Genomic DNA, 71,030 nt, shown 5'->3' with positions numbered 1-71,030 from the left:
CGCAGTTTGGACATGCCTTCTGTAGGGTATGATTACTCCACACAAGACACAGGGGGATATGTACTATGAACCTTCAAGTGACATAAAGTTGAGCAGTTGTCCCTAGCAACCAATCAGCTTCTGTCACTTTATATACTGTTGAACATAAATGACAGAAGCTGATGGGTTGCTTTACAACATCTCCACTTTATCTCTCTAAGGTCTGTTACATTGGGGCAAAGGGACTTTTTCTTTTCTTTTAATTACTGTATTTTAAAAGCAGAAAAAAATAAAAGTGACTTATGACATTACTCTGGATTTGGGTCTTTCACATGCATATTATGAAGTAAAAAGGAGTACCAACAATGGGATCAATATTGCAGAGATACATATGTCACTATAAGGTTGCTATATAACTTATTGCTTTTCTTAAAAATAAAAAATCTGACATATTACACACATCTGATCATTTGAAAAAGATTATAACTCCTATAATGAGCTAGTATTAGAAATGCCTACTCTATGTGTAATAGTCTAGACTAGTTCTAAATCTAATCACTCCTTTCAGTCTGAGTCAGTGAGTGAAATGATGAACTAAATGAACTAGATGAACTAATCTTCTGAACTAATCTTTTCAGTGAACTAGATCATAATGAACTAATCACCGAACTGAACTAGATTTCCCATCACTAGCTTCCGAAATATGCTTTTAAACCCGCCCTCCTCCCTTATATTCACTCAGAAAGGATCCGCTGCTTGCTCTGTGATTGGTCTGCGCACCAAGGAATCAATGCCGTTCAAGTTCGAGCACAGACCAATCAGCAAATGGAGGGTGGTGTTTCGATGCCAACAACGTCACACAATTCTTCTACCCAATAGTGTTTGGCAACAGTGGCGAAGCCTCGTTTGCATAAGCTGACTATAAATAAAGCAGCTCCAGGCAGTGTAAGAGATAGACTTTCTCTGCTTTGTTTCGTGGAAAGACTTGTGTATCTGTAATGCCTGATCCAGCCAAGTCCGCTCCGGCGCCCAAGAAGGGCTCTAAAAAAGCCGTGACCAAGACCCAGAAGAAAGATGGAAAGAAGCGTAGGAAGAGCCGGAAGGAGAGTTACGCCATCTACGTGTACAAGGTGCTGAAGCAGGTGCACCCTGACCCCGGCATCTCCTCCAAGGCTATGGGCATCATGAACTCCTTTGTCAATGACATCTTTGAGCGCATTGCGGGGGAAGCTTCCCGCCTGGCTCACTACAACAAGCGCTCCACCATCACCTCCCGGGAGATCCAGACCGCCGTACGCCTGCTGCTGCCGGGAGAGTTGGCCAAGCACGCCGTGTCCGAGGGCACCAAGGCCGTCACCAAATACACCAGCGCCAAGTAATCTCCCCTTCCTCTCCCACACGAACACAAAGGCTCTTTTAAGAGCCGCCCACCTCCTCGCTAATCGGGCTGTAACTGTTATTGTTTGCACTGTGTCCTGTCTCCCTGTATTTGACTGAATCACAGTAATCTAGGCTGTGTTGTAGTTTCTTCATTCCTTATACATGTGCATCTTGTTAGTCGGATGCTGGGGAACTCCCCTCTGGTGTGCGAGCTAGTACAGACCCCCCTGTTGATGATTACTGCGTGCAAAGCGGCATTCTCTCCGCTCTCATGTACTGTAAAACACGTTCCAGATGTAGATCAAGTTTCTACAGAACTCGTTAAAGCTACAGATGCCAGGGCTTCTAAAAAGCCAGAGAGCAGCAGAAACACTGCCCGTGTAGTTGCTGTGTGACTAGAACATTTTCTGTCTGGCTCAAGTGATACAAACTGGATTGTTACATTGTTAATATCGACGAGGCTGAATATCGCTACTATCTCAGGCAGGATGACTTATTAAGCAACTTATTCTTGATAAACAGGTGGTTAAAAGTCAGTCTTCAAGATGACCTGTGTTACTATGATATCGTTGCAAAAGTAACAACGGGATGCAAACTGCGGTGCCCCTGCTTGTACCTAGTCCATTATGACATCACACAGCAGGGTTCCCGTTTAGGCGCACACGTACCAGTTATGCTCGTTGCTATAAAAACAGCTTCAATGTTTATTTGAGGAGTAGTAGTGATCCGGGTCGCAATGTGGCTGAGCGCTAAGGTACGGTTCAGCTGACCCAATTGACATACTATTATTATTTACACCTAATATACAATATTATGAGACGGCGAGAGAACATAGCTGATACGCTGGCGCTCGCTAATTAGAGATCGAAGCGAACCGAGCCTGGGTGCCAGGAATACTTTTAGCGAGGGACACATCAGAAGCAGCATGCCATTGGGGGAGTGTTCCCCTACCAGGATTTGAATTGTCCACTCCGGTTAACTTGTTTTGACCCGCCGAATTTAGCTCGGCTCTCATTGGGCCAGTCCGATGAATCGCCCTCCTAGCCCAAGGCGCTTTTGTGGGTCCGACGTAATAGCGATAAACACTATATATGTATTTGGAAAATATATTATTTATCATTTCAGGGAGAATTAAATGTCACTACTTTTCGTTAATTGACTATAGGTGTAAAACCTTCTTTAACTATTTTGCCCATACTAATTTTACTCTAGAAATGTGGGATCAAATGGATCCAATTATTTTTTTTAGCATTTATATAAGATATGTGTTCACGGAAATGAATAGAGATGACGAATAGAAAGCTGCCACTGTGTTGCGGTGTGCTAAGTCAGAAAAGGCGGACTACCCAGGTCTCCTCCGCTCCTAGTTCTAAGTCCCCCATCAGGTCCGCTCTTCCTCTTCATAAAGGGCAGCTGTGAGGCGATCAGTTCATTCTTACTGTCTGCAACTCGCAAGCTGTTTGAAGATGTCAGGAAGAGGCAAAGGTGGTAAGGGACTCGGGAAAGGAGGCGCTAAGCGCCACAGGAAGGTGCTGCGGGACAACATTCAGGGCATCACGAAACCTGCAATTCGCCGTCTCGCTCGCAGAGGTGGCGTGAAGCGCATTTCTGGCCTCATCTACGAGGAGACCCGTGGTGTGCTGAAGGTCTTTCTAGAGAATGTGATCCGGGACGCCGTCACTTATACCGAGCACGCCAAGAGGAAGACTGTCACAGCTATGGATGTGGTCTATGCTCTCAAGCGCCAGGGCCGCACTCTGTATGGTTTTGGAGGTTAAGATCTGGCTCCTCTCTTCGGATGATCTCCTTTCCCGAAACGCACTATAACAAAAGGCCCTTTTAAGGGCCACCTACAGTACTCCTGAAATGAGCTTTATGAACATGCTGCTTTTCAAGGGAAGCGTATTGTCAAAGTCAGATCCACAATTTTAACGATAGAAATACACTTCTTTCCCATCTACAACGTCTCGCTGGATATTCAAATATTAGACACCAGAAGTTGCTATTTACAATGCATAGACCATATAGATCTAGAATTCTAGTCATGCTCATGCTGGAATGGAAAAAGGCAGCAGCATAAATGTCCATTTGGATGATGCCTCCGTTTGTCTAGGTGGAATCGATTCGATATTGTTTTATGAAAAATGGTGAATGATGTAGGTGTAATATACTGTACATATCCTGCGCAGGAGGTGCTGTAGCGGGGTACTCTTGAAAAGATGTTTAGAGTTAAAACGTAACTTGTATTATGACGATGACATGCTGACAGAATACATGTCCTAAAATTCAAGCATAGTGTATAAAGGCACAGCTGTGAATGTTTCTCCAAGTGTAGTCTATATATAATCCTGTTGCTGGCCAGTTACAACGACCTCTTGAACAATTAATAAGTAGGGAAGCTTACTTGCTAACGACTCTGATACAGGGGATAGAAACTGCACAGATCTATTTGTCTCTACTGGAGGTTCTCTTTCTGGTATAGCAATCTCCCTGTTATTGTGTAGCTAGTGTTCTCAGAAAGTGCAAAACAAACATTAAAATGATACTTGCTTTTCAGCAGCTACCCTGCAGACTGTTCACCACAGGGAATGGTGAATGCTCGAGTACACAGGAAGGAAGCATGCCGCTATTGTGAGCGGCCTGAGGTAGGAAGCAGGACATCCAGGTATTATTTCCCGATCAGTCTTGCTACAGTAGCGCTAATAAATAACCCTGCGTTACCTATTAATAAGCAACCAAAAATCCCACGGAGACACTGCTGAACTGTAACTTAATGTAGTGACTCAATATCTGTACACAGGGTGCCCCCAACTGGTCACGCCGTGCGCCTACAGCTCTGCCGAGACAGGGTGGGTGGCTCTGAAAAGAGCCTTTGGGGGGATAACAAGGAAGCGAGGCTGCTACGGCGGCTCTTCCATCACTTCTTGGCCGCAGCTTTCTTGGGCTTAGCTACCTTCTTGGCCGGGCTTTTGGCGGCTTTGGGCTTCGCTGCCTTCTTGGCCGGACTCTTGGCTGCTTTGGGCTTCGCCGCCTTCTTAGGCTTCACGGCTTTAGGCTTCTTTGGGCTTTTGGCAGCAGCCGCTTTTGTGGGTTTTTTCACCTTCTTGGGGCTCTTGGCTGCACTCGGAGCTCTCTTGGGCTTCTTCGGGGACTTGGCCACTTTCTTTGCCGCTGGTTTCTTGGGCTTCAGGGCGGCCTTCTTGCTCTCCAGCTGCTTCTTATTGAGCTTGAAGGAGCCGGAAGCGCCGGTGCCTTTGACCTGGGTGAGAGTTCCTTTGGTCACCAATCCTTTCACCCCCACTTTGATGCGACTGTTGTTCTTCTCCACATCGTAGCCTCCGGCAGCCAGAGCCTTCTTCAGGGCGGCAAGAGAAACTCCACTGCGCTCCTTAGAGGCGGCCACGGCCCTTAGGATCAGCTCGGAGACGCTGGGACCTGAAGACTTGCCGCTCTTCTTGGCTCCTCCTGCGGCTTTCTTCGGCTGTCTCTTCTTTTTGGCTGCGCCCTCTGATGGCGGGACAGCGGCGACGGCTGGTGCAGTTTCTGCCATGTTAGCGCAAAATACAGCAACGTCCTAACGACAAGTCACTATGCTAAACAAAACGACGAAGTTTCTTATATACGACGCCGGCTGTGCTGTGATTGGATGCTGAGAGGGTTGCGTTCTGTGCTCCTATTGGCCGAATGAGCAGCCGTGTAAAATCTTCCAAGTCTGAGAGTTAGGAAGAATCTGCTCTCCCCTTGTGTTTCCCTAGCGCAGAAAAAGAGTCTTTATAGGGCACGAGAGGACCAGCGACCTGGCTCTCTGCACCACACCCGTACTACAAGGACTCCCCTAACCCTCTATGGTCATTGCTGGCTTAGACGCTGCAAATGGAGTGAGGAACAGCCGCTGGCAGCTCACCCACACCAGGCTCGATCTGCCCGGCATGTAACACATCTCTACTTTTCTACGAGGCAAAAAGGTCCCATCGGGGCACTATTCTCACTTACTGGCATTACAGATAATGAAGGTGCTCTAGGGCACAATCTGTGCAGAGGAGGGTGCATTTTAAAACACATAAAAGTGATGTGTGGGCTCCTGTACTCCCGGGTGAGTAGCACAGGCAGGTTGCCTTACAGAGGGATTTGCACTCTTGCCTAGGAAGAATATGTAGGAGAGCCAAGTACAGGTTAATGATGGCTGGAATTCTCCTCGTAGTGAAGAATGCAGATGGTATTTGACCCAAATGTTCATATAACGATCCAAGTAGCTATCCATTTCTGTATATGTATGCAGGATAGCTGTGCCTGTAAGAGAGCTCTGGTGACATGGTCCCAATACTTTGAGACTGCTATGAGACAAAACTCGGTTGGTGTGTCAGGGGGGGGAGTCAGTGGCATTTCCCATTAGACAAGTGAGTATGTTTTGCCGGTGGACGGGATGCCGGCTGTCAGTATACCGACAGCGGCATCCCGGGCATTAGAATCCAGATAGACTCCCATGAATCCTCCTAACCCTAACCTTTTCCCTACCCTAACCCTCCCTTGTGGGTGACTAACCCTAACCCTTCCCGCTTTGTGGCTAACCCTAACCCTCCCTTTCCCGCTGCCTAAGCCTAACCCTTCCCGCTTGATGCCTGACCCTAACCTCCCCTTCTAAGTGCCTCAATCTAACCCTGTCTCCCCGGTCCCTAATCCTAACTTTCCTGCCTAAACCGAACACCCCCCCCCCCCCCCCCTTCTTCGCGTCCCACTGTGAGGACGGTCGGGATGCTGGTGCTGGCTGTCGTAAATGTGATGCTGGCACCCCGAACTATGTCGGTATGTAGACATCGGCATTGCATCCTCCTTCAGTATCCCAGCATTGTTATATTGACCACCAGGATCCCATCAATCGGGAAGCTACCTGCTTCCCATTAAGGCCCGTGCCTAGGGGCGCACTTGGATGTTTGTGTTGGTACTGTCAGCCTAAAATGTGTCAGTAACTGCAAAATATATCCAGTCTACTGCATACTTGCCTCTGGTCAGGACAATAATAAATAGCAGTTTATGGAAGAATGGGAGCAAATAGGAGTAGAATAGGGGGAGATGGGAGAAACAGGAGGAGGAATAGGGGGAGATGGGAGTTGAGTGGGGGGGGGGGTGGCTAGGAGGGGACAAGAGGATTCGTGAGAGATTGAAAGGTGTGGTGTAAAAAAGACCAAAAGCCCTGCATAATATCTAGCAAGATGGCAGATGATATGCCCAAAATATTAGTGTTTATTTGAAGAGTTATCCCGCCTAGGATATCTAGTCAGAGTGTTGACAGTAACCATGTTGATATTTACAAAGTTCAACATATTTGGCTAGATGCATCATCGCTTGGAAAGTGATAAAATGGAGAGTGAAAAAGTACCAGCCAATCAGCTCCTAACTGCCATTTTTCAAACACATCCTGTAACATGGAAGTTAGGAGCTGATTGGCTGGTACTTTTTCACTCTCCATTTTATCACTTTCCAAGCGATGATGCATCTGGGCCATTGTCAAGTACCATGTCCACATCCTCAACATGTTGACATGTTCACAATGCCGACACATGAAATATCACCATGTTAAATGCAATGTTCTGAGGATGTCGACAGTTAGGGTTAAGCACTCTCGGAAAGGTTAGGCTGTGTAGCGGGATGGGGTTGTTTAAGGATAGAGGTTAGGATTAGGAATAGGGGGTAGAATACTCACAGATACACCGCGGCAGGGACAACGCCACCGAAACTGCTCCTTAAGTGACTGCTGGAGCTGCAACCACCAACAGGAGACGTTAAGACATTACTAGATCACCAGGGATGGTTTGTCGCCAGTTCTTCATGTCAACATGTCCTCCTTGTTGACATATTGCATTTTGACATGACAATTGTCGATCAATCTGACCACAATCCAATTCTTTTAGGAGGAGTCCACCACCGTGCCAGACATATAATTCAAAATGCTGCTATTGTTATTCTAGCCATTGAACCCTACAAGTGACGGTATTCTAACTCCAAACACGTTCAGAAGACTTGATTACCCACTCTAATTTCTAGGCATGAAAGGGTCATTTAATTTCCACATTTATGACCATTAGCGCTACCTTGCTTTTTTGTGTATTTACCGGTTGGGTCTGACCAACCCTTTGTTGTTTAGCAGCTGTGGTGAACCCCCTCATCCAGCGCCAGTTAACCACTTAGGTGGTATTCCTTTTGATTACCCACTCTAATTTCTAGGCATGAAAGGGTCATTTAATTTCCACATAACGAATGTATTCATGCTGCCTGTACTGTGAACTATACTAGGGGTGGATTAACAGAGGAGGAGAGCCGTGTGCAGACTGTGTGTGGAACCCGTCCTATCTATGGCACCGTAAACTCTGATGTTATGCCAGAGTCTACAGTGCATGCACAGATCTCCGGAAATGCTGCACCCGTCATGTACCGATGTTTAAACATTACTCCACAGGTTCATCAGCCATTTTCCCAGTGACTTTTCCCCCGCAGCTGCATTGTTGACTCGGGACTCCGGAGAGGTACGTATTTGAACCTGGGTGCAATGTGTGTGATGTAGGACCATGGACCCATAGGACTGTTTGCACTGTATACACTGTACCCATCATAGAAATGGCAGTGAGCCATACCCACATTGTGGCATGTGCACTGTCCCCTCTGCCCTCAAGCATGCCCTTGTCTCCCCTATTCTTAAAAATCCTTCCCTCGATCCTAACACTCTATCCAACTACCAACCTATCTCTCATCTACCTTTTGACTTTAAACTCCTTGAGCATATTTTCTACAACCGCCTAACTGCCTTTACGTAACATTTGCAATCACCTTCTTGCTGCCAAATCCAAGGGCCACTACTGTATGCTTATTCTCTTTGAACTCTCTGCTGCTTTTGACAATGTGGACCAGCCTCCACCCCCTACAAATCTTTTACTCCCTCAGTCTGCGTGATACTGACCTCAAAATAGATACGGGAGGCCGTCATTCGGGATGACGGCGGTCAGAAGACTATCAGTGGCATCCTGATGCTGAGAATCCCGACAGGGGAGCAGTAAGTATAATAACCCTCTTCCCCTACCACCTAACCCTCCCCACCTGCAGCCTAACCCTCCACCTTAGTGCCTAAACACAACCCTCCCTTCCCGCAGCCTAACCCTAACCCTCCACAGCCGTAGCCTAACCTTAATACCCCTTCATAGTGCCTAACTCTAATACTCCCTCCCCAAGCTTAACCCTAACCCTCTCCTCCCACCGAGTAACTATAACCCTCTCACTAGTGCCTAACCCTAACCTTCCCTCCTGCAGTCTAACCCTAACCCTCCCCTTCATACTTACATTTGCAATTGTGACCATAGGGATACTGAGTAACGTCAGGATACCGATGCTGGTCTTCTGAGCATCAGCATCCTGATTGTTGGGATCCAACTACATTATTAATAATAATAATAATAATAATAATAATAATGATATCCCCTAGAATTACAAGCATTTAATAGAGAGAGAACGTTTGAGAAGGTGTTTGTGTGTCCTGGTGTGGTGGGGGGGAGGACACTGACACATAGAAACATGCTGACACACTGACGTTGACACAGACAGATGCTCACACACAAACACACTTACACAGATACTGACTATTTCACCTTCTCATGATGTGTGTCCCTTGATTCCCCATATGCAGCCATGGGAGAGGAGGCCACAGTGCAAGCCACAGCCACCGAGTGGGAGTGGTGGGTACAGTGTAAGCCACTGCCGCCGGGTGAAACGGGGACAGAGTGGCATTCTATCTGCCCCTGCACACAGCAAAACTGCAAGAGATAGGAGAGACCAGAGAATCACTGCTAGAGATGAAGGAGAGCCGAAGAGTCACTGCAAGAGATAGAGGAGACAGGCTGTAGTGTGGCCGTGAGGAGCAAAATGATCCCTCATGCTGCTGCTGGCTGCTACTAAATGCCCATCTCTGCTAACTGAATCTTAACAGCTCTTTAAACTGCACTTTTAACACCCCACTCCTCCACCCCCACACACACACTCTCTCTGGCTGTGCTGCGCATTGTTTGTAGAGGAGCTGTGTGACCTGCCCTAGCCTGGAAGAGGGCTGCATGGAGGAATCAGGAATAACTTCCCTGCAGCTCTACTAGGAAACCAAACCCTGACCTCCTATCATAGCACATACTCGTCTTATACAGTGTGCAGGGAGAGGACGCATTGCAAAGTTAGACACACTCACGGGTGATCAGAGCCACCGCCGGCCATAACCTACATATGCTTCCAGTTGCGATTCCAGTTCCTACAGGCTGCTGGTGATCAAGGGATATATTGCTCCAGGGCGCCCCATGCTAGTACACTGTTTGCCAGGCCCTGGATACCTGGCCCCTTGGTGCGCTCGCTGCCCATGGTCATTTGCCTTGAGGGCAGCAGCCAGCAGACTCTCTTCACTGCGCGGCTCCGGCATGAATGAGTTTCTGCGCATGCGAAGAAGCTCTGATCGCCGCAGCCATGGATATAGGAGATGGCCAAAGTGAAGGGGGAACACGGTGACTGAAGATAACAGTTTTTTGAGTGATCTTTCTAACCAGTGTCTTATACGTATGTTAGAAAGAGTTGCTCCAACAACTCTCCGCCGGGTCACGACTATGCTTACCCACAAGTACAGTGCTGTTTCGGTGGGCGTCTGTGTCTAGCATGTCCAGCAGACGTTAACAGGCTGTGGCCGGAGCACGGGAAGAAGGTCAGGCATCGGTTCCGCTTAGCTAGATGGAATACAGACACAGTGCACTGTTTTGGGAGGAGACTACCAAACAGTAGCTGAGGCGGCTGCCACCGCGGGTGCACCAGTGCTAGGCCTTAATGATCATAGGCTCCAGGAATAGCATGAGGCCGCGATCCCTAGGGTTGATGTCAGCAGGGGGAGTCAGACGCTCTCCTGGTCGCCCATCCCCCTGGTTCATGACCAGTTTCCCCCGAGTCTCCCGCCTAGAACTGTTTCCTCGCTTCCTTCCCGGTTGCTGTGCACGAGGGGACCCGGTCGCAGCATAGGCGGCTGTGTGACCGGTGCATCTGTGTTCACTGAAGTGTCTGTGTTCACTATAGGTTCATGGAGCGGCAGTGTACACTAGTAGCATTTGGATCCACTTAGCCTTCGCTAACGTATTGATCGATCCTGGAAGCGAGCTGATACTCCCTGTAGCCCACTCTAATGAGTACGGGTTATACAGCACTAAATCTCTATCTACCTTTTGAGTATGAATAGTTAGATAAGTGCCTATTGCATATGAGTCTTTATACATTTACTGTTGTTTAATTCGCATTGTGTCTGAATACGTCAGATCCATTTAAACATGATCAGTAATATGTTCTCTTACATACTGTACTTAAAAATGTGTTTGTAGTTAATGATGTGCTCATATTGCTAATTATACTAATGTATAACATGTGACTGACTGCTAGTGTGATAGCTGACTTTACTATATGTCTGTCAGTTTGTTTTTCTGATCCTCAATGCTGGTGCATGGGTAGGGTCAGATTGTATGTCACTTTAGAAAGTTTAAAATGATTACAGTAACAAATTGTGTAGTACACTGTGAAAGTGCTGATTATTTATCATGTCTAAGAGTGGCAAGGGTGAGGAAGGTACACTCACAGCAACACCAACACTCATATCATGTTTGTCTTGCAAAACTCTATTATCTTCTCAGGATTTGGTTCAGGATGGTTTGTGTGCAAATTGTTTTAGTTTTCAGCAAAATACAAGGCAATCCAGGTACAACGTCAGGTACAGATAGATCCACCTTGGGCTATGTTTGCACAGACCTTATCCAGTATAGCTGAACGGATAATTCCTACAGCTTCTGTACCAGGAATAGGTTACACTATTAACCCTTACATGCAGCTCCCTACCTAAGGTATAGCACTTCCACCAGCAGCTTCTCAAAAGGAACAAGCTGATAAACCGATGGTAAGTAAATCTTCACCATTTACAGGCTACACATGAGGCAGAGGAGGATTCATTGGAGGATGAAAGCTCAATTAATTCTACTTCAGCATACGAAGAGGAAGAAGAAGGTCCCAGCTCAGAGGATATAGCTGAGTTAATGAAAGCAATGTAAGGCATTCTATTCTTAGAGGATTCAGCAGAGCCTGTGTTAAAAACCAAGGCACCTGTGTTTAAACATCCCAAAACAGTTTAAACCGAGTTTCCAAGGTCAGATCAGCTGACGGAAATCATGGAAGAGGCTTGGGCAACACCCATTAAGAAATTTAGAATTCCTAAAAAATGGGATTCCAATTATCCTCTTCCAGCTGGGGATTGTTTAAAAAGGGAGGTGGCTCCTAAAGTAGCATGTGATTGGATTAGTGCAAAAATCTATATTATCTTTGCCTTCAACATCATTAAATGATGTCACAGATAGGAGAATGGATGGGTTTCTAAAAACCATATTTTCCCTGTCTGGGTCAGTCATAAGGCCAGCCATATCTTCAGCTTGGATGGCAATGGCAGTGGCTGCCTGGGCTGACACATTAGAGGGGGATTTTTCTGTAGCTTCTAGAGAGCAAAAATCCCATATAACTCATATAAAACAGGCTGCAATATTCTTGGAAGAAGCAGCTTTAGATATGGGTACTATTGCCTCCAGGGCATCAGCTTCAACAATCGCTGCTCGCAGAGCAGTCTGGTTACGTACGTGGATAGCTGATTCAGAACCTAAGAAGGTTTTGGAATATTTGCTTTTTTCTGGAAATATTCTTTTTGGTAAAGAGTTGACAGATATTCTGGAGTCAGAAGCAGACTCCATAAAGGTCAAGTCTCCTTCCACATACAACTTCAAACCTAAATTTCCGGCTTTTCGGCCCTTTTGGTCTCAAGGAAAAGCTAGGGGGAAAAGAGATCACAAGCAGCCCCAATACAACAAGTCTGGTAACTCAAAATAGCTTTGGGCTAACAGAGGGCCGCCTACCAAATCAAAAGACAAGCCATCAACCTGATGGTGCGGGCCTCCACCTGGGTGACCCCACAGGGTAGGAGGCCGACTTCTTTAGTTTGCACAGATCTGGCAGCAGTCTACAACAGATGCCTGGGTGCAGGAAGCAGTTTCACTAGGTTCAAGAAGCATCCTCCTCGAAGGTTTTTTTGTACCAGCCCGTCTCGGGTATAGACAAAGACCAGGGCTTTGCAAGAAGCAGTTCAGTCATTGCTTCAGTCAGGAGTAGTCATTCCAGTTCCCCCTGCACAATGAGGACAGGGTTTTTACTCAAACCTGCTTTTAAATCAGAAGCCAAATGGGTCATTTCGGCCCATTCTCAATCTCAAAATGCTAAACAAATACATTTGGGTACCTCGGTTTTACATGGAGACGTTCCGTTCCATAGTCTTGGCCATGGAGCCAGGGGATTATATGGTATCCCTGGATATACAGGATGCTTACCTACATGTTCTTATAGCACTGTCTCATCAGTGTTATCTCAGGTTCGCTACCCTCCAACAGCATTTTCAGTTCCAGGCCCTACCATTTGGGTTAGCCACAGGCCCCAGAGTATTTACCAAGATTGTGGTGGTTATGGCATCTTATCTCCGCCAGCAGGGGATAATAATTTTTCATTACCTCGACAATCTTTTAATCCTGGCACAGTCCCAGGAATTGCTCCTATGTCATTTCCAGCAGACATTAACATGTCTGCAGAGGCACGGGTGGCTCATAGTTTGGGCAAAATCATCTCAAGTTCCGTCACAACGGATGACTCACTTGGGGGCTGTACTGGATTCAGATCTGCAGAGAGTATTTTTACCTCGGAACAAGATATCCAAGGTTCAGTCAAGGATTCAAAACTTGCTACACAGTAAACAGTATCCATTCATGCAACAATGCAAGTGATGGGTTTGATGGTGTCAACATTCGACATGGTGGAGTATGCACAATTCCACTCAAGGCTTCTGCAGCGTCTGATTCTTGCCAAATGGAATGGATTACATCAGACAATAAAAACACAGACTATGGTACTTTCGATAAAAGTAAGAAGGTCATTAGCCTGGTGGCTACAGACATCCCCTCTGGACAAGGGGAGACCCTTTTGGATATCAGATTGGGAAATTCTGACAACAGATGCCAGTCTCCAGGGCTGGGGAGCAGTGTCCGAAAAGTTGTGTTTCCAGGGGCGATGGGCCAAAGTAGAAAGTTGCCTGCCAATAAATGTGTTGGAACTTTGGGCCATATACATGGCACTGATTCAGGCAAAGGACATTCTTCGAGGAAAACCAGTCCAGATCCGCTCGGATAATGTGACGGCGGTAGCGTACCTCAACCATAAGGGAGGAACTTGCAGCCAAAAAGCAATGAAGGAGGTAAGTCACATACTAAAGTGTGCAGAACTTCATCATCCAGCCTTGTCCGCAGGGTTCGTTCAGTGAATCCTAAACTGGGAAGCTGACTTTCTCAATTGACACACCATTCATGCAAGCTAATGGGCTATATACCCGGAGGTCTTCCAGACTCTAGTAGACAAATGGTGGTTGCCAGAGATAGATCTCATGGCGTCCCATCTGAACAACAAAGTGCTCGCATACGGGTTAAGAACAAAGGATCCCAGAGCAATCTTTGTGGACGCCTTGTCAGTGAGATGGGTCTTTCGTCTGGCTTATGTGTTTCCTCCAATCACCCTATTACCCAGAGTGGTGCGAAAGATAAAGCAAGGAAAGGGTGCCGTGTTACTAATAGCTCCGGCTTGGCCCAAAAGGCTTTGGTATATGGATCTGTGCTGGCAGCACCACCACAGCTATTCCAATTCCTGGGTGTCACTGAGTCCGCAACGTGGCGAGCGTTGCGAGCCCAAAGTGGCTTCGTTGTGCTAGCCCCCTTGCCGGCATTCTGGCGGTCGGGATCCTGGCATCGGTATTCTTACCAAAGAGATCCCGTACCAAACCGCATCCTGCAGCCAAACAGCGAATGGCTTTTAGCATGCTGATAGGTGGATGAATGCAGCTATCCACCAGAGTGCCGACAGCCATTCACTGCATGGAAGCATGTGGAGTGATGGCACAGGATCACAATACTATTAAGACGACCTTGGTTAGGGGCTATAATTAGGAATTCTCACTGTCAGAAGTGCCAATGGATTCGCAGGAGTCTTCATTAGCTGACTGCTGGACTTGGAAGACATCGCTGGAAGCGTTGTACTCCATATGACCACACTAGATTGGCATACATTTTAGATTGGCAGACATTTTGTACGCTGATGATACTCAAATCTACCTATCCTCCCCAGATTTATCACCATCTGTATTGGCTCGTGTCACTGGATGCCTGTCTGCCATTTCATCTTGGATGTCATCTCGCCACCTCAAACTCAACATTTCCAAATCAGAATTAATTATTTTCCCACCAGCTAAGGGTAGTTACCAACCTGATATTGCCATAACTGTCGACAATGCAACTATCCACCCTACCCCACAAGCTCGCTGCCTAGGTGTCATCCTTGACTCTGAACTGTCGTTTGTTCCACACATTCAATCTGTCTCTAAATCATGTTACATGCACCTTAAAAACATATCCAAAATACGCCCTTATCTTACACAAGACACTGCAAAAACTCTGTTCCATGCACTCATCATCTCCCGCATTGATTATTGTAATATTCTCCTTACTGGTCTTCCCAAACATAGGCTCTCACCACTTCAATCCATTTTAAATGCACCTGCGAGGCTAATCTTCCTTGCCAGACGTTCTTTGTCTGCTGATCCGCTCTGTCAGTCCCTCCATTGGTTACCGGTATTCTACCGTGTCAAATATAAAATACTTTTACTTACATACAAGGCTATTAACCAAACTGCACCATCATACATCTCCTCACTCATCTCAAAATATATCGCTACCAGACCCCTCCGCTCTGCACAAGATCTGCGTCTCTCATCCAGATGTATTACCTGTTCCCACTCAAAATTACAGGACTTTACCCGGGCTTCACCCACTCTGTGGAATGCCCTCCCATGCACAATAAGACTCTCCACTAGTCTCCAAACCTTTAAACGTTCCCTGAAAACTCATCTCTTCAGACAAGCCTACCAAATTCCTGACCCACACACATAACCTTCAATGCTTCCCTATCCAGTTACATCCCCTCTGCACAGTCCCCATAACCTCACATTTTGTCTTCCAACATTGCTGGGTGATCATATCATATAACCCATTAAGAACCTAGCAATCTGGGGAACCATTATGTAACAGGTTGCATCTATCCTTGTGTATCAATGCCTATTTCCCTATAGATTGTAAGCTTGCGAGCAGGGCCTTCCTACCTCTATGTCTGTCTTTGCCCAGTTTTGTTCTATAACTGTTGTTCTAATTGTAAAGTGCAACGGAATATGCTGCGCTATATAAGAAACTGCTAATAAATAATAATAATAATAATAATAATAATAATAATAAATAAATAAACATTATAATGATATTAACATTTTTATCAATATTGACATGATACAAGCCCACAAAATAGTGACATACAAAATGTATTTTCCTTTGAATTCATTTTTAAGATGTTTTTCAAATTGTTTTGAACATTTTACATATTTATTGTTTCAAGTTTTTGTATACTTTTTTTTATGCCATGTATTTAACAGTGATAATTAAAATTTGTATGGTACATTTAAAAAGCGTTCTTTCAATAAATTCCATTTCAATTTTATTGATAGGTATTATTTTTTATTGCTAATTCAGATAATTCCAGGTGAATATACACTGGTCTTAAATCTGTATAGTCCCCTTTAAGAGTCTTAACCTATATTAATCACCATAAATATGTTTTTATCAGATTTAACGTGAATTTTTTTTCTTTTCTAGCAGTCGTGAAATGGATACACAATAATTACATGTGCATAAATAAAAACATAAAAAAGTAATAAAATAGAAAAATTAGCGTTTACTTTGATATACTTTGTGTACTGTATCTGAATTTTATTTCCACTGAGTAGCTGTAGAGCCCCCTATGCAACCCAGATATACAGTAGCCTTATAGTCTCTTCATTTAGATTCCCAGAGTCATGAGGCTCAGGTTGTGGTCTAAGTTGATACTTTTGCACAGATTGTATCCAGCAATGTTTCAATGGAATAGTTACAATTGCATAACACTGTTTATTGCTTCTCATTAGTATTAGTTTCCAGCACACGCAGGAGTTCTGACTACATTCAGGTTCTAGCTACAATATAGGGAGTAGCTTTAGAATTAACATTCATGTTTTTATAATCAAAGGATTATATTACACGCAGCTGTTTTGATCTAAGCTGTGTTATTTTTGCTGTTGTTGTTGAGTTCTTGTTTGTTTAACTGCCATGCCATATTATGATCCTCCCTGGAATTAGTGCGCATAGATTGTAAGGCTTATGTTCTGTACACACTATTAGCTCGGCCATTGCAGCTACTCAGCACTGTGTGTGACGATGACGTTTTCTCTTTCACTGCCGTGTGGTATATTAGAGATGGGGCCGGGGCTGAAACCGTGTAAATATCTCGCGGGCCGTTGGAGTCTTCATATGAAAAATAGGAGGAAGAGAAGTTCTTGGCGGGCTTTCACCTAAGCCAACCAGGATGAAGGGCGTATTTATCTCATCAAATCACAGAGCAGCACTGTGCATAAATAGAGTTGTTCCCGGCAGCCAGCTATTCAGTCTTCTAGGTTTTAGCTTCTTCGTGTGAGTCAGGTGAGGAACTATGGCCAGGACCAAGCAGACCGCCCGCAAGTCTACTGGAGGCAAAGCTCCTCGCAAGCAGCTGGCAACCAAAGCTGCCCGGAAGAGCGCCCCAGCTACCGGCGGCGTGAAAAAGCCTCACCGCTACCGTCCCGGGACCGTTGCCCTGCGAGAGATCCGTCGCTACCAAAAATCCACTGAGCTGCTGATCCGCAAGCTGCCCTTCCAGCGCCTGGTGCGGGAGATCGCCCAGGACTTTAAGACCGACCTGCGCTTCCAGAGCTCTGCCGTCATGGCCCTGCAAGAGGCCAGCGAGGCTTATCTGGTGGGGCTGTTCGAGGACACCAACCTGTGCGCCATCCACGCTAAGAGGGTGACCATCATGCCCAAAGACATCCAGCTGGCCCGCAGGATCCGAGGGGAGAGGGCATAGATACTCGCCACTCCTATACACGCAACAACACAAAGGCTCTTTTCAGAGCCACTCAAATCTTTCTAAACGAGCTGAATCCAAAGGAATGCTAACTATCATTATTACGTGTTTCAATAACTGATTAAAACCTAGTTATAGAGTTCCTAATAACATTCACTTATAAAATTGTTATGCTGAACAAAATAAAAAAACATCTGCAGTGAGGAGCGCACAGATTACACGGTATTGTTTTCTCATTGTACCGTGTGATAGGGTAAAGCAATTGCACACACAGCAGAGTTTACGTATGGACAAGCTCGGCTATATACGATCAGTACTCTGCTTTCCATTCATATAAGCCAAAGGGGCCTCATTTACAGCATGCAGTGATGGCAAAGGGAACCTTTGGACTATCATTAGACGTCGCCACAACAGAACAGAGCACCTAAAGTGTAAGGGAGCGTTTGCACATTAGCAGTTGTATGGAAGCTAAAGTGCACGTGTGTATAAATACAGAGGATTCCTGCCCCCTGTCACTGTGGAAATAAAGGCGCGACTAGCCAGCCAGATATCGCTACAATACAAACAATGGCACTATATACAGCTCTCTAGGGAAGAGGTGGGTGGCTCTGAAAAGAGCCTTTGTGTTGTGTCAGGTACATCGGGTCTGTGGTGGAAGCTGCCAGCCTCACATTACTTGCTCTTGGCCGGTTTGTGGCTCTCGGTCTTCTTGGGCAGCAGCACGGCCTGGATGTTGGGCAGAACGCCTCCCTGGGCGATGGTCACCCCACCGAGCAGCTTGTTGAGCTCTTCGTCATTGCGCACAGCCAGCTGCAGGTGGCGGGGGATGATGCGGGTCTTCTTGTTGTCGCGGGCGGCGTTTCCGGCGAGCTCCAGAATCTCAGCGGTCAGATACTCGAGCACTGCAGCCAGATATACCGGGGCACCGGCTCCCACACGCTCCGCATAATTTCCCTTCCTCAGCAGACGGTGAACGCGACCGACTGGGAACTGGAGACCGGCCCTGGATGAGCGAGTCTTGGCCTTTGCCCGGGTCTTGCCGCCTTGTTTCCCTCTTCCGGACATGTTGCTAGGTTCGCAGACACAAATGCAAAGTACCAACCGATTGAAACGCTTCCGAAATAATATGCTTTTAAACCCGCCCTCCTCCCTTATATTCACTCAGAAAGGATCCGCTGCTTGCTCTGTGATTGGTCTGCGCACCAAGGAATCAATGCCGTTCAAGTTCGAGCACAGACCAATCAGCAAATGGAGGGTGGTGTTTCGATGCCAACAACGTCACACAATTCTTCTACCCAATAGTGTTTGGCAACAGTGGCGAAGCCTCGTTTGCATAAGCTGACTATAAATAAAGCAGCTCCAGGCAGTGTAAGAGATAGACTTTCTCTGCTTTGTTTCGTGGAAAGACTTGTGTATCTGTAATGCCTGATCCAGCCAAGTCCGCTCCGGCGCCCAAGAAGGGCTCTAAAAAAGCCGTGACCAAGACCCAGAAGAAAGATGGAAAGAAGCGTAGGAAGAGCCGGAAGGAGAGTTACGCCATCTACGTGTACAAGGTGCTGAAGCAGGTGCACCCTGACACCGGCATCTCCTCCAAGGCTATGGGCATCATGAACTCCTTTGTCAATGACATCTTTGAGCGCATTGCGGGGGAATCTTCCCGCCTGGCTCACTACAACAAGCGCTCCACCATCACCTCCCGGGAGATCCAGACCGCCGTGCGCCTGCTGCTGCCGGGAGAGTTGGCCAAGCACGCCGTGTCCGAGGGCACCAAGGCCGTCACCAAATACACCAGCGCCAAGTAATCTCCCCTTCCTCTCCCACACGAACACAAAGGCTCTTTTAAGAGCCGCCCACCTCCTCGCTAATCGGGCTGTAACTGTTATTGTTTGCACTGTGTCCTGTCTCCCTGTATTTGACTGAATCACAGTAATCTAGGCTGTGTTCTAGTTTCTTCATTCCTTATACGTGTGCATCTTGTTAGTCGGATGCTGGGGAACTCCCCTCTGGTGTGCGAGCTAGTACAGACCCCCCTGTTGATGATTACTGCTTGCAAAGCGGCATTCTCTCCGCTCTCATGTACTGTAAAACACGTTCCAGATGTAGATCAAGTTTCTACAGAACTCGTTAAAGCTACAGATGCCAGGGCTTCTAAAAAGCCAGAGAGCAGCAGAAACACTGCCCGTGTAGTTGCTGTGTGACTAGAACATTTTCTGTCTGGCTCAAGTGATACAAACTGGATTGTTACATTGTTAATATCGACGAGGCTGAATATCGCTACTATCTCAGGCAGGATGACTTATTAAGCAACTTATTCTTGATAAACAGGTGGTTAAAAGTCAGTCTTCAAGATGACCTGTGTTTACTATGATATCGTTGCAAAAGTAACAACGGGATGCAAACTGCGGTGCCCCTGCTTGTACCTAGCCCATTATGACATCACACAACAGGGTTCCCGTTTAGGCGCACACGTACCAGTTATGCTCGTTGCTATAAAAACAGCTTCAATGTTTATTTGAGGAGTAGTAGTGATCCGGGTCGCAATGTGGCTGAGCGCTAAGGTACGGTTCAGCTGACCCAATTGACATACTATTATTATTTATACCTAATATACAATATTATGAGACGGCGAGAGAACATAGCTGATACGCTGGCGCTCGCTAATTAGAGATCGAAGCGAACCGAGCCTGGGTGCCAGGAATACTTGTAGCGAGGGACACATCAGAAGCAGCATGCCATTGGGGGAGTGTTCCCCTACCAGGATTTGAATTGTCCACTCCGGTTAACTTGTTTTGACCCGCCGAATTTAGCTCGGCTCTCATTGGGCCAGTCCGATGAATCGCCCTCCTAGCCCAAGGCGCTTTTGTGGGTCCGACGTAATAGCGATAAACACTATATATGTATTTGGAAAATATATTATTTATCATTTCAGGGAGAATGAAATGTCACTACTTTTCGTTAATTGAATATAGGTGTAAAACCTTCTTTAACTATTTTGCCCATACTAATTTTACTCTAGAAATGTGGGATCAAATGGATCCAATTATTTTTTTTAGCATTTATATAAGATATGTGTTCACGGAAATGAATAGAGATGACGAATAGAAAGCTGCCACTGTGTTGCGGTGTGCTAGGTCAGAAAAGGCGGACTACCCAGGTCTCCTCCGCTCCGAGTTCTAAGTCCCCCATCAGGTCCGCTCTTCCTCTTCATAAAGGGCAGCTGTGAGGCGATCAGTTCATTCTTACTGTCTGCAACTCGCAAGCTGTTTGAAGATGTCAGGAAGAGGCAAAGGTGGTAAGGGACTCGGGAAAGGAGGCGCTAAGCGCCACAGGAAGGTGCTGCGGGACAACATTCAGGGCATCACGAAACCTGCAATTCGCCGTCTCGCTCGCAGAGGTGGCGTGAAGCGCATTTCTGGCCTCATCTACGAGGAGACCCGTGGTGTGCTGAAGGTCTTTCTAGAGAATGTGATCCGGGACGCCGTCACTTATACCGAGCACGCCAAGAGGAAGACTGTCACAGCTATGGATGTGGTCTATGCTCTCAAGCGCCAGGGCCGCACTCTGTATGGTTTTGGAGGTTAAGATCTGGCTCCTCTCTTCGGATGATCTCCTTTCCCGAAACGCACTATAACAAAAGGCCCTTTTAAGGGCCACCTACAGTACTCCTGAAATGAGCTTTATGAACATGCTGCTTTTCAAGGGAAGCGTATTGTCAAAGTCAGATCCACAATTTTAACGATAGAAATACACTTCTTTCCCATCTACAACGTCTCGCTGGATATTCAAATATTAGACACCAGAAGTTGCTATTTACAATGCATAGACCATATAGATCTAGAATTCTAGTCATGCTCATGCTGGAATGGAAAAAGGCAGCAGCATAAATGTCCATTTGGATGATGCCTCCGTTTTGTCTAGGTGGAATCGATTCGATATTGTTTTATGAAAAATGGTGAATGATGTAGGTGTAATATACTGTACATATCCTGCGCAGGAGGTGCTGTAGCGGGGTACTCTTGAAAAGATGTTTAGAGTTAAAACGTAACTTGTATTATGACGATGACATGCTGACAGAATACATGTCCTAAAATTCAAGCATAGTGTATAAAGGCACAGCTGTGAATGTTTCTCCAAGTGTAGTCTATATATAATCCTGTTGCTGGCCAGTTACAACGACCTCTTGAACAATTAATAAGTAGGGAAGCTTACTTGCTAACGACTCTGATACAGGGGATAGAAACTGCACAGATCTATTTGTCTCTACTGGAGGTTCTCTTTCTGGTATAGCAATCTCCCTGTTATTGTGTAGCTAGTGTTCTCAGAAAGTGCAAAACAAACATTAAAATGATACTTGCTTTTCAGCAGCTACCCTGCAGACTGTTCACCACAGGGAATGGTGAATGCTCGAGTACACAGGAAGGAAGCATGCCGCTATTGTGAGCGGCCTGAGGTAGGAAGCAGGACATCCAGGTATTATTTCCCGATCAGTCTTGCTACAGTAGCGCTAATAAATAACCCTGCGTTACCTATTAATAAGCAACCAAAAATCCCACGGAGACACTGCTGAACTGTAACGTTATGTAGTGACTCAATATCTGTACACAGGGTGCCCCCAACTGGTCACGCCGTGCGCCTACAGCTCTGCCGAGACAGGGTGGGTGGCTCTGAAAAGAGCCTTTGGGGGGATAACAAGGAAGCGAGGCTGCTACGGCGGCTCTTCCATCACTTCTTGGCCGCAGCTTTCTTGGGCTTAGCTACCTTCTTGGCCGGGCTTTTGGCGGCTTTGGGCTTCGCCGCCTTCTTGGCCGGACTCTTGGCCGCCTTCTTAGGCTTCACGGCTTTAGGCTTCTTTGGGCTTTTGGCAGCAGCCGCTTTTGTGGGTTTCTTCGCCTTCTTCGGGCTCTTGGCTGCACTCGGAGCTCTCTTGGGCTTCTTCGGGGACTTGGCCGCTTTCTTTGCCGCTGGTTTCTTGGGTTTCAGGGACTTCTGGGCGGCCTTCTTGCTCTCCAGCTGCTTCTTATTGAGCTTGAAGGAGCCGGAAGCGCCGGTGCCTTTCACCTGGGTGAGAGTTCCTTTGGTCACCAATCCTTTCACCCCCACTTTGATGCGACTGTTGTTCTTCTCCACATCGTAGCCTCCGGCAGCCAGAGCCTTCTTCATGGCGGCAAGAGAAACTCCACTGCGCTCCTTAGAGGCGGCCACGGCCCTTAGGATCAGCTCGGAGACGCTGGGACCTGAAGACTTGCCGCTTTTCTTGGCTCCTCCTGCGTAGGGATGGACATCGATGGTCGATGTTTCCGAACCATCGATGTTTTGTTTCGATGGTAGTGATTTTAGCATTTAATGGTGCCCTCCCGATGTTTTTCACCATCGAATGATAGTCATTCGATGTTCTTCCGATGGTGGTTTGTTTTTTTTCTAATTCCAAATAGCTATGCCTCCTCTTGCTGCTGTGTCTATCAGGGAAACTTCCTAAGTCCATTGGAGGCTGTCTGTTTCAGACATGAGCCTGCTCAGCCAGACCCCTCACCCCCTCCCCTCTCTAGGCTGCTGCTAGGCAACAGGGCCCACTGCAAGCTCTGATTGGCTCTCACTGACTCAGAGAGCCAATCAGATCCCAGACCTTACCCTGCAGCAGCAGAAGCCACAGACACTCGGAGCTCAGGAGGATTCAGAGGAGACAGAGTGACCTCACTGATATTTATATCACTCCAGCTATACACCACCATTGATCAGATTCAGGGGGAATAATTTAGGAGGGCTATGGACAAAGTCCTTGCTTGAGTATGTTTTGGACTGTGGGAAAAACCAAGAGAAAACACAAAACCATGGAAAGAACATACAAACTCCACACCATAATCATCGGAATTGGTCCCATGTGAGACAGCAAAGCAAACCGTGCACTAAGCAAGTTGCCATCCACATTATTGTAAGAAATTCCCAGCCGGTACGCCGTACCACCGGGTCGTCCACAATACTGCATTCCGCTGGCTTCGTTCTGTGTGAGGGGAGGAGAGCGCAGCGCAGTGCCTCTCCTGCCCCTCAATTCTCTTGGATGCCCAGTCTCACTCTCCAACGGCGGCGGCGCGGTCAATCTGAATAAGGCACCGGTTTACTAGCCAATCAGAGCTTATGGACCGGCAGCCGCGGCTCCTGATTGGCTGCCGGTCCGCGAGCTCTGATTGGCTAACAAACCGGCGCATCATTTCAGATAGACCCCGCCGCCGTTGGAGAGTGAGACCGGGCATCAAAGAGAATTGAGGGGCAAGAGAAACACTATGCTACGCTCTCCTCCCCTCACATAGAAGAAACAGCCAGCGGTAAGGGGTGGGGGGCAATGAGCACACAGTGGGACAATGTATATCTGCCACAGGGGGGCATTGTATATCTGACACAGTGGGGGCATTGTATATCTGACACTGTGGGGGCATTGTATATCTGACACTGTGGGGGCATTGCATATCTGGCACTGTGGGGGCATTGTATATCTGGCACTGTGGGGGCATTGTATATCTGGCACTGTGGGGGCATTGTATATCTGGCACTGTGGGGGCAATGTATATCTGGCACTGTGGGGGCATTGTATATCTGGCACTGTGGGGGCATTGCATATCTGGCACAGTGGGGGCATTGTATATCTGGCACAGTGGGGGCATTGTATATCTGGCACAGTGGGGGCATTATATATCTGGCACAGTGGGGGCAATGTATATCTGGCACAGTGGGGGCAATGTATCTCTAGCACTGTGGGGGCATTGTATATCTGGCACAGTGGGGGCATTGTATATTTGGCACTGAGGGGGCAATGTTACTTCATCATTGGGCATTGTGTGTGTATATTATATATGTATATTATACACACAATGTCCAGTGATAAAGTAATATGTTGCTCAGAGTCTGGCCCTGCCCCCGATCCCAATTCCCACATTGCAAACGAAAATACAGGCTTTTGCGCATGAACTAGTCATATAAATAGTTTTCACCATCGAATACTTTTGATGTGATGGTTAGTAACCATTGCATCGAAAGTTTCAATGGTAGAACATTGCCATCATATGATGGTTTGCTTTCGATGTCCATCCCTACTCCTGCGGCTTTCTTCGGCTGTCTCTTTTTTTTGGCTGCGCCCTCTGATGGCGGGACAGCGGCGACGGGTGGTGCAGTTTCTGCCATGTTAGCGCAAAATACAGCAACGTCCTAACGACAAGTCACTAAGCTAAACAAAACGACGAAGTTTCTTATATACGACGCCAGCTGTGCTGTGATTGGATGCTGAGAGGGTTGCGTTCTGTGCTCCTATTGGCCGAATGAGCAGCCGTGTAAAATCTTCCCTGTCTGAGAGTTAGGAAGAATCTGCTCTCCCCTTGTGTTTCCCTAGCGCAGAAAAGGAGTCTTTATAGGGCACGAGAGGACCAGCGACCTGGCTCTCTGCACCACACCCGTACTACAAGGACTCCCCTAACCCTCTATGGTCATTGCTGGCCTAGACGCTGCAAATGGAGTGAGGAACAGCCGCTGGCAGCTCACCCACACCAGGCTCGATCTGCCCGGCATGTAACACATCTCTACTTTTCTACGAGGCAAAAAGGTCCCATCGGGGCACTATTCTCACTTACTGGCATTACAGATAATGAAGGTGCTCTAGGGCACAATCTGTGCAGAGGAGGGTGCATTTTAAAACACATAAAAGTGATGTGTGGGCTCTTGTACTCCCGGGTGAGTAGCACAGGCAGGTTGCCTTACAGAGGGATTTGCACTCTTGCCTAGGAAGAATATGTAGGAGAGCCAAGTACAGGTTAATGATGGCTGGAATTCTCCTCGTAGTGAAGAATGCTGATGGTATTTGACCCAAATGTTCATATAACGATCCAAGTAGCTATCCATTTCTGTATATGTATGCAGGATAGCTGTGCCTGTAAGAGAGCTATGGTGACATGGTCCCAATACTTTGAGACTGCTATGAGACAATACTCGGTTGGTGTGTCAGGGGGGGGAGTCAGTGGCATTTCCCATTAGACAAGTGAGGTGGGTCCAGTATGTTTTGCCGGTGGACGGGATGTCGGCTGTCAGTATACCGACAGCGGCATCCCGGGCATTAGAATCCCGATAGACTCCCATGAATCCTCCTAACCCTAACCTTTTCCCTACCCTAACCCTAACCCTCCCTTGTGGGTGACTAACCCTAACCCTTCCCGCTTTGTGGCTAACCCTAACCCTCCCTTTCCCGCTGCCTAAGCCTAACCCTTCCCGCTTGATGCCTGACCCTAACCTCCCCTCCTAAGTGCCTAAATCTAACCCTGTCTCCCCGGTCCCTAATCCTAACTTTCCTGCCTAAACCGGACACCCCCCCCCCCCCCTTCGCGTCCCGCTGTGAGGACGGTCGGGATGCTGGTGCTGGCTGTCGTAAATGTGATGCTGGCACCCTGAACAATGTCGGTATGTAGACATCGGCATTGCATCCTCCTTCAGTATCCCAGCATTGTTATATTGACCACCAGGATCCCATCAATCGGGAAGCTACCTGCTTCCCATTAAGGCCCGTGCCTAGGGGCGCACTTGGATGTTTGTGTTGGTACTGTCAGCCTAAAATGTGTCAGTAACTGCAAAATATATCCACTCTACTGCATGCTTGCCTCTGGTCAGGACAATAATAAATAGCAGTTTATGGAAGAATGGGAGCAAATAGGAGTAGAATAGGGGGAGATGGGAGAAACAGGAGGTGGAATAGGGGAAGATGGGAGTTGAGTGGGGAGGGGTGCCTAGGAGGGGACAAGAGGATTCGTGAGAGATTGAAAGGTGTGGTTTAAAAAAGACCAAAAGCCCTGCATAATATCTAACAAGCTGGCAGATGATATGCCCAAAATATTAGTCTTTATTTGAAGAGTTATCCCGCCTAGGATATCTAGTCAGAGTGTTGACAGTAACCATGTTGATGTTTACAAAGTTCAACATATTTGGCTAGATGCATCATCGCTTGGAAAGTGATAAAATGGAGAGTGAAAAAGTACCAGCCAATCAGCTCCTAACTGCCATTTTTCAAACACATCCTGTAACATGGAAGTTAGGAGCTGATTGGCTGGTACTTTTTCACTCTCCATTTTATCACTTTCCAAGCGATGATGCATCTGGGCCATTGTCAAGTACCATGTCCACATCCTCAACATGTTGACATGTTCACAATGCCGACACATGAAATATCACCATGTTAAATGCAATGTTCTGAGGATGTCGACAGTTAGGGTTAAGCACTCTCGGAAAGGTTAGGCTGTGTAGCGGGATGGGGTTGTTTAAGGATAGAGGTTAGGATTAGGAATAGGGGGTAGAATACTCACAGATACACCGCAGCAGGGACAACGCCACCGAAACTGCTCCTTAAGTGACTGCTGGAGCTGCAACCACCAACAGGAGACGTTAAGACATTACTAGATCACCAGGGATGGTTTGTCGCCAGTTCTTCATGTCAACATGTCCTCCTTGTTGACATATTGCATTTTGACATGACAATTGTCGATCAATCTGACCACAATCCAATTCTTTTAGGATGAGTCCACCACCGTGCCAGACATATCATTCAAAATGTTGCTATTGTTATTCTAGCCATTGAACCCTACAAGTGACGGTATTCTACCTCCAAACACGTTCAGAAGACTTGATTACCCACTCTAATTTCTAGGCATGAAAGGGTCATTTAATTTCCACATTTATGACCATTAGCGCTACCTTGCTTTTTTGTGTATTTACCGGTTGGGTCTGACCAACCCTTTGTTGTTTAGCAGCTGTGGTGAACCCCCTCATCTAGCGCCAGTTAACCAATTAGGTGGTATTCCTTTTGATTACCCACTCTAATTTCTAGGCATGAAAGGGTCATTTAATTTCCACATAACGAATGTATTCATGCTGCCTGTACTGTGAACTATACTAGGGGTGGATTAACAGAGGAGGAGAGCCGTGTGCAGACTGTGTGTGGAACCCGTCCTATCTATGGCACCGTAAACTCTGGTGTTATGCCAGAGTCTACAGTGCATGCACAGATCTCCGGAAATGCTGCACCCGTCATGTACCGATGTTTAAACATTACTCCACAGGTTCGTCAGCCATTTTCCCAGTGACTTTTCCCCCGCAGCTGCATTGTTGACTCGGGACTCCGGAGAGGTACGTATTTGAACCTGGGTGCAATGTGTGTGATGTAGGACCATGGACCCATAGGACTGTTTGCACTGTATACACTGTACCCATCATAGAAATGGCAGTGAGCCATACCCACATTGTGGCATGTGCACTGTCCCCTCTGCCCTCAAGCATGCCCTTGTCTCCCCTATTCTTAAAAATCCTTCCCTCGATCCTAACACTCTATCCAACTACCAACCTATCTCTCATCTACCTTTTGACTTTAAACTCCTTGAGCATATTTTCTACAACCGCCTAACTGCCTTTACGTAAAATTTGCAATCACCTTCTTGCTGCCAAATCCAAGGGCCACTACTGTATGCTTATTCTCTTTGAACTCTCTGCTGCTTTTGACAATGTGGACCAGCCTCCACCCCCTACAAATCTTTTACTCCCTCAGTCTGCGTGATACTGACCTCAAAATAGATACGGGAGGCCGTCATTCGGGATGACGGCGGTCAGAAGACTATCAGTGGCATCCTGATGCTGAGAATCCCGACAGGGGAGCAGTAAGTATAATAACCTTCTTCCCCTACCACCTAACCCTCCCCACCTGCAGCCTAACCCTCCACCTTAGTGCCTAAACACAACCCTCCCTTCCCGCAGCCTAACCCTAACCCTCCACAGCCGTAGCCTAACCTTAATACCCCTTCATAGTGCCTAACTCTAATACTCCCTCCCCAAGCTTAACCCTAACCCTCTCCTCCCACCGAGTAACTATAACCCTCTCCCTAGTGCCTAACCCTAACCTTCCCTCCTGCAGTCTAACCCTCCCCTTCATACTTACATTTGCAATTGTGACCATAGGGATACTGAGTAACGTCAGGATACCGATGCTGGTCTTCTGAGCATCAGCATCCTGATTGCTGGGATCCCAACTACATTAATAATAATAATAATAATAATAATGATGATATCCCCTAGAATTACAAGCATTTAATAGAGAGAGAACGTTTGAGAAGGTGTTTGTGTGTCCTGGTGTGGTGGGGGGGAGGACACTGACACATAGAAACATGCTGACACACTGACGTTGACACAGACAGATGCTCACACACAAACACACTTACACAGATACTGACTATTTCACCTTCTCATGATGTGTGTCCCTTGATTCCCCATATGCAGCCATGGGAGAGGAGGCCACAGTGCAAGCCACAGCCACCGAGTGGGAGTGGTGGGTATAGTGTAAGCCACTGCCGCCGGGTGAAACGGGGACAGAGTGGCATCCTATCTGCCTCTGCACACAGCAAAACTGCAAGAGATAGGAGAGACCAGAGAATCACTGCTAGAGATGAAGGAGAGCCGAAGAGTCACTGCAAGAGATAGAGGAGACAGGCTGTAGTGTGGCCGTGAGGAGCAAAATGATCCCTCATGCTGCTGCTGGCTGCTACTAAATGCCCATCTCTGCTAACTGAATCTTAACAGCTCTTTAAACTGCACTTTTAACACCCCACTCCTCCACCCCCACACACACACTCTCTCTGGCTGTGCTGCGCATTGTTTGTAGAGGAGCTGTGTGACCTGCCCTAGCCTGGAAGAGGGCTGCATGGAGGAATCAGGAATAACTTCCCTGCAGCTCTACTAGGAAACCAAACCCTGACCTCCTATCATAGCACAGACTCGTCTTATACAGTGTGCAGGGAGAGGACGCATTGCAAAGTTAGACACACTCACGGGTGATCAGAGCCACCGCCGGCCATAACCTACATATGCTTCCAGTTGCGATTCCAGTTCCTACAGGCTGCTGGTGATCAAGGGATATATTGCTCCAGGGCGCCCCGTGCTAGTACACTGTTTGCCAGGCCCTGGATACCTGGCCCCTTGGTGCGCTCGCTGCCCATGGTCATTTGCCTTGAGGGCAGCAGCCAGCAGACTCTCTTCACTGCGCGGCTCCGGCATGAATGAGTTTCTGCGCATGCAAAGAAGCTCTGATCGCCGCAGCCATGGATATAGGAGACGGCCAAAGTGAAGGGGGAACACGGTGACTGAAGATAACAGTTTTTTGAGTGATCTTTCTAACCAGTGTCTTATACGTATGTTAGAAAGAGTTGCTCCAACAACTCTCCGCCGGGACTATGCTTACCCACAAGTACAGTGCTGTTTCGGTGGGCGTCTGTGTCTAGCATGTCCAGCAGACGTTAACAGGCTGTGGCCGGAGCACGGGAAGAAGGTCAGGCATCGGTTCCGCTTAGCTAGATGGAATACGGACACAGTGCACTGTTTTGGGAGGAGACTACCAAACAGTAGCTGAGGCGGCTGCCACCGCGGGTGCACCAGTGCTTGGCCTTAGGGATCATAGGCTTCAGGAATAGCATGAGGCCGCGATCCCTAGGGTTGATGTCAGCAGGGGGAGTCAGACGCTCTCCTGGTCGCCCATCCCCCTGGTTCATGACCAGTTTCCCCCGAGTCTCCCGCCTAGAACTGTTTCCTCGCTTCCTTCCCAGTTGCTGTGCACGAGGGGACCCGGTCGCAGCATATGCGGCTGTGTGACCGGTGCATCTGTGTTCACTGAAGTGTTTGTGTTCACTATAGGTTCATGGAGCGGCAGTGTACACTAGTAGCATTTGGATCCACTTAGCCTTCGCTAACGTATTGATCGATCCTGGAAGCGAGCTGATACTCCCTGTAGCCCACTCTAATGAGTACGGGTTATACAGCACTAAATCTCTATCTACCTTTTGAGTATGAATAGTTAGATAAGTGCCTATTGCATATGAGTCTTTATACATTTACTGTTGTTTATTTCGCATTGTGTCTGAATACGTCAGATCCATTTAAACATGATCAGTAATATGTTCTCTTACATACTGTACTTAAAAATGTGTTTGTAGTTAATGATGTGCTCATATTGCTAATTATACTAATGTATAACATGTGACTGACTGCTAGTGTGATAGCTGACTTTACTATATGTCTGTCAGTTTGTTTTTCTGATCCTCAATGCTGGTGCATGGGTAGGGTCAGATTGTATGTCACTTTAGAAAGTTTAAAATGATTACAGTAACAAATTGTGTAGTACACTGTGAAAGTGCTGATTATTTATCATGTCTAAGAGTGGCAAGGGTGAGGAAGGTACACTCACAGCAACACCAACACTCATATCATGTTTGTCTTGCAAAACTCTATTATCTTCTCAGGATTTGGTTCAGGATGGTTTGTGTGCAAATTGTTTTAGTTTTCAGCAAAATACAAGGCAATCCAGGTACAACGTCAGGTACAGATAGATCCACCTTGGGCTATGTTTGCACAGACCTTATCCAGTATAGCTGAACGGATAATTCCTACAGCTTCTGTACCAGGAATAGGTTACACTATTAACCCTTACATGCAGCTCCCTACCTAAGGTATATCACTTCCACCAGCAGCTTCTCAAAAGAAACAAGCTGATAAACCGATGGTAAGTAAATCTTCACCATTTACAGGCTACACATGAGGCAGAGGAGGATTCATCGGAGGATGAAAGCTCAATTAATTCTACTTCGGCATACGAAGAGGAAGAAGAAGGTCTCAGCTCAGAGGATATAGCTGAGTTAATGAAAGCAATGAAAGGCATTCTATTCTTAGAGGATTCAGCAGAGCCTGTGTTAAAAACCAAGGCACCTGTGTTTAAACATCCCAAAACAGTTTAAACCGAGTTTCCAGGGTCAGATCAGCTGACGGAAATCATGGAAGAGGCTTGGGCTACACCCATTAAGAAATTTAGAATTCCTAAAAAATGGGATTCCAATTATCCTCTTCCAGCTGGGGATTGTTTAAAAAGGGAGGTGGCTCCTAAAGTAGCATGTTATTCGATTAGCGCAAAAATCTATATTATCTTTGCCTTCAACATCATTAAATGATGTCACAGATAGGAGAGTGGATGGGTTTCTAAAAACCATATTTTCCCTGTCTGGGTCAGTCATAAGGCCAGCCATGTCTTCAGCTTGGATGGCAAAGGCAGTGGCTGCCTGGGCTGATACATTAGAGGGGGATTTTTCTGTAGCTTCTAGAGAGCTAAAATCCCATATAACTCATATAAACAGGCTGCAATATTCTTGGAAGAAGCAGCTTTAGATATGGGTACTATTGCCTCCAGGGCATCAGCTTCAACAATAGCTGCTCGCAGAGCAGTCTGGTTACGTACGTGGATAGCTGATTCAGAACCTAAGAAGGTTTTGGAATATTTGCCTTTTTCTGGAAATATTCTTTTTGGTAAAGAATTGACAGATATTCTGGAGTCAGAAGCAGACTCCAAAAAGGTCAAGTTTCCTTCCACATACAACTTCAAACCTAAATTTCCGGCTTTTCTGCCCTTTTGGTCTCAAGGAAAAGCTAGGGGGAAAAGAGGTCGCAAGCAGCCCCAATACAACAAGTCTGGTAAGTCAAAAAAGCATTGGGCTACCAGAGGGCCGCCTTCCAAATCAAACGACAAGCCATCAGCCTGATGGTGCAGGCCTCCACCTGGGTGACCCCACAGGGTAGGAGGCCGACTTCTTTAGTTTGCGGTGAGGTCAGAGGCTGGTGAGGCACTACAGCCATAATGTCCGCCTGTGACAGGACGGTCCCGTACGAGAGCACTCGCCGCTTTCGCGTCCCGTCTCCTGCGCACAGAATGGAGGGTCAGGTCACACGAGGCCTGACCACATAGGGGATTCCCGCTTACCGTCAGTAACCGCCTGTTACTGACTCCACCCACTGCGTTGTGGGCGGGTTTATGCTGCCACCACCAAACTCCTAACCTGCCGTGGCGTTTGGAACCACGGTTCTGCTCTGTATGTGCCGACGCACTGCCTTACCACACCTGTGTGGTGTTGACGAATCCCCACTAGCCACTTGCTATGCCTCTACCGGTAGCTGGCGGAAGGTGGAACTAGGAGACGTTAGGTGCTTCCCTGGACAGCCGGAGGACGGGGCTATGTTTGGCATAACCCTGTAGGTCACAAGATGAAGCAATCTTCTTGAGGCAGATGAGATGTTTATTTGCTCAATAATAGCCTTAAAAAAGACTCTTCCCTATTGCTAGGGGCAACAGCATACAGCAAGATGTTCCAGCAGAATAAAGATGGTACAAATACAAATCTGGAGGCACGCTGTCACGATCCGGGTATCTGGACGCCATTATTTACCTTTCAGGTGTCTCCTAAGGCTGTCCCAGCGTCCTAGGCCTGGTTCCCAGCTGTGATGCAAGCATTCATACGTCATATCTTATCTCTGCTGATCCGAGGATATTCTTCCTCAATGCCCGGGCGACTGGCATGGCGTCACCTGCCGGCGGGGCCTCGGGGCATCATCTCCATATTCCTAATGCATACAGGGTATGTGGCACTCCTCACCTACTGCAGCCGCGGCCGTCCATGCTGAAGGTTGAGACGCAAGTCGGCGTTCTCTATGTTCACCGCCGCCATTACAGAGGAATCTCCATGTGGTGAATACAAACAGCTTTCCCTCCACAGGCCGCTATGGGCGCAGCCATCTTAGTTCCAGTCACATGATCCTGACCTCCAATCCATAGCTCTGCTGAAGTCTGTATAATTAAGTCATCCAATCCCTTTACACCTAAGGGTATAAAGGGACTGAGCCTGCACTAGGAAATCGTCAGTGCTTTGGTTGTCAAACCTTGTTTCCAGTCTCTCTCTCTCCTGTGGTTATTTTGTTCCAGGTTTCCAGCTCCTGTCTCCAGTTACCACTAAGAGACCCGCACCAGCTTACCACCTTGTGGTGCAGCCTGACTCTGCAGTCTTCTATGACTACTCCAGCTTCCAGCTACAGATCCATCTGCTTCCAGCGGTCAGCTTCAAGCAGTATTCAGCTTTCTTCAAGTGCCGGTGCTTCTCCAGCGGATACCTACATACCAGCGGTATCCGCAACCCATCGGTACCTGCATATCATCATTTCCTATATCCTCGCTCCCTAGCTTCATTCTACTACCTGGCTGGTTCCATCCAGCATCCACTCCGTGTTATCTACCTGGCTGGTTCCATCCAGCATCCACTCCGTGTTTTCAACACCTGGCTGGTTCCATCCAGCATCCACAGCAGTCCTCTCAGCTACAGTGTTACCAGCTTCAAGTGCTACATCTACTGGTGTGTTCCTCGGCTACTCTCACTACCACGGACGGGTCTGGTAAGGACATTCCATCACTGGGACATTAAGAACTGTACCTTATCCTACCAGTACCCTGTGGCTCTTGCCAAGCTTATAGTGATCCAGGAACTGTTTTATTTTATCTACTGCATATCTATATTCATTTACCACTGCTGTGAATACAGAGTTCTGTTAATAAACTTTTATTGACTTTTAAATCCTGGTTATCATGGTCACGCCTTCGGGCAATCTTCCTACACCATACTTACATGTCTAGGGGTCTGATTAAACCTCCCAAGTTTAGTTTCACCTCAGCCCCTACAACTGAGGCTTCCTCCCGTCAGCTCAGGCCCTCAGTTGTGACAGTAAGCACTGACCATATGTATCCAGCCGGAGACCAGGATCAAGCGGCCAGGCCGATGCAAGAACTGGCAGCCAGACTCGAACATCAGGAGGCTGCACAAGGCTACATCATCCGCTGTCTCCAGGATCTCTCTACTCGGCTGGATGGGATCCAAACAACCCTCCGTGGATCAGGCGCGTCCGGTGCGTCCACCACAGTGACACCAGCTGTAACCCCACCCACCTTGCCCATTTCTGCTCCACGTCTTCATCTTCCAACGCCAGCAAAATTTGGTGGATCTCCAAGATCTTGCAGGGGATTTCTCAATCAATGTGAAATTCATTTCGAGCTACAACCTGGCAGTTTCCCTAGTGATCGCACTAAAATTGCCTATATCATTTCCCTCCTCAGTGGCTCAGCCCTTGATTGGGCATCACCTTTATGGGAGAAATCCGATACCCTGTTGTCCTCATATACTGACTTTGTAACGACATTCAGGCGCATCTTCGACGAGCCAGGCCGGGTAACTTCAGCTTCGTCTGAGATTCTCCGTTTATGCCAAGGAGCGCGTACTGTGGGACAGTACCTAATACAGTTCAAGATCCTAGCATCCGAACTGGCGTGGAACAACGAGTCCCTGTATGCTGCATTCTGGCACGGCTTATCAGAAAGCATCAAGGACGAATTAGCTACCAGAGACTTGCCCTCTAAGTTGGATGAGCTAATATCTCTATGTACAAAAGTTGATCTACGGTTTAGAGAAAGAGCAACTGAGCGGGGAAGGTCTTCTACTCCAAAATCTTCTGCTACTCCTCCTCGTCAACCGTCTCCATCCAAAGATGAGCCCATGCACATTGGTCGTTCCCGTCTATCTCCAGCTGAGCGTTGAAGACGTCTTTTTGAGTCCCTCTGTCTTTACTGTGCAGCTCCGTCTCATGCAATCAATGCCTGTCCCAAACGTCCGGGAAACTTCAAGTCCTAGCTCGCCAAGGAGAGGGCCGGCTAGGAGTAATGCTCTCCTCTCCATCTCCTCATGATTGTAATCTCCCAGTCTCGCTTCAAATTGCTCAACGTTATAGGAACGTCATTGCCCTCCTAGATTCCGGAGCAGCTGGGAATTTCATAACTGAAGCATATGTTAAGCGGTGGTCCCTACCCACTGAGAGACTTTCCTCGTCCATTTCTTTAAATGCCGTGGATGGCAGTAAGATTTTTGACGCAGTTATTTCTTTAAGAACTCTACCAGTTCGTCTGAGAGTAGGAGTTCTTCATTCAGAATTTATTTCCTTTTTGGTGATTCCAAGAGCCACACATCCAGTGGTTTTGGGCCTTCCATGGCTTCGTCTCCATAACCCATCTATTGACTGGATGACTACGCAAATACTGGCATGGGGTCCTTCCTGTACTGAGTCCTGTCTGTCCAAAGTACTCCCTGTTTGTTCTTCCTCCTCCAGGTCGTCTGATGTTCCACCTCCTCCGTATCAAGACTACACGGATGTGTTCAGTAAAGCTTCTGCTGATATCCTTCCTCCTCATAGAGAATGGGACAGTCCAATCGATCTCATCCCAGGGAAGGTTCCACCTCGAGGCCGAACTTATCTGTTATCTTTACCAGAGACGCATTCCATGGAAGAATATATTAAGGAGAATCTGGCGAAGGGTTTCATCCGACCTTCTTCCTCCCCAGCTGGCGCAGGTTTCTTCTTCGTTAAGAAGAAAGACGGTGGCCTGCGGCCATGCATCGACTACAGAGGCTTGAACGACATTACCGTCAAGAACCGATATCCTTTACCCTTGATTACCGAACTCTTCGATAGAGTTAGTGGAGCAACCATCTTCACGAAATTGGATTTGAGGGGTGCCTACAATCTTATCCGGATCCGAGAGGGTGACAAGTGGAAGACCGCCTTTAACACCCGTGATGGACATTATGAATACCTTGTCATGCCTTTCGGATTAAGTAATGCTCCAGCTTACTTCCAGTATTTCGTGAACGAGATCTACAGAGACATCTTATATCGTCATGTCGTTGTTTATCTAGATGATGTACTTATCTTTGCCAATAATCTAGAGGAACATCGTTTCTGGGTAAAGGAAGTTCTGTCCCGTCTCCGTGTCAATCATCTCTATTGCAAATTAGAGAAGTGTGTTTTTGAAGTCAAGTCCATTCTGTTTCTAGGCTACATTGTGTCCGGTTCCGGACTAGAAATGGATCCTGAGAAACTACAAGCAATCCAGAATTGGCCGATACCTGTAACCCTCAAAGGGGTCCAGAGGTTTTTAGGATTCGCCAATTACTACAGAAAGTTTATACGAGACTTTTCCACCATTGTGGCGCCTATCACTGCGTTGACCAAGAAGGGTGCTAATCCGTCCAAGTGGTCTGAAGAAGCTATGCAAGCTTTTCATCTATTAAAGCAACAATTCATCTATGCTCCGGTTTTGAAACAGCCCGACATCAATTCTCCTTTCATCCTTGAGGTGGATGCCTCTTCCGTTGGAGTAGGGGCGGTGTTTTCCCAGAGAGCTAAAGATGGTCATCTACATCCTTGCAGTTTCTTCTCCCGGAAGTTCTCCCCAGCTGAGCGCAACTATGCCATTGGCGATCAGGAGTTGCTGGCAATCAAACTCGCTCTGGAGGAGTGGAGGTACCTGCTGGAGGGAGCTTCTCATTCGGTCACTATACTTACCGATCACAAGAATCTTTTATATTTGAAAGGCGCACAATGTCTTAATCCTCGTCAGGCCAGATGGGCACTTTTCTTTTCCAGGTGCGACTTTAAACTCCAGTTCTGTCCGGGCTCTCAGAATCGCAAGGCCGATGCCCTTTCCCGCTCTTGGGAGCAAGAAAATGAGTCAGAGTCTTCTGACAAGCATCCTATTATCAATCCGTTGGCATTCTCCACGGTAAGGATGGACTCTACGCCCCACCAGGGAAAAGTTTTGTGAAGCCGGTGTTAAGGAAGAAGCTCATGCATTGGGCACATGCTTCCCGCTTTGCCGGACATACAGGCATTCAGAAAACCCTTGAGTTTATCTCTAGGTCTTATTGGTGGCCAAACTCTGAAGAAGGACGTCATGGAGTTTATTGCATCTTGTCCAAAGTGTGCTCAACACAAAGTATCCCGCCAGTCGCCTGCGGGGCAACTGGTTCCATTATCTGTTCCCCGTCGACCGTGGACCCATTTGTCAATGGACTTTGTTACAGATCTGCCTATGTGCAACAAGTTTAACACCATCTGGGTAGTGGTTGACCGGTTTACCAAGATGGCACATTTCATTCCTCTCACCGGTCTTCCGTCAGCTTCCAAGTTGGCTCAAGTATTCATTCAAGAGATCTTCCGACTACACGGTCTTCCCGAGGAGATCATCTCTGATAGAGGAGTACAATTTGTAGCCAAATTCTGGCGAAGTTTGTGTCAAGTTCTCCAAGTCAAATTAAAGTTCTCTACAGCTTACCATCCTCCGACCAATGGTCAAACTGAGAGGGTAAATCAGGACTTGGAGGCCTTCCTCCGCATCTATGTGTCTTCCTCACAAGATGACTGGGTTCAACTCCTTCCCTGGGCCGAGTTCAGCCATAACAATCAATATCATTCCTCATCTTCTTCAGCACCATTCTTCATCAACTATGGATTCCACCCTAAAGTTCTAGAATTCCAGCCGCTTCCAGCAACTTCTGTACCAGCAGTGGATATCACCTTACGCCAGTTTTCAAATAACTGGAAAAATGTGCGAGCGGCTCTGCTCAAAGCATCGTCTAGATACAAGACGTTTGCAGATAAGAAGCGTAGGGCAGTTCCTGCTCTCAAAGTGGGTGATCGTGTGTGGTTGTCTACGAAGAATTTGAGGTTGAGAGTTCCCAGCATGAAGTTTGCGCCTCGTTACATCGGTCCTTTTCAAATTGAACAAGTCATCAATCCTGTTGCTTACAAACTCCAGTTACCCCCATTCTTGAAAATTCCTAGGACATTCCATGTTTCCCTTCTGAAACCGCTGATTCTGAATCGATTCCATTCTGCACTACCTTCGGCTCCTAAAGTCCAGACTCAACGGGGAGTAGAGTATGAAGTTTCCAAGATTCTGGATTCACGCTTCCGCTATGGTCAGTTACAATATCTCATTGACTGGAAGGGCTATGGTCCTGAAGAGCGCTCTTGGACCAATGCTTCAGATGTCCATGCTCCTGCCTTGGTCCGGAATTTCCACTCTAAATTTCCTCAGAAGCCTAAGAAGTGTCCTGGGGCCACTCTTAAAGGGGGGGGGGGGGGGGGGTGCTGTCACGATCCGGGTATCTGGACGCCATTATTTACCTTTCAGGTGTCTCCTAAGGCTGTCCCAGCTTCCTAGGCCCGGTTCCCAGCTGTGATGCAAGCATTCATACGTCATATCTTATCTCTGCTGATCCGTGGATATTGTTCCTCGATGCCCGTGCGACTGGCATGGCGTCACCTGCCGGCGGGGCCTCGGGGCATCATCTCCATATTCCTAATGCATACAGGGTATGTGGCACTCCTCACCTACTGCAGCCGCGGCCGTCCATGCTGAAGGTTGAGACGCAAGTCGGTGTTCTCTATGTTCACTGCCGCCATTACAGAGGAATCTCCGTGTGGTGAATACAAACAGCTTTCCCTCCACAGCCCGGTATGGGCGCAGCCATCTTAGTTCCAGTCACATGATCCTGACCTCCAATCCATAGCTCTGCTGAATTCTGCATAATTAAGTCATCCAATCCCTTTACACCTAAGGGTATAAAGGGACTGAGCCTGCACTAGGAAATTGTCAGTGCTTTGGTTGTCAAACCTTGTTTCCAGTCTCTCTCTCTCCTGTGGTTATTTTGTTCCAGGTTTCCAGCTCCTGTCTCCAGTTACCACTAAGAGACCCGCACCAGCTTACCACCTTGCGATGCAGCCTGACTCTGCAGTCTTCTATGACTACTCCAGCTTCCAGCTACAGATCCATCTGCTTCCAGCGGTCAGCTTCCAGCAGTGTTCAGCTTTCTTCAAGTGCCGGTGCTTCTCCAGCGGATACCTACATACTAGCGGTATCCGCAACCCATCGGTACCTGCATATCATCATTTCCTATATCCTCGCTCCCTAGCTTCATTCTACTACCTGGCTGGTTCCATCCAGCATCCACTCCGTGTTATCTACCTGGCTGGTTCCATCCAGCATCCACTCCGTGTTTTCAACACCTGGCTGGTTCCATCCAGCATCCACAGCAGTCCTCTCAGCTACAGTGTTACCAGCTTCAAGTGCTACATCTGCTGGTGTGTTCCTCGGCTACTCTCACTAACACGGACGGGTCTGGTAAGGACATTCCATCACTGGGACATTAAGAACTGTACCTTATCCTACCAGTACCTTGTGGCTCTTGCCAAGCTTATAGTGATCCAGGAACTGTTTTATTTTATCTACTGCATATCTTTATTCATTTACCACTACTGTGAATAGGGAGTTCTGTTAATAAACTTTTATTGACTTTTAAATCCTGGTTGTCATGGTCACGCCTTCGGGCAATCTTCCTACACCATACTTACATGTCTAGGGGTCTGATTAAACCTCCCAAGTTTAGTTTCACCTCAGCCCCTGTAACTGAGGCTTCCTCCCGTCAGCTCAGGCCCTCAGTTGTGACACACGCAGGCCTCCTTTTTATGTCAATTTTCCACACGGTACCACAGGGGGGTAAGCCCTCCCTGTCTTCTCCAACCAATCAGGTTATCACACAAAATATAAATAAATTACATTTTCCAAGGATGTAAGTAAGTGCAAAAAACAATATCCTCCTTCCTGTCACCCAGACAACGTTTGGTATCAGATTAACATTCACTATTGATAAATGTATCACATAGCTTCAAAATACAAATGTTTATGTCTCATTCACATCTCCAGGCAAACCCAGTGTTTGGGATTACAACAGGAAAGGCTATACAACACATCAAACAGTCTTCCTTCCTGCATCTGCCATTCAGGGTTCGTATATCAATTAAATCATTACATGAAACAGGTTCCAAGCCCAGAACTACTTTACATATGGGATAAGGAGATTCCCCATCAGTAACATCCCTCTCTAAGGAACTTACACATCAAAATGTTTTGTCATTCACACCTCTCTGCTAGGACAGGGCCATTAGCATGCCACTTCCTACTGACAGGAGATGATTATTCAGACATCTATAGTAAGTGCATTTTTCCTTTAAAATACAGGTGACCACATCTTATATATAAATATAGTTAAACATGCATTCCTGCAGTTGTGCACAGAGCACTACATATGACATGTTAAGACACATCATTAAACATACTTTTAAACAGTCTGCGCCCAGCGCCGTAAGTACATTTACAGTGACGCCAAGCGCCTATTGTCCGCAACATGGTGCCGAGCACTAGGGGTTAACCCCTTCAGTGCTGCAGCGCCCATTGTCCACGTGGGCTGGAGGTCTCTCCGGCCACACCGCCGAATCCTGCCGATGACCCCTACCACCGCCGAGCCAATGCCCGCTACTGCCTCTGAGCCGATGCCTACTGCCACCGCCAATGGCTTACAAACTTGCCCACCATCAACTGACCCAGCCCTCCGCCACTAATTTGCATCTCAATCCGATGCCGCCAATGCCTGCTGCCTGCCTGCTCATCATACTTGTGATATATTGTACATTTTTATAGAAAAAAAATAAAAATTAGTGTTTGGGAAGGGAGTGGGAAGAGGACATGAATGCAATTTTGTTGTCCAGGGCTTCCATTAACTTAATGGAGAAGGGTCTGAATGGGTTAAAAAATGTAAAAAAAAATGTGTATGGTCCCCCTTCCTAAGTATAACCAGCCTCGGGCTCTTTGAGCCGGTCCTGGTTGTTTAAATACTGGGGAAAAATTGGACAGGGGTTCCCCGTATTTAGACAACTAGCACCGGGCTCTTAGACCGGTCCTGGTTCCAAAAATACGGGGGACAAAAGATGTAGGGGTCCCCCATATTTTTAAAACCAGCACCGGGCTCCACTAGCCAGGGACATAATGCCACAGCCGGGGGACACGTTTATGTAGATCCCTGCGGCCGTGGCATTACCCCCCCCCCCCCCCAACTAGTCACCCCTGGCCGGGGTTCCCTGGAGGAGTGGGGACCCCTTAAATCAAGAGGTCCCCCCCTTCAGGCACCCAAGGGCCAGGGCTGAAGCCCGAGGCTGTCCCCAGCACCCCTGGGCGGTGGGTGCCGGGCTAATAGCCATAAGTGTGTATAAAAAAGAATATTGTTTATTGTCGTGGAACTACAAGGCCCAGCAAGCCTCCCTGCTTGCTGGTACTTGGAGAACCTCAAGTACCAGCATGCGGGGAAATAGATGGCCCGCTGGTACCTGTAGTTCTACAACAACAAAAATACCCAAATAAAAACACAACACACACACCGTGTAAGTAAAAATTTATTTACCTACATCCCACGCCGGTCACGTCCACTTGTCCATGTAGAATCCAATAGGTGGTTCCTGTAAAAATGAGAGAGAGATTACTTACCTACATCCCACGCCGGTCACGTCCACTTGTCCAGTAGAATCCAACAGGGCCGGTACCTGTAAAAATGAAAATTATACTTACAAACAAAGTAATCCACAGGAAGAGAGAGAGAAATTAATGAATATTATACACTCGCTGACGTGGGAGGACGTTAGAGCACAGACAGGGGAGAGTGCTGCAGATAGCTGGGATGATGGAGCAGGCACCCCCGATAGTTGTGAGCCTAGTAGCTATACCCCTAGTAGCTTTGCCCCCTGTAGCAGTGCCCCCAGTAGCAGTGCCCCGAGTAGTTGTGACCCCTGTAGTTGTGCCCCCAGTCGCTGTGCCCCTTGTAGCTGTGCCCCCTGTAGCTTTGCCCCTTGTGGCTGTGCCCCCCATAATTGTGACCCCTGTAGCTGTGCCCGTTGTAGCTGTGCCCCTTGTAGCAGTGCCCTGAGTAGTTGTGCCCCCAGTCACTGTGGCCCCTGTAGCTGTGACCCCAGTCGCTGTGCCCCCAGTAGTTGTGACCCCAGTCGCTGTGCCCCTTGTAGCTTTGCCCCCAATAGCTGTGCCCCCTAGCTGTGCCCCGAGTAGTTGTGCTCCGTCGCTGTGCCCCCTGTAGCTTTGCCCCCAGTAGCTGTGACCCCAGTCACTGTGCACCCTGTAGCCTTGCCCCCAGTAGCTGTGACCCCAGTAGCTGTGACCCCTGTAATTGTGCCCCTAGTTGCTGTGCCCCTTATAGTTGTGCCCCTTTTAGTTGTGCCCCCCAGTTGCTGTGCCCCTTGTAGTTGTGCCCCCCAGTTGCTGTGCCCCTTGTAGTTGTGCCCCCCAGTTGCTGTGCCCCTTGTAGTTGTGCCCCTTTTGCTGTGCCCCTTATAGTTGTGCCCCTGTTGCTGTGCCCCTTGTTGTTGTGCCCCCCAGTTGCTGTACCCCTTATAGTTGTGCCCCTGTTGCTGTGCCCCTTGTAGTTGTGCCCCCCAGTTGCTGTGCCCCTTGTAGTTGTGCCCCTATTGCTGTGCCCTTGTTGCTATGCCCCTTGTTGTTGTGCCCCTGTTGCTGTGCCCCTTATAGTTGTGCCCCTGTTGCTGTGCCCCTTATAGTTGTGCCCCTGTTGCTGAGCCCCTTGTTGTTGTGCCCCCCAGTTGCTGTGCTCCTGTTGCTCTGCCCCCAACACAAACACATAAAAAAAAACCACACACATACTTACCGCTCCTGCAGCGCTGTCCTCCGTCTCCGTCCGCCGGCTCGTCTCTGCTGTACTATGGGAGAGACGTCATGACTCATGACATCTCTCCCATAGTAGCGCCGCTCAGACACCAGGGGTCAATTATGACCTCTGGTGTCAGTCAGCGGCGCTGGCTGCGGCGGGCTCCTACACAGCCCACGGCGCCTGCTGCAGCTGGGAAGGGGGCTCGCTAGTGATTGGACAGCGGATCCAGCACTGGATCCGCTGGGACAATCACATCTGGGGCACTGACAGGGGCGTGCATTCATCGGGGCTGAATGCACGCCCCTGTCATTGCGGCACCAGTATAGGTGCCGCTTCCCCATTCATTTTCAATGGGCTTTCACAGCCCATTGCTGCGCCCCGCCCCCTGCCCGCCCCCCGCTGCCCGGACTTTTAGTGTTAGCAGCGGGAGGCACCTCTCCCGCTGCCTCCCAGCTGTCCCTCACAAGCAGCCACAGGGGGGGAGAATTATTAAAAGAATAAAAAAAGATATTTATAACAGACTGTGTTATAAATATCTTATTTTTATTATTTTAATCATTATGACAGGGGAGGCACTGCCTCCCCTGATTGCACGTCCCTGGTTTGCACAGATCTGGCAGCAGTCTACAACAGATGCCTGGGTGCAGGAAGCGGTATCTCTAGGTTCAAGAAGCATCCTCCTCAAAGGTTTTTTTGTACCAGCCCGTCTTGGGTAGAGACAAAGACCAGGGCTTTGCAATAAGCAGTTCAGAAATTGCTTCAGTCAGGAGTAGTCATTCCAGTTCCCCCTGCACAATGAGGACAGGGTTTTTACTCAAACCTGTTTTTGATTCAGAAGCCAAATGGGTCATTTCGGCACATTCTCAATCTCAAAATGCTAAACAAATACATTTGGGTACCTCGGTTTTACATGGAGACGTTCCGTTCCATAGTCTTGGCCATGGAGCCAGGGGATTATATGGTATCCCTGGATATACAGGATGCTTACCTACATGTTCCTATAGCACTGTCTCATCAGTGTTATCTCAGGTTCGCTACCCTCCAACAGCATTTTCAGTTCCAGGCCCTACCCTTTGGGTTAGCCACAGGCCCCAGAGTATTTACCAAGATTGTGGTGGTTATGGCATCTTATCTCCGCCAGCAGGGGATAGTAATTTTTCATTACCTCGACAATCTTTTAATCCTGGCACAGTCCCAGGAATTGCCCCTATGTCTGCAGAGGCACGGGTGGCTCATAGAATGGGCAAAATCATCTCAAGTTCCGTCACAATGGATTACTCACTTGGGGGCTGTACTGGATTCAGATCTGCAGAGAGTATTTTTACCTCGGAACAAGATATCCAAGGTTCATTCAAGGATTCAAAATTTGCTACACAGTAAACAGTATCCATTCATGCAACAATGCAAGTGATGGGTTTGATGGTGTCAACATTCGACATGGTGGAGTATGCACAATTCCACTCAAGGCTTCTGCAGCGTCTGATTCTTGCCAAATGGAATGGATTACATCAGACAATAAAAACACAGACTATGGTACTTTCGATAAAAGTAAGAAGGTCATTAGCCTGGTGGCTACAGACATCCCCTCTGGACAATGGGAGACCCTTTTGGATATCAGATTGGGAAATTCTGACAACAGATGCCAGTCTCCAGGGCTGGGGAGCAGTGTCCGAAAGGTTGTGTTTCCAGGGGCGATGGACCAGAGAAGAAAGTTGCCTGCCAATAAATGTGTTGGAACTTTGGGCCATATACATGGCACTGATTCAGGCAAAGGACATTCTTCGAGGAAAACCAGTCCAGATCCGCTCGGATAATGTGACGGCGGTAGCGTACCTCAACCATAAGGGAGGAACTCACAGCCAAAAAGCAATGAAGGAGGTAAGTCACATACTAAAGTGGGCAGAACTTCATCATCCAGCCTTGTCCGCAGTGTTCGTTCAGTGACTCCTAAACTGGGAAGCGGACTTTCTCAATTGACACACCATTCATGCAAGCTAATGGGCTCTATACCCGGAGGTCTGCCAGACTCTAGTAGACAAATGGGGGTTGCCAGAGATAGCTCTCATGGCGTCCCATCTGAACAACAAAGTGCTCGCATACGGGTTAAGAACAAAGGATCCCAGAGCAATCTTTGTGGACACCTTGTCGGTGAGATGGGTCTTTCGTCTGGCTTATGTGTTTCCTCCAATCACCCTATTACCCAGGGTGGTGAGAAAGATAAAGCAAGGAAAGGGTGCCGTGATACTAATAGCTCCGGCTTGGCCCAGAAGGCATTGGTATACGGATCTGCAGATAATGTCAATGGATGCTTCATTTCTGCTCCCTCAACGTCCAGACCTTCTGTCGCAGGGTCCTTGTTATCACAGACATCTGTATCAACTGTCTTTGATGGCGTGGCTCTTGAAACCTCTATCCTGAAGTCAAGAGCATTCTCACAACAGATAATTCAAACAATGCTTATAGCAAGGAAACCTTCCTCAGCTCATATTTATCACCAAATATGGCAAACCTATATTCATTGGTGCAGTAAAGGAAAGGTGGACCCTAAATCTTTCAGAGTTTCCAGGGTCTTAGCATTCCTTCAGGCAGGAATGGATAAAGGTTTGAAGGTGGCTTCCATGAGAGTGCAAGTGTCGTCATTGACTATATGGTTTCAAAAGAAAATTGCCAATTTACAGGATGAACGTACTTTTTTCCAGGGAATGCTGCGCATTCAACCTCCGTTTGTTCCGCTTACAGTGCCGTGCGACTTATGTTTAATTCTGAAAGCCCTTCAAGTTGCTCCATTTGAACCACTTAATAAAGTGGATCTTAAGTGGTTGATAGCTAAAGTTATCTTTCTACTGACTATGGCATCATCTAGAAGAGTATCAGATTTAGGGGCATTGTCATGTCATTCACCATTTCTGAATTTTTTATCCAGATAGAGCAGTTCTCAGAACTAGATCTGGGTATCTTCCTAAGGTCTAAATTCCACCTTAATGATAAATTGTAGTTCAGGCTTTTCAGGTACTGGGACTTTCTGTGGAAGATGCATCGCTGGACGTGGTCCATGCATTAAGGACCTACAGTATGTGGATCGTACCAGTGCCATCAGAAATACAGATTCTCTTTTCATTCTCTACGGATTTCACAGGAGAGGATGGCCTGCTAGTAAACAAACGCTGGCAAGATGGCTTTGGATGACGATTTCAGAAGCATATTCCCAGGCTGATCTCCCTGTTCCGGCTAATGTCTCTGCTGACTCTACTTGTAAGGTAGGTCACTCATGGGCAGCACAGCATGGTGCTTCAGCAGAACAGATATGTAAGGCAGCCACATGGTCTTCCATTAACACGTTCATTAGACATTATGCCTTGGATACCTTTGCCTCTCCTGACGCTGAATTTGGCCAAAGGGTTCTCCTGTCTAATCAGGAGCGTCCCCACCAATAAATTGCTTTGAGAAATCCCATTGTTATCCCGTGGATAACCTGTGGACCCTGCCGGAGAAATATACGTTATGGTAAGAACTTACCGTTGATAAATGTATGTCTCCTAAGTCCACAGGATCCACAGGGATCCCACCCTGACGCACCTGATTTGAGGATCCTTTTAGTCACTAACATCTTCCTTCTTGTATGGAAGGGTGTGCATATGTGTTCTTCTGGCCTGATCAGGGCTCTACATGATGCTCCTTCCTTGTGCTTTGGAATACAACTGATTTGCCTGAGCCAGGAGGTGGGGATATATGGACGGGCCCGTTGCATGCTGGGAGGCCGGAAAGCTTTGATCGACTGGTGCCAATCCGCTGTCGCTTCATCATATCCCATTATTATCCTGTGGATCCTGTGGACTTAGGTGAAATACCGTTATCAATGGCAAGTTCTTACCATAACGTATATTTTCGACTCCACCCTTTTCTTCAAACCAAACATTCAACAGAGAGCGTCTTCTACTGACTGGTCATCTGTTGACAGGATTAATGGAACCTCTTCTTAAAGTATATGGGTTTGCTGAGGTGACTCCTTGCAATCCCACATATCACTGTGAACCAAAGATTTTACCATGTATTGTTCTGGGCCAGGGCTGGCCAAACTGGTCCTCGAGATCTACCAACAGTTCACATTTTCCAAGCCACCTAGCTAGTGTACAGGTGTAGTCATTACTAATTAAGATGTGCTGCATTCATTCCTAACTGACAATTCTACAGATCTCCAGGAGGCCTGGAAAACATGAACTGTTGGTAGATCTCGAGGACCGGTTTGGCCAGCCCTATTCTGGGCTATCTTCAAAGTGTTCCTAGGTCACATTGCGATATATGCCACCCAGTTAATGCCATTGTGTACCTGATGGGTGGAAGATCTACAGTCATCGAAAAGAGATGAGATCCTGGCTCTTGTCTTACTGGCGCAAATTCTGATAAAACTGGCTACGGAAATCGGAGAGTGGACGGCTGACCACAAATCCTCCTCCTAACCAACAAAACTATAGCAGCCACTATATAGGGCAATCCAAGTGAGCTACTAGGTCAAAGCAGGTACTTCCATTTTTATCAATCCTGCCAACTGTAACGCTGTGGGCCTTTTCCTGGGGGCCTGATCCATACTTACCAGGTAACATGTTGTCATGATGACCCTTAATCCTTCCCGTAAGATATACCCTGTAGTGCCATAGGTGATAACTGCTTTTGATGTGAATGGGGTGATTATTATTATTATTATTATTATTATGTTATGCATACTTCTACTGGATACTAACTAACTATTTGGATGGGGGGGGGGGGCATGGAATGGAGTCATCATAAAAACTGCATGATATTAAGCAAATACATGTTTTTAAATTGTCAAAATTTCCAGTGTTGACATTCATAATGTTTACAGCACAATGCTAACAGTTATGAGGTTGACATTGCTAAAACGTCTACATTAAACATGTCGACATGTGTAGAATGTCATCATGTTCACAGGTGAAGTGCCGACAAGCTGCATGGACTGTCATCGGAGGCTTAGGCAGGAGGCTAGAGTTAGTGTTTAAGGGCAGTGCCATCTTAAAGTATTGGTACACTACTGTAGGTAGATGGCCAGGCCCCTATGATCCTTAAGGGGCTTCCAAGATGGTGCAGGCTGGGCCAGGGTCATCTCCCCCAGGCCGCTACCTCCAGAGCTTCCTGTGATGCAGGTAGAGAATGCTGTCTGACCCATCTGATTGTGAATTACACACAAATAAAGCGTCCAGTCAGCATTCTCCTTCCTGCCCGGTAGTCAGGATCCCGGCAGTCAGAATACAGATTCCGGGATCTTGACAGCTAGAATGCCGGCAGCACCACCAAAGCTATTCCCACTGCTGGGAGCCACCGAGCCTGCAATGTGGCGAGCGCAGCAAGCTCAAAGGGGCCTTGATGTGCTCACCTCCCTGCCAGCATTCTGCCAGCACTTTTTTTTATGCCATGTATTTAACAGTGATAATTTAAATTTGTATGGTACATTTAAAAAGCGTTCTTTCAATAAATTCCATTTAAATTTTATTGATAGGTATTATTTTTTATTGCTAATTCACATAATTCCAGGTGAATATACACTGGTCTTAAATCTGTATAGTCCACTTTAGGAGTCTTAAACTATATGAATCACCATAAATATGTTTTTATCAGATTTAACGTAATTTTCTTTTCTTTTCTAGCAGTCGTGAAATGGATACACAATAATTACATGTGCATAAATAAAAACATAAAAAAGTAATAAAATAGAAAAATTAGTGTTTACTTTTATATACTTTGTGTACTGTATCTGAATTTTATTTCCACTGAGTAGCTGTAGAGCCCCCTATATGCCTTATAGTCTCTTCATTTAGTTTCCCAGAGTCATGAGGCTCAGGTTGTGGTCTAAGTTGATACTTTTGCACAGATTGTATCCAGCAATGTTTCGATGGAATAGTTACAATTGCATAACACTGTTTATTGCTTCTCATTAGTATTAGTTTCTTACTGATTGCAACTCGCAAGCTGTTTGAAGATGTCAGGAAGAGGCAAAGGTGGTAAGGGACTCGGGAAAGGAGGCGCTAAGCGCCACAGGAAGGTGCTGCGGGACAACATCCAGGGCATCACGAAGCCAGCCATTCGCCGTCTCGCTCGCAGAGGTGGCGTGAAGCGCATTTCTGGTCTCATCTACGAGGAGACCCGTGGGGTGCTGAAGGTCTTTCTAGAGAATGTGATCCGGGACGCCGTCACTTACACCGAGCACGCCAAGAGGAAGACTGTGACAGCTATGGATGTGGTCTATGCTCTCAAGCGCCAGGGCCGCACTCTGTATGGTTTTGGAGGTTAAGATCTGGCTCCTCTTTGGCTGATCTCCTTTCCCGAAACACGCTAACAAAAGGCCCTTTTAAGGGCCACCTACAGTACTCCTGAAATGAGCTTTATGAACATGCTGCTTTTCGAGGGAAGCGTATTGTTAAAGTCAGATCCACAATACTAACGATAGAAATACACTTCTTTCCCATCTACAAAGTCTCGCTGGATATTCAAATATTAGACGCCAGAAGTTGCCATTTACAATGCATAGACCATATAGATCTAGAATTCTAGTCAATCTGGAATGGAAAAAGGCAGCAGCATAATTGCCTCTGTCCATTTGGATGATGCCTCCTTGTGTCCGGGTGGAATCGGTTCGATATTGTTTTATGAAAAATCCTGAAGGATGTAGGTGTAATATACCGTACACACTCTTGAAAAGATGTTGAGTTAAAATGTCACTTGTATTATGACGATGACATACTGACAGAATATATGTCCTAAAATTCAAGCATAGTGTATTAAGGCACAGCTGTGAATGTTTCTCCAAGTGTAGTTTATATATAATCCTGTTACAACGACCTCTTGAACAATTAATAAGTAGGGAAGCTTACTTGCCAACGACTCTGATACAGGGGATAGAAACTGCACAGAACTATTTGTCTCTACTGGAGGTTCTCTTTCTGGTATAGCAATCTCCCTGTTATTGTGTAGCTAGTGTTCTCAGAAAGTGCAAAACAAACATTAAAATGATACTTGCTTTTCAGCAGCTACCCAGCAGACTGTTCGCCACAGGGAATGGTGAGTGTTCGAGTACACAGGAAGGAAGCATGCCGCTATTGTGAGCGGCCTGAGGTAGGAAGCAGGACATCCAGGTATTTCCCGATCAGTCTTGCTACAGTAGCGCTAATAAATAACCCTGCGTTACCTATTAATAAGCAACCAAAAATCCCACTGAGAGACTGCTGAACTGTAACGTTATGTTGTGACTCAATATCTGTACACAGGGCGCCCCCAACTGGTCACGCCGTGCGCCTACAGCTCTGCCGAGACAGGGTGGGTGGCTCTGAAAAGAGCCTTTGGGGGGATAACAAGGAAGCGAGGCTGCTACGGCAGCTCTTCCATCACTTCTTGGTCGCAGCTTTCTTGGGCTTAGCTGCCTTCTTGGCCGGGCTTTTGGCGGCTTTGGGCTTCGCTGCCTTCTTGGCCGGACTCTTGGCTGCTTTGGGCTTCGCCGCCTTCTTGGCCGGACTCTTGGCCGCCTTCTTAGGCTTCGCGGCTTTAGGCTTCTTTGGGCTTTTGGCAGCAGCCGCTTTTGTGGGTTTCTTCGCCTTCTTCAGGCTCTTGGCTGCACTCAAAGCTCTCTTGGGCTTCTTCGGGGACTTGGCCGCTTTCTGTGCCGCGGGTTTCTTGGGCTTCAGAGATTTCTGGGCGGCTTTCTTGCTCTCCAGCTGCTTCTTATTGAGCTTGAAGAAGCCGGATGCGCCAGTGCCTTTCACTTGGGTGAGAGTTCCTTTGGTCACCAATCCTTTCACCCCTACATTGATGCGACTGTTGTTCTTCTCCACATCATAGCCTCCGGCAGCCAGAGCCTTCTTCAGGGCGGCAAGAGAAACTCCACTGCGCTCCTTAGAGGCGGCCACGGCCTTTAGGATCAGCTCGGAGACGCTGGGACCTGAAGACTTGCCGCTTTTCTTGGTTCCTCCTGCGGCTTTCTTCGGCTGTCTCTTCTTTTTGGCTGCGACCTCTGACGGCGGGACAGCGGCGACGGCTGGTGCAGTTTCTGCCATGTTAGCGCAAAATACAGCAACGTTCTAACGACAAGTCACTACGCTAAACAAAACGACGACGTTTCTTATATACGACGCCGGCTGTGCTGTGATTGGATGCTGAGCGGGGTGCGTTCTGTGCTCCTATTGGCCGGATGAGCATCTGTGAAAAATCTTCCCTGTCTGAGAGTTAGGAAGAATCTGCTCTCCCCTTGTGTTTCCCTAGCGCAGAAAAGGAGTCTTTATAGGGCACGAGAGGACCAGCGACCTGGCTCTCTGCACCACACCCGTACTACAAGGACTCCCCTAACCCTCTATGGTCATTGCTGGCCTAGACGCTGCAAATGGAGTGAGGAACAGCCGCTGGCAGCTCATCCACACCAGGCTCGATCTGCCCGGCATGTAACACATCTCTACTTTTCTACGAGGCAAAAAGGTCCCATCGGGGCACTATTCTCACTTACTGGCATTACAGATAATGAAGGTGCTCTAGGGCACAATCTGTGCAGAGGATGGTGCATTTTAAAACACATAAAAGTGATGTGTGGGCTCCTGTACTCCCGGGTGAGTAGCACAGGCAGGTTGCCTTACAGAAGGATTTGCACTCTTGTCTAGGAAGAATATGTAGGAGAGCCAAGTACAGGTTAATGATGGCTGGAATTCTCCTCGTAGTGAAGAATGCTGATGGTATTTGACCCAAATGTTCATATAACGATCCAAGTAGCTATCTATTTCTGCATATGTATGCAGAATAGCTGTGCCTGTAAGAGAGCTATGGTAACATGGTCCCAATACTTTGAGACTGCTATGAGATAAAACTGGGTTGGTGTTTCGGGGGGGGGGGGGGGGGGGAGTCAGTGGCATTTCTCATTAGGCACGCGAGGCGGGTCCAGTATGTTTTGCCGGTGGACGGGATGCCGGCTGTCAGTATACCGACAGCGGCATCCCGGGCATTAGAATCCCGATAGACTCCCATGAATCCTCCTAACCCTAACCTTTTCCCTACCCTAACCCTCCCTTGTGGGTGACTAACCCTAACCCTTCCCGCTTTGTGGCTAACCCTAACCCTCCCTTTCCCGCTGCCTAAGCCTAACCCTTCCCGCTTGATGCCTGACCCTAACCTCCCCTCCTAAGTGCCTAAATCTAACCCTGTCTCCCCGGTCCCTAATCCTAACTTTCCTGCCCAAACCGGACCCCCCCCCCCCCTTCGCGTCCCGCTGTGAGGACGGTCGGGATGCTGGTGCTGGCTGTCGTAAATGTGATGCTGGCACCCTGAACAATGTCGGTATGTAGACATCGGCATTGCATCCTCCTTCAGTATCCCAGCATCGTTATATTGACCACCAGGATCCCATCAGTCGGGAAGCTACCTGCTTCCCATTAAGGCCAGTGCCTGGGACGCACCTGGATGTTTGTGTTGGTACTGTCAGCCTAAAATGTGTCAGTAACTGCAAAATATATCCACTCTACTGCATGCTTGCCTCTGGTCAGGACAATAATAAATAGGGGTTTATGGAAGAATGGGAGCAAATAGGAGTAGAATAGGGGGAGATGGGAGAAACAGGAGGAGGAATAGGGGGAGATGGGAGTTAAGTGGGGGGGGGGTGGCTGGGAGGGGACAAGAGGATTCGTAAGAGATTGAAAGGTGTGGTGTAAAAAAGACCAAAAGCCCTGCATAATATCTAACAAGCTGGCAGATGATATGCCCAAAATATTAGTGTTTATTTGAAGAGTTATCCCGCCTAGGATATCTAGTCAGAGTGTTGACAGTAACCATATTGACATTTCCAAAGTTCAACATATTGGCCTAGATGCATCATCGCTTGGAAAGTGATACAATGGAGAGTGAAAAAGTACCAGTCAATCAGCTCCTAACTGCCATTTTTCAAACACAGCCTGTAACATGGAAGTTAGGAGCTGATTGGCTGGTACTTTTTCACTCTCCATTTTATCACTTTCCAAGCGATGATGCATCTGGGCCATTGTCAAGTACCATGTCCACATCCTCAACATGTTGACATGTTCACAATGCCGACACATGAAATATCACCATGTTAAATGCAATGTTCTGAGGATGTCGACAGTTAGGGTTAAGCACTCTCGGAAAGGTTAGGCTGTGTAGCGGGATGGGGTTGTTTAAGGATAGAGGTTAGGATTAGGAAGGAATAGGGGGTAGAATACTCACAGATACACCTCAGCAGGGACAACGCCACCGAAACTGCTCCTTAAGTGACTGCTGGAGCTGCAACCACCAACAGGAGACGTTAAGACATTACTAGATCACCAGGGATGGTTTGTCGCCAGTTCTTCATGTCAACATGTCCTCCTTGTTGACATATTGCTGTCACAATCCATGTAGTTTCTCCTCCATGCCTGGGGTGGCGCTCTCTGCTCTGGTGCTCCGCGTTCTGCTCTGTATCTGCAGCTTGATAATTAGCTGTTACCACAGCTGTGAGCAGCACCTGAACTCACTACTTAGGCCAGCCACACAGGCTCCCTGTTGCCAGTTCATTGAGTCAAGATTGTTACAGCTCCTGGTCCTGGTCATGGTCATGCTGGTCTCTGCTGCTAAATCGACCAAAGAACTGCCAGTGCTCTTGTTCCCGGCGAGTTTCTCCGCAGTCTACCCCAGTGTCTCCGGTGCTTCCAGCGTTAACTGCTGCACAGCTTCCAGCGTTCTCAAGCAGCTTCTGGACTTTAATGTGTCTCGGTCATCAGCGTGCTGGGAGTCAGTGTCTGCATCAGAGTCTTTAAGTATTATTTTCAAGTTCCTAGAATCATCAGTGTCTCCAGTCAACGTGTACTACTCTGCAAACCACCAGTGTCTTTAATTGTTATTCTCGAGTTCCTGGAATCATCAGCGTCTTCAGTCACCATTTTCTACTCTGCAAACCACCAGTGTCTTTAATTATTATTCTCAAGTTCCTGGAATCATCAGCGTCTTCAGTCATCGTTTTCTACTCTGCAAACCACCAGTGTCTTTAATTATTATTCTCAAGTTCCTTGAATCATCAGCGTCTTCAGTCATCGCTTACAACTTTGCAAATCATCTGTGTTTTCAATCATCATTCACAAGTTCCTTAACTCATCAGCATCTTCAGTCACCATTTATAAGTCTGCAAATCACCAGTGTCTTAAATCATCATTCACAAGTTCCTTAACTCATCAGCACCTTTAGTCACCGTTCACAAGTTTACAAATCATCAGTGCCATCCTGTGATCCAGCTACAGTGCAATCCTGCAGTCCAGCTACAGTGCAATCCTGCAACCCTGGTACGTGCATACTCTACCACAGTCTACATCATTTTCATGTACTCACAGTCTCCTGGCATCCCATGTCCCCTCAGTTTTCCCTTTGTGTTCTCTAGTTATTCCTGCTTTATATTTATTGTTTACAGTTGTACATTGCTTTAATAAACTTGCTATTATACCGTGAACATCAGTCCCTGCTAATATGTTCTCACAATGGGAGATCCAAACGAATTCTGACAGTATGAACTGGCCAAAAACAAACAGCAGGGGAGATAATTGCAGTCTGCCTGAGGGAGTTTTCTCACAGCTCGTTAACCCCTCAGCTCCCGGGACATCACCTTCTTTAGATTTGTTACAACTGGGGGTTTTAAAGGAGAAGTTAGACCAGCTACAGACTTTAGTGTCCGGTATTCTATGCGTTCTTCCTGAATTCCTGGGGAGACTGGTGGACCCCAGTAAAATAGCTCCAGAAAAGGAGTTTTCTTCTGACCCATGGACTAGGCATGCTAGGGGCACCTCTCCTCCTCAGACAAGAGGCAAGTTCCAAAGTTTCCCTCGACCTAGCCTCTCTGAAACAGAACGCCAGTATCGTAGAGACTATAAACTTTGCCTGTATTGTGGGGGTCAAGGACATTTTATTTTAACCTGTCCCATTCGAAAACCAAGAAATGGGGGCAGAGTGTATCTCCAATCTTTAAATACCATCTGTCACAAAACTGGTCTTCCACCTAGAGTTTCCAAGCCTGTCGCCCTAGGAGGGGGTTCTTCAGAGTGTCCAGCCCCAAGAAGGGGTTCTTCAGAGTATCTTGCCCCAAGAAGGGGTTCTTCAGAGTGTCCAGCCCCAGTGAGGGGTTCAGAGCGTCCAGCCCCAGTGAGGGGTTCTTCAGAGCGTCCAGCCCCAAGAGGGGGTTCTTCAGAGCGTCCAGCCCCAGTGAGGGGTTCAGAGCGTCCAGCCCCAGTGAGGGGTTCAGAGGGTCCAGCCCGAGAGTCTACAGAGTGCTGCCCAGCCCGAGAGTCTACAGAGTGCTGCCCAACCCGAGAGTCTACAGAGTGCTGCCCAGCCCGAGAGTCTACAGAGTGCTGCCCAGCCCGAGAGTCTACAGAGTGCTGCCCAGCCCGAGAGTCTACAGAGTGCTGCCCAGCCCGAGAGTCTACAGAGTGCTGCCCAGCCCGAGAGTCTACAGAGTGCTGCCCAGCCCGAGAGTCTACAGAGTGCTGCCCAGCCCGAGAGTCTACAGAGTGCTGCCCAGCCCGAGAGTCTACAGAGTGCTGCCCAGCCCGAGAGTCTACAGAGTGCTGCCCAGCCCGAGAGTCTACAGAGTGCTGCCCAGCCCGAGAGTCTACAGAGTGCAGCCCAGCCCGAGAGTCTACAGAGTGCTGCCCCGCCCGAGAGCCTACAGAGTGCTGCCCAGCCCAGCCCCGTGAAGTGGGGGCTCTTGCCTCAGGCCAGCCCCGTGAAGTGGGGGCTCTTGCCTCAGGCCAGCCCCGTGAAGTGGGGGCTCTTGCCTCAGGCCAGCCCCGTGAAGTGGGGGCTCTTGCCTCAGGCCAGCTCCTTGAAGAGGGGGCTCCTGCCTCAGCCCAGCCCCGTGAAGAGGGGGCTCTTGCCTCAGCCCAGCCCCGTGAAGAGGGGGCTCCTGCCTCAGCCCAGCCCCGTGAAGAGGGGGCTCTTGCCTCAGCCCAGCCCCGTGAAGAGGGGGCTCTTGCCTCAGCCCAGCCCCGTGAAGAGGGGGCTCTTGCCTCAGCCCAGCCCCGTGAAGAGGGGGCTCTTGCCTCAGCCCAGCCCCGTGAAGAGGGGGCTCCTGCCTTAGTTCAGCCCTGTGAAGAGGGGGCTCCTGCCTTAGTTCAGCCCCGTGAAGAGGGGGCTCCTGCCTTAGGCCCTCATTCCGAGTTGTTCGCTCGCAAGCTGCTTTTAGCAGCATTGCACACGCTAAGCCGCCGCCTACTGGGAGTGAATCTTAGCTTCTTAAAATTGCGAACGAAAGATTCGCAATATAGCGATAAGACATTTCTGTGCAGTTTCTGAGTAGCTCGAGACTTACTTTGCCAGTGCGATCAGTTCAGTGCTTGTCGTTCCTTGTTTGACGTCACAAACACACCCAGCGTTCGCCCAGACACTCCTCCGTTTCTCCAGCCACTCCCGCGTTTTTCCCAGAAACGGTAGCATTTTTTCCCACACGCCCCTAAAACGGCCTGTTTCCGCCCAGAAACACCCACTTCCTGTCAATCACATTACGATCACCAGAACGAAGAAAAAACCGTGAGTAATATTCCTAACTGCATAGCAAATTTACTTGGCGCAGTCGCAGTGCGAACATTGCGCATGCGCACTAAGCGGAAAATCGCTGCGATGCGAAGAAATTTACCGAGCGAATAACTCGGAATGACCACCTTAGTTTAGCCCCGTGAAGAGGGGGTTTCTGCCTTAGTTCAGCCCCGTGAAGAGGGGGCTTTGAGCATTATGTCAATCTCGGAGGAAGAATCTAGCACTCTCCTTTCTCACAACACAGGCCTTATATCTAGACACATAGGCACTGTTGTAGTCCTGGGTTCCAATCTTACTACTAACTTGTTGGCTCACAATTTGGGTAGAGCCCAGTCCCCCAGGACTTCCGGGAAGGACCAAATCCAAAAAGTACCATCCAAGTCTCTAGTCAAAGTTCGGTTAGGATCATCATATATTTCTGACCAGTCTCCTGAAAGTCTGTCCCCTCCTCAATGTCCTGATGATCCATCTCCAGTGTTTCCAGAAAATCAAGTTTCCACTTCACAGAATTCATCCAACGCTCCATCTTTGGATTACTTTGATGGAGATTTAACGCAATACTTCGCACTAGTTAATCGATATGTTTCTATGATGGAGACAGATCCTTCCCTCGGAATTACTCCATCCAACATAGTTACATTTTTATTCCTGACCTTCAGAGGAGAAGCCACGGCTTGGGCTAGTCCACTAATTGAGACCAATGACCCAGTTCTTCTCAATCTTGTGGCCTTCAGTGAAATGGTAATTAAGAAATTCAATTCATGGTCTTACCAGTCTTCAGTCCCAATTGAGGTTCCTGCCCAGCCGGGGTCATCTAAGGTTCCTATCTATCTTGGTTCATCCGAGAATCCTGTTGCCAGCTTAGAGACTCCAGCAAATCAGCTTACCTGTTGGTTTTCTTCAGCTCCAGTCTACTGTTCCTACTGGGAAATCCACAAAAAAGGAGAAAGAAGAAAAAGGGAAAATCTAAGTTGAAAGCCTCTGTTGGACTTCCTTGGCAGCATGAGGATACCCTGATATGCCCTCTACCTTTTGATTCAGACTCTGACATGTGTTGAGCGTCTGGAATCCGCTCCTTAGGGAGGGGGTACTGTCACAATCCATGTAGTTTCTCCTCCATGCCTGGGGTGGCGCTCTCTGCTCTGGTGCTCAGCGTTCTGCTCTGTATCTGCAGCTTGATTAGTAGCTGTTACTTACCACAGCTGTGAGCAGCACCTGAACTCACTACTTAGGCCAGCCACACAGGCTCCTTGTTGCCAGTTCATTGAGTCAAGATTGTCACAGCTCCTGGTCCTGGTCATGCTGGTCTCTGCTGCTAAATCGACCAAAGAACTGCCAGTGCTCTTGTTCCCGGCGAGTTTCTCCGCAGTCTACCCCAGTGTCTCCGGTGCTTCCAGCGTTAACTGCTGCACAGCTTCCAGCATTCTCAAGCAGCTTCTGGACTTTAATGTGTCTCGGTCATCAGCGTGCTGGGAGTCGGTGTCTGCATCAGAGTCTTTAAGTATTATTTTCAAGTTCCTAGAATAATCAGTGTCTCCAGTCACCGCCAGTGTCTTTAATTGTTATTCTCGAGTTCCTGGAATCATCAGCGTCTTCAGTCACCGTTTTCTACTCTGCAAACCACCAGTGTCTTTAATTATTATTCTCAAGTTCCTGGAATCATCAGCGTCTTCAGTCATCGCTTACAACTTTGCAAATCATCTGTGTTTTCAATCATCATTCACAAGTTCCTTAACTCATCAGCATCTTCAGTCACCATTTACAAGTCTGCAAATCACCAGTGTCTTAAATCATCATTCACAAGTTCCTTAACTCATCAGCACCTTTAGTCACCGTTCACAAGTTTACAAATCATCAGTGCCATCCTGTGATCCAGCTACAGTGCAATCCTGCAGTCCAGCTACAGTGCAATCCTGCAACCCTGGTACAGTACGTGCATACTCTACCACAGTCTACATCATTTTCATGTACTCACAGTCTCCTGGCATCCCATGTCCCCTCAGTTTCCCCTTTGTGTTCTCTAGTTATTCCTGCTTTATATTTATTGTTTACAGTTGTACATTGATTTAATAAACTTGCTATTATACCGTGAACTTCAGTCCCTGCTAATATGTTCTCACAATGGGAGATCCAAACGAATTCTGACAATTGCATTTTGACATGACAATTGTCGATCAATCTGACCACAATCCAATTCTTTTAGGAGTCCACCACCATGCCAGACATATAATTCAAAATGTTGCTATTGTTATTCTAGCCATTGAACCCTACAAGTGACGGTATTCTACTTCCAAACTCTTTCAGAAGACTTGGATACCCCACTCTAATTTCTAGGCATGAAAGGGTCATTTCATTTCCACATAACGACTGTATTCATGCTGCCTGTACTGTGCACTATACTAGGGGTGGATTAACAGAGGAGGAGAGCCGTGTGCAGACTGTGTGTGGAACCCGTCCTATCTATGGCACCGTAAACTCTGGCATTGTGCCAGAGTCTACAGTGCTTGCACAGATCTCTGGAAATGCTGCACCCATCATGTACCGATGTTTAAACATTAATCCGCAGGTTCGTCAGCCATTTTTCCAGTGACTTTTCCCCCGCAGCTGCATTGTTGACTCGGGACTCCGGAGAGGTACGTATTTGAACCTGGGTGCAATGTGTGTGATGTAGGACCATAGACCCATAGGCCTGTTTGCACTACACACACTGTACCCATTATAGAAATGCCAGTGAGCCATACCCACATTGTGGCATGTGCACTGTCCCCTCTTCCCTCAAGCATGCCCTTGTCTCCCCTATTCTTAAAAATCCTTTCCTCGATCCTAACACTCTATCCAACTACCAACCTATCTATCATCTACCTTTTGACTTTAAACTCCTTGAGCATATTTTCTACAACTGCCTTTCTTTCCTCCTACTCCTTGTTTTACTTATTTCAGTCTGCCTTCTGTCTTCTCCGCACCACTGAAACTGCCCTAACGTTAGATTTGCAGTCACCTTCTTGCTGCCAAATCCAAGGGCCACTACAGTATGCTTATTTTCTTTGAACTCTCTGCTGCATTTGACAATGTGGACCAGCCACTCCACCAGCAATTCTTTTACTTCATCAGTCTGTGTGATACTGACCTTAAAATAGATACGGGACGCCGTCATTCGGGATGACGGCGGTCAGAAGACCGTCAGTGGCATCCTGATGCTGAGAGTCCCAACAGGGGAGCGTTTAGTATAATAACCCTCTTCCCCTACCCCCTAACCCTCCCCACTTGCAGTCTAACCCTCCACCTTAGTGCCTAAACACAACCCTCCCTTCCCTCAGCCTAACCCTAACCATCCCCACCCTAACCTTAATCCCCCTTCATAGTGCCTAACCCTAATACTCCCTCCCCACAGCTTAACCCTAACCCTCTCCTCCCACAGCCTAACTATAACCCTCCCACTAGTACCTAACCTTCCCTCCTGCAGTCTAACCCTAACCCTCCCCTTCATACTTACATCCGCAATTGTGACCATCGGGATAATGAGTGGTGTTAGGATACCGATGCTGGTCTTCTGAACATCAGCATCCTGATTGTTGTGATCCCAATTACATTAATAATAATAATAATGACGATGACGATGATGATGATGATGATGATGATGATAAAAATAATAACAATGATATTCCCTAGAATTACAACCATTTAAGAGAGAAAGTTTGAGAAGGTGATCGTTTGTGTGTGATTGTGTTTGTGTGGGTGGGGAAGGGAGTGCAATGGGCATATAGATAAATAGAGAAATGTAGATTTAATAAAAAAATAGGGGCGGCAAAAGGGGAGAGGAGTTGGGGAGTAGGAAGGACAATAAGGGGAGAAAGTGAGTGGGATGGATGGGAGAAATAAGGTGAAGAATAAGGGTGATAAAAGGAAACAGGAGAAACAGGGAGAAGAGTAGCGTGAGATTATAAGAAAAAGGAGGAAATAATGGGAGAACAGAAAAAAGGCAGAGGGAGGAATAGGAAAGATGAGACAAATGGGTGGAATGTAAAATAGAAGGAAGAATTAAGGTGATGAAAGACACAGGATTAAAAAGTGGAAATGGAAGGACAAGGCGAAGAATGGGTGAAACAGGAACAGATGGACAGGTGTGGAAGAGCTAAAAAATACAAAAATATGAAAGCCCTGCACAATAGCTAGCCAGCTGACAAATGACAAGCCCAAAATGCTAGAGTTGTAATAGTTTTATCAAACTAGCATCCCCACTTACCCAGCTGGCCCTGGTTGGAGCAGGATTTTGCCTGATATGAGGCAAGTGGTCCAGAGTTCGAGACAGGAGCTGAAAAGGGCCATACTTCAGGTGAGACAGGCACCTTCTAGAGAAAAAAACTTAAACAGTTAGGCCCACCAGCTTGCAGGCCAAGATGACAGGCAATGGTCATCCGAGGAGTGGAGCAATTTGGCAACAAACTTATTTAGATGCAGAGCTGTACCGCAAGCAGATAAAGGGACTAATGATCAGGGCCTGATATAAGGCAAAGGATTATTGGGTCCCCAAGGATGGTAAATAACTATCCCATTCAGATAGCTGTAAAGGCCACATCCTTCTTGCTTACATGTAATTGAAATGACATGCATTTTGGAACAGGGTTATTTGGAGTTGCAGCTCCTCTGTAATAGGTCTACAATATTTTCTGGGACTGTACCCTCACAGAAACCTCTGATTTTGCTACTGTGTACCAACCTAGTTCGGAGTTGACTTACACTTCAGACCTGCCTTGCTTGAAGAAGAGTAACTGGTCTGTAAAGGAGACTGGGGCAGTGCTCCAGAGTTCTTGAGATAGGACATTCTCTCTACAATTCAGTGGCACTTCCAGGTTTTGATGTGAGGGGGAGAAAATAAAAAAAGGAATATATCAAAATGTACATACATTATATTTCCAGCCAAATTGTAACACAAATTACACCTCACATTATCAAGCCATTTTCATTTACGATGTCACCCCTGCTTCTTACCTGGACTCTGTTGGTCCAGCTGTCACTGTTCACCATTCACAAATCTGCAACATTCCAAATGCACCAGATACCAGCAAAGTATAATCGATCTACGTATGAGCAACGCTGTAGGAAAATCAGCTCCCTGGTGGACATCCTCAATCAAATTCATGCTCAGCTTCTGTGGCACAGGCAAATTAATGATTGCAGTGGCATATGCCTACTATGCATGCTGCCAGCATCCATCTGGTATTTTCAAAATGATGGCACATGTGCAGAAGGTCATAATGGCTCTGGCACAGATACAGAGTCTTTGGATCTCATGAGCTGGCAACAAGTGTCCAAACATATCACAAGAATAAATGGTTGCTGGCATCAAGTGAAAGAGTGGTGCCTGCTACTTGGCATGTAGAGTGGGGTCTGTTCTGGGTGCAGTGAGCATGGCATGGGATCCCAGTGGTCAGTGTGCACAACCCACCCTGCAACCATTATAGATATATCACTGGATGATGCCCTTTCCTCCTTCAAACAGTCTTCTTTCAAATCCATTATCTTTTCTCAGGCCTCCCAGAGCTCTCCACTACCTTCGTTTGTCTTTTGTGTCCCCACATCTCTATCTCTGCACTTGACATTTTTACATGCAAAATTAAGTCCATCTACCAGGACTTCATCTCCCACCATACACCCCTCCTCTAACCACCTCCTTCCCGTCTGGCCTCTACCCCTCCGTCCTCTCCTACAATCCTGTCAACTATGACTTAAATCTATCTGTTTTTTAGAGCAGAGGTTTTAGCCCTTACCATTCATCTTGCTTTTTCCTACCGTCTTTAATCATCTTACCACTTTGGCCTTTTATCTCTCTCATTAGTCAATGATCCCTCAGCATTCAAGCATGCCCTTATCTCTGCCATTCTTTAAAAATACAGTCCTGACACTGAGTCTCTCAGTAATTACCTCCCCCACCTGTTTTCATCCTTTTAGACACAAAATTTCTTGAGCAGATTTTCTTTCCTCCCACTCTGCTTGGCCCACTTCAATCTGGATATGACTGCTCTCCAAAAATGTACTTCACTGACATCATCTAAAGGGTGCACTCTGTACATAATCTGCTGGTCCTCTACCTTTGACATTTTGTAAATCATTCACTCCAATAATCCCTTTAACAGTGTACTCTGAGAGCTGTCTTCCTGCCTATCTGACTGCTCTTTAGCTGTCTCTTCTCATGACTCCACCTAATCCATCATCTGCTAACTGTTGGTGCCCCTCAGGGCTCTATTCAAGGTCCCCTTCTGTTCAACCCTTATATTTTGCACTGGGTGAGCACATCCGCTTTTTTGGTTCCAGTTCCAACTTTATGCTGATGAAACTCAAGTCTGCACTCTTCCTGTGATACTCTTTCCCCCAATATTTTGTCACTCATGTATCTAACTATGTCTATTTGTAATTTTCTCCTGGCTGTCCCAGTGACATCTTAAACTTCATATCTAAGTCTGAGCTCATTGTCTCCATACTCTCCCCAGATTATCTTATCATCTTCCTAGCAACTGTTTATTAAAGCATGACTATTTTGGAGTTAAGCACCACTATTTAGGAGATATTTTTAAATCCACCCTTTTCTTCAAACCAAACATTCAGCAGAGAGCTTCTTCTACTGACTGGTCATCTGTTGAAAGGATTAATGGAACCTCTTCTTAAAGTATGTTCCTGAGATGACTCCTAGCAATCCCACATATCACATGAACCAAAGATTGTACCGTGTATTGTTCTGGGCTATCTTCAAAGTGTTTCTAGGTCACATGCGATATATGCCACCCAGTTAATGCTGTTGTGTACTTGATGGGTGGAAGATCTACAATCATCGAAAAGAGATGAGATCCTGGCTCTTGTCTTACTGGAGCAAATTCTGATAAAACTGGCTACGGAAATTGGAGAGTGGATGGCTGACCACAAATCCTCCTAACCAACAAAACTATAGCAGCCACTATATAGGGCAAACCAAGTGAGCTACCCGGTCAAAGCAGGTACTTCCATTTTTATCAATCCTGCCAACTGTAACGCTGTGGGCCTTTTCCTGGGGGCCTGATCCATACTTACCAGGTGATATGTTGTCATGATGACCCTTAATCTTTCCCATAAGATACACCCTGTTGTGCCATAGGTGGAGGTCATCATTTTTTGAAGTAGTGGCATGGGAAGGGATGAGCCAACGAAAAGGCAGGTACACATTCAACTTGGATTTTGGAGGGGGGGAAAAAGATCCTTAGGGATTTAGGTGCTTCCATCACTTTGGCTAAACCTGAATTCTTCTATTGGTACTCAACAGTTACATGATTCAAAGTGACACTGTCAGAGTGTGAATAAAGAACATACCCATTGTGGACACCCCCATGGACCATTTCTCTCTATGGTCAGTCTGGGCAGTTTGCCCATACAATAAATCACACTCAGGCACAAGCCAGTGCTGAGGCCCCAGAATATGCAGCTATGCATAACAGACACTCTATGTAGTCATCATAAAAACATCATGATATCAAGCGATGAGATGTATTTAAATTGTCAAAATTTACAATGTTGACATTCGTAATGTTTACAGCACATTGCTAACAGTTATGATGTTGACATTGCTAAAATGTCTACATTAAACATGTCGACATGTGTAGAATGTCATCATGTTCACATATGAAGTGCCAACAATCTGCTTAGGCACTAAGGGGAGGCTAGAGTTAGTGGTTAAGGGCAGTGCCATCTTAAAGTATTGATACAGTATTGTAGGCAGATGCCCAGGTCCCTACAATCGTAAAGGGGCCTCCAAGAACGTGTAGGATGGGCCAGGGTCATCTCCCCCTGGGCCGGTACCTCCAGAGCTTCTTGTAGTGCAGGTAGAGAATGCTGTCTGACCATTCTAATTGTGAATTACACACAAATAAAAGCAGCCAGTCAGCATTCTCCTTCCTGCCTCCAATCCTGCGGAATGTAGTCAGAATCCCGGCAGTTAGAATACAGACGCCGGGATCCCAACCACTAGAATGTCGGCAGCACCTCCACAGCTGTTCCCACTCCTGGGTGTCACTGAGTCCACAATGTGGCTAACGTAGCGAGCCCAAAGGGGCTTTGTTGCGATCATCCCCTTGCCAGCATTCTGGTGGTCAGGATCCCGGCATCGGTATTCTTACCAACGGGATCCCGTACCCAACCGCATCCTGCAGCCAGACAGCGAATGGCATTTAGCATGCTGATTGGTGGATGGATGCAGCTATCCACCAGAGTGCCGACAGCCAGTCACTGCATGGAAGCAGGTGGAGTGATGGCACAGGATCACAATACTATTAAGACGACCTTGGTTAGGGGCTATAATTAGGAATTCTCACTGTCGGAAGTGCCAATGGATTCACAGGAAGCCTTCATTAGCTTCATCAGTTGACTGCTGGACTCTGAAGACATTGCTGGAAGCGTTGTACTCCGTACGACCCCACTAGATTGCCATAAACATTTTATCAAAATTTTAATGATATTAACATTTTTATCAGTATTGATATGATACAATCCCACAAAATAGTGACATACAAAATGTATTTTCCTTTGCATTCATTTTTAGATGGGTTTTTTTTTTCCATATTTTTTGGAACATTTTACATATTTATTGTTTCAAGTTTTTGTATACTTTTTTATGCCATGTATTTAACAGTTATCATTTAAATTTGTATGGTAAATTTAAAAATAGTTCTTTCAATAAATTCCATTTCAATTTTATTGATAGGTATTATTTTTTTATTGCTAATTCACATTATTCCAGGTGAATATACACTGGTCTTAAATCTGTATAGTCCCCTTTAAGAGTCTTAAACTATATTAATCACCATAAATATGATTTTATCAGATTTAACGTGAATTTGTTTTTTGGTTTTTCTTTTCTAGCAGTCATTAAATGGATACACAATAATTATATGTGCATAAACAAAAAAAAAAACATTTTAAAAAAAGTAATAAAATAGAACAATTAGTGATTACTTTTATATACTGGGCCTTTGGTACTGTATCTGAATTTTATTTTCACTGAGTAGATGTAGAGCCCCCTATGCAACCCAGATATACAGTAGCCTTATAGTCTCTTCATTTAGATTCCCAGAGTCATGAGGCTTAGGTTGTGGTCTAAGTTGATACTTTTGCACAGATTGTATCCAGCAATGTTTCAATGGAATAGTTACAATTGTATAACACCATACCTCCCAACATGACCCTCTCCAGGAGGGACACAATGCCCTGCTTCTGTAATTTTTTCTTAATTTTATGTTTGCCAGCACCTGTACAGTAACTAGAGATTATAGCGCTGTGTGCAAAATACAGCATTGGCGTCCCCCCCCCCCTCCCCCCCCTGTCCCCCCACCCCACCCCCGTCCCCCCATATCCAAAATAGGGACAGTGTGCCAAAAAGATAGGGTCATGGCTTCATGGGGAAGGGGCGTGACCATAAAATAGTAAAATAGTACCAATGCATATTAAGCTGCACAGTAGTCTCCATTATTCAAATTACGCTGCACAGTAGCGCCACTTACACACATTACACCAGGTAGAGCCCATTTTACACATTATGCCAGGTAGAGCCCTTGTCACATATTCCACCATGTAGAGCTCTGTTTTACACTTTATTTCAGGTAGAGCCCCTATCACACATTACGCCAGGTAGAGCCCCTATCACACATTACGCCAGGTAGAGTCCCTATCACACATTACGCCGGGTAGACTCCCCTTTTACACATTACGCCAGGTAGAGCCCCCTTTTACACATTACAGCAGGCAGAGTCCCCCTTTTACACATTACGGCAGGCACAGCTCCATGGTACACATTACGGCAGGTAGAGTCCACTTTTAAACATTACGGCAGGCAGAGCTCCCTTTTATACATTACGGCAGACAGAGTCCCCTTTTACACAGTACGGTAGGTAGAGTCCTCTTTTTCACAGTACGCCATGTAGAGCTCTTTTTGCACCGTACGGCAGGTAGAGTCCCCTTTTACACATTACAGCAGGCAGAGCTCCCTTTTACATATTATGGCAGGTAGAGTCACCTTTTACACAGTACGCCAGGCAGAGCCCTTTCCTCCCCCCCCCCCCCCACCTACCCTTAGGGTGTAGTGTACTGTAGTACTGTATAGCGTAATATAGTGTAGAGTAGTGTAGTGGGCGTTTCTGTATTTCCTTACCATGTGTGCCCCTGTCTGGAACTGTTATTTTGTACAATGCTCCGTCTGTTTTATTTTTAAAGTGCCCCCTGTCTGTTTTCTTTTTATAGTGCCCTATGTTCTTCTTTGTTTTCAAAGTGGTGCTCCTATAGTGCTTTACATAGCTCTTCAATCCACCCACTCCGTATGTTTTATCTCATTTATGTGTACTTTATGCTCCTCACCCGCTTCTACCCACACAGACACTCACATGTGTATTTGCCTGCTATAATGTGTACTACACCTCCATCTGTATGTTCCTGATAGTGATTTGCTATCCTTCCCTCACCCATGCTCTCCAAATACTGTACTTACCAAGAAAGGTGGTCTTCTTCTGTCTGCATTACATTATGAGCGCTACGCTGTTGCTGCATGCTGGGACTCAGCGCCTGGGTGCATCTGCTACCTGGTCTGAACACTGCAGAGAGGTCATCGATGCAGCCCCTTTCTCCACAGGATCGGTGAGAAGCTGCCCGGAGTGAACATTAGCTGCTGCTTCGGCTGCCGGTTATCTCTCAGCTGTCCCAGGCTGAGACATGTGTCCCTGGCTCCATGCACATCACAGAAGGTCTGAGCTTGCAGCGGAGCGCTGCCGCTCCCACTGCAAACCAATGGTTGCAGGGAAGAGGCAGGCCACGGGCAAAGCAGGGTGGCAGGCTGGCCAGCACTGCCACTGACTACAGCAGTGACCAGCGGCACAGAGCTTGGGTTGCGGGCACCAGGCATGGGGGGAGCAGAAGGAGCGGCCACCAGGGGGAAAATATGCGGCCACTCGGGGTGTATGTAGAAGGTGCACCCACAAGGCAAATGCGCTGTTGGCAATGCACCTTCTGCACACACCTAGTTATGGCTCTGGTTTCAGCACAGGTGATGGCAATCATAAATTAAGAGGGAAGTCCAGGAGCAGAGCATTTTGTCCCTCCTGGAGTGGGTCATGCTGGGAGGTATGTAACACTATTTATTGCTTCTCATTAGTATCACATCGTTTCCAGCACATGCAGTTCTGACTACATTCAGGTTCTAGCTACAATATAGCGAGTAGCTTTAGAATTAACAGTCATGTTTTTATGATCAAAGGATTATATTACATGCAACTGTCTTGATCTAAGGTGTGGTATTTTTGCTGTTGTTTGCTAGTTTACCCGCAATCCCATATTATAATGTCCCTGGAATTCGTGTGTATAGCTTGTAAGGATTATATTCTGTACACACAATATTTTTTATCACAGGCCTTTGCAGCTATTCAGCAACATTGTGTGTGATGATTACATTTGATCTTTCACTGCCGTGTGGTATAGTTTTTGTAATGGGACCGGGGCTTGTAAACCGTGAAAAAAACTAAAATTGTAACTCATGGGCCATTAGAAACTTCATATAAACAATAGGAGGAAACAATAATTCTTGGTGGGCTTTTTGAAAGTTACTACTTCACCTAAACCAACCAGGATGAAGGGAGTATTTTTTTGAGGATGTTAGCAACGGAGTAAAATAAAAATAAAAAATCCCTCTATACACAAAATGCAGTCCAAACTTACTAGAGCTTAACTATCTTGGCAGTTATAGAGATATTGGGGGTAATTCCAAGTTGATCGCAGCAGGAATTTAGTTAGCAATTGGGCAAAACCATGTGCACTGCAGGGGGGACAGATGTAACATGTGCAGAGAGAGTTAGATTTGGGTGTGGTGTGTTCAATCTGCAATCTAAATTGCAGTGTAAAAATAAAGCAGCCAGTATTTACCCTGCACAGAAACAAAATAACCCACCCAAATCTAACTCTCTCTGCAAATGTTATATCTGCCTCCCCTGCAGTGCACATGGTTTTGCCCAATTGCTAACTAAATTCCTGCTGCGATCAACTTGGAATTACCCCCATTGGGTGAAATAAACTTGTTTTTACACGCTGATTGTGCACAACAAATCAATTCAAAAGTTGCTCCATGCTGACGAGCTAAAATGAGCAAAGTGGCCCGCTTCGGCGCCTAACCGGCAGCTTTCACATCGCACACAGCACTTTGGACGGGTTTAGCTGTTTTACGCGGCTAAATCTGAACTATCTGGACATGAACAGTGTGATCAAAAAACTGAATATCGCTCCCCGATCTCCCTTCACTTTAGATGGGAGATCAGGCATGATAAACAATGAAATTGTCCAGACTGGTTTGTGGATAGGAGACCCAGAGAGTGAGGACCAGCACACCAAGCCTAGCACACTCAGTAAGACTGCAGGCTGTATAAATACACTGAAGCTCTGTGTAAATACCAGAGCTTACTGCTATCACAGAACAGCAATTATAATATATAATCTAGTGGCTCTCCTCCTTCTAACACCCCTGTACCGGATTCCCAGTGTAATGGAGTGTAATGGAGTGTCCCTGGAGGAGCTGTGTGAATTGCTGCTGCTGCTGGAAGCAGAGGGAGGTGCCAGGAAGCCGCTGGTCCCACTCTGAGTTAGCTCCGCCCCCTTATATGGTGCCGGAGCTATGTGTTTATTTATGCTGGCTAAAGTCTCCTAATGGTGCCAAATGTAGTATGAGTACCTGTTTCCACCAAAACAAATGCCAGTGCACGCAGGGGGGCTATGGGATCCCTTCATGGAGGGTCCAAATGCCGACCCTGTGATAGCGCCGCACCCTGGAACCGGAGGATCCCCTAGCAGGGTCCCCGGCTTCTACTCACCACCCCCTCGACGCGCCTGCGAAGCTTCGTCCCCAGATTCCGATTGGACACAAACAAAAGGTTGTTTGTGTCACATTTTTATGCAGAGATAGATCCTGAAGATGGTGCATGCTTGCACCGAAATGTTGATGTGATGTCCTGTTGTATGATTATCTGAATATATCTATTGCTGCAAAAACCCTCCCGAGTGCCGCTCCATCTATCATTTGTATTGATGGGTTCACCATGTTGGACGTGGACTCCGGGGTATTACCAACATATTCATTGAGTGCCAGATCAAGTTATCTATCTATCTAGCCCACACAAGAGTGTGCACTCTCACTTAAATAAATCCAACTTCCAAATGACCACCATCTTCAGTCTGTCACTTCTTACTGCCTGATACCCACTAACTTCCCATGAGCAGTAGTTACCTCCCTCTGCTCACAGGAAGTAGGTGGGTATCAGGCAGTAAGAAGTGACAGACTGAAGATGGTGGTCATTTTGGAAGTTGGAGTTATTTAAGAAAGAGTGCACCCTCCACTTTGTGGCACTTATGGTATAGCAGTGGACCCGACAACAGCCTACTGGGGGCACCCACAACCTTGAACCATATGAGATACGAGTGCAGTACACCTTTGGCTATCTATCTGTATTTTTTCTTTAAGTTGCTAAGGTCTATCAGCCTTTATGAAGGAGATCTGGAAAACTTAAAAACCATTTCATATTGACACATATGGTATGAGAAAGTAGCAGGGTGCTGCAGTACACCCTTATAGTTACAACAACAGGTTATTGTTACAGAGCCAGTTATGTGTTTCTCAGCAGTTTTGTGGTAAGTGAATACTACTACTGCTACAGATTAGTGATGGGCATTACCTTGCTATACTGCTCCATGCACCACTGACTACACCAATCCCCTCAGTGTAGGGCCCCTTTGTGTTCTCCCTTACTTGAAACAATTATTTTCTCTCTGGGTTGCTAAAAATAGGAGTGTTATGGTAGATTTACCATGGTTAACACTTTTTGCGAGGTACATTAGGTTCCACAGGGAAACATTGGGGTGTAGAGTGGATCTTGATCCTGAAAGAGATAGTATTAATCTTAAGCAGCTATCAGCCATTTTGTATAAGTAGCAGCCATGATGTGGTGAATAAGGAAAATGCTTTGTTAAGAAGTCATAAAAATGCTGACATTTCATAGTTAGTACATTCTGTGAGAAGCAAGGCCATAGCTATAGTCTTGGAAATATGTTATTAGACAGTTTTTCATGTGTTTAGACTTCTTGTGAAGGACACAAATGAGGGGTTCAGCTAGGGAGGATTTCTGAGAGAAGATGCATTTTGTTTTACCCTGTGACGTGTATCAAGTTTTCATGCAAGTGACTTAATGCCTTGTGGAATAAACAAAACTTCAGTCTCATCTTGCCGACATAACCGTGAGTGTTGTTTGCTTCCTGGGATTCCCAATGCATTGGTAAACAAATGGTATCGAACAGACAATTGAAGGGTATTGATAAAAGGAGGCTTATCTCCGACAGTTACATGGGGGCTCTTTTGCTGGGATCGCTGACAGCTGCCGACATCAGATGATGACACGACTGCTGGACATGTACAACTGCTGACATACCCAGGTGAGTGATCTGAAGATTGATTTTCAACATGATTACTCTATCAGCACTTGTATATAGCCCTTTGGTCTGTTCATCTGCTCAGGTAAGCTATACGCGATCATTTGGACCCACTTGTCTTTTTGAAAGCATTCATTATTTTTCTGTGTGCGCTGATAAAGTTATGTTTCAGTTTCACTTTTGCAAGGAAAAAATGTGGTTTTATTTTTAAATGACGTGTCATAACTGCAAATGCTCAATATGTTTGTGGCATAATCCTGCTATTGAGTCTTAATA

At 46.9% G+C, this 71,030-nt stretch overlaps 8 protein-coding genes across 8 annotated transcripts; 4 read left to right on the top strand and 4 right to left on the bottom strand.

The window, feature by feature from the left end:
• Positions 1-2,825: 2,825 nt before the first annotated feature.
• LOC134934421 (histone H4) lies at positions 2,826-3,137 on the top strand. Its single transcript, XM_063929863.1, has one exon. It carries the CDS (start codon positions 2,826-2,828, stop codon positions 3,135-3,137), a length of 312 nt encoding a protein of 103 aa, XP_063785933.1.
• A 1,072-nt stretch (positions 3,138-4,209) lies between these two features.
• Positions 4,210-4,933, bottom strand: LOC134936610 (histone H1B-like). Its single transcript, XM_063931732.1, has one exon. The coding sequence runs from the start codon at positions 4,907-4,909 to the stop codon at positions 4,277-4,279; it is 633 nt and encodes a 210-aa protein (XP_063787802.1). The 5' UTR covers positions 4,910-4,933; the 3' UTR covers positions 4,210-4,276.
• Positions 4,934-17,013: 12,080 nt separating this feature from the next.
• On the top strand, positions 17,014-17,849 carry LOC134936611 (histone H3). Its single transcript, XM_063931733.1, has one exon. The coding sequence runs from the start codon at positions 17,050-17,052 to the stop codon at positions 17,458-17,460; it is 411 nt and encodes a 136-aa protein (XP_063787803.1). The 5' UTR covers positions 17,014-17,049; the 3' UTR covers positions 17,461-17,849.
• Positions 17,850-18,132: 283 nt separating this feature from the next.
• LOC134934420 (histone H2A type 1-like) lies at positions 18,133-18,525 on the bottom strand. Its single transcript, XM_063929862.1, has one exon. It carries the CDS (start codon positions 18,523-18,525, stop codon positions 18,133-18,135), a length of 393 nt encoding a protein of 130 aa, XP_063785932.1.
• A 2,205-nt stretch (positions 18,526-20,730) lies between these two features.
• On the top strand, positions 20,731-21,042 carry LOC134934419 (histone H4). Its single transcript, XM_063929861.1, has one exon. It carries the CDS (start codon positions 20,731-20,733, stop codon positions 21,040-21,042), a length of 312 nt encoding a protein of 103 aa, XP_063785931.1.
• A 939-nt stretch (positions 21,043-21,981) lies between these two features.
• On the bottom strand, positions 21,982-22,800 carry LOC134934417 (histone H1B-like). Its single transcript, XM_063929860.1, has one exon. It carries the CDS (start codon positions 22,798-22,800, stop codon positions 22,183-22,185), a length of 618 nt encoding a protein of 205 aa, XP_063785930.1. The 3' UTR covers positions 21,982-22,182.
• A 25,920-nt stretch (positions 22,801-48,720) lies between these two features.
• On the top strand, positions 48,721-49,032 carry LOC134934416 (histone H4). Its single transcript, XM_063929859.1, has one exon. It carries the CDS (start codon positions 48,721-48,723, stop codon positions 49,030-49,032), a length of 312 nt encoding a protein of 103 aa, XP_063785929.1.
• A 1,090-nt stretch (positions 49,033-50,122) lies between these two features.
• Positions 50,123-50,788, bottom strand: LOC134934415 (histone H1C-like). Its single transcript, XM_063929858.1, has one exon. The coding sequence runs from the start codon at positions 50,786-50,788 to the stop codon at positions 50,123-50,125; it is 666 nt and encodes a 221-aa protein (XP_063785928.1).
• Positions 50,789-71,030: the final 20,242 nt, after the last annotated feature.

The sequence above is a fragment of the Pseudophryne corroboree genome, chromosome 6, assembly GCF_028390025.1.
Source record: "Pseudophryne corroboree isolate aPseCor3 chromosome 6, aPseCor3.hap2, whole genome shotgun sequence".
Classification (NCBI taxonomy): domain Eukaryota; kingdom Metazoa; phylum Chordata; class Amphibia; order Anura; family Myobatrachidae; genus Pseudophryne; species Pseudophryne corroboree.
Note: the sequence above shows the minus strand (reverse complement) of the source record. Positions and strands in the feature narration are given on the sequence as shown.

Bases quoted from the DNA above. Each gene is read 5' to 3' on its own strand.
- LOC134934421 (XM_063929863.1), top strand. From the start codon at position 2,826: ATGTCAGGAAGAGGCAAAGGTGGTAAGGGACTCGGGAAAGGAGGCGCT.
- LOC134936610 (XM_063931732.1), bottom strand. From the start codon at position 4,909: ATGGCAGAAACTGCACCAGCCGTCGCCGCTGTCCCGCCATCAGAGGGC.
- LOC134936611 (XM_063931733.1), top strand. From the start codon at position 17,050: ATGGCCAGGACCAAGCAGACCGCCCGCAAGTCTACTGGAGGCAAAGCT.
- LOC134934420 (XM_063929862.1), bottom strand. From the start codon at position 18,525: ATGTCCGGAAGAGGGAAACAAGGCGGCAAGACCCGGGCAAAGGCCAAG.
- LOC134934419 (XM_063929861.1), top strand. From the start codon at position 20,731: ATGTCAGGAAGAGGCAAAGGTGGTAAGGGACTCGGGAAAGGAGGCGCT.
- LOC134934417 (XM_063929860.1), bottom strand. From the start codon at position 22,800: ATGCTAAAATCACTACCATCGAAACAAAACATCGATGGTTCGGAAACA.
- LOC134934416 (XM_063929859.1), top strand. From the start codon at position 48,721: ATGTCAGGAAGAGGCAAAGGTGGTAAGGGACTCGGGAAAGGAGGCGCT.
- LOC134934415 (XM_063929858.1), bottom strand. From the start codon at position 50,788: ATGGCAGAAACTGCACCAGCCGTCGCCGCTGTCCCGCCGTCAGAGGTC.